The sequence below is a fragment of the Pelmatolapia mariae genome, linkage group LG7 (assembly GCF_036321145.2).
Source record: "Pelmatolapia mariae isolate MD_Pm_ZW linkage group LG7, Pm_UMD_F_2, whole genome shotgun sequence".
Lineage (NCBI taxonomy): Eukaryota > Metazoa > Chordata > Actinopteri > Cichliformes > Cichlidae > Pelmatolapia > Pelmatolapia mariae.
In genome coordinates, this window is record NC_086233.1 from 50,883,094 (window position 1) to 50,945,121 (window position 62,028).

At 41.7% G+C, this 62,028-nt stretch overlaps 1 protein-coding gene across 2 annotated transcripts; it reads left to right on the forward strand.

Annotated features, from left to right (window-relative positions):
• Positions 1 to 19,925: 19,925 nt before the first annotated feature.
• LOC134631324 (rabphilin-3A-like) lies at positions 19,926 to 56,535 on the forward strand. Of its 2 annotated transcripts, XR_010094387.1 has the most exons (9): positions 19,926 to 21,109; positions 26,297 to 26,434; positions 37,913 to 38,015; positions 40,269 to 40,530; positions 42,119 to 42,288; positions 42,654 to 42,768; positions 43,448 to 43,647; positions 44,509 to 44,756; positions 45,537 to 56,535. XR_010094387.1 is itself a non-coding variant. In XM_063479545.1 (8 exons), the coding sequence occupies exons 1-8, from the start codon at positions 19,926 to 19,928 to the stop codon at positions 44,611 to 44,613; spliced, it is 2,277 nt and encodes a 758-aa protein (XP_063335615.1). In that variant the 3' UTR covers positions 44,614 to 56,535. The 2 variants fall into 2 exon arrangements, 1 of the variants encoding a protein (XP_063335615.1); XM_063479545.1 differs by having other exon boundaries at positions 44,509 to 56,535.
• The last annotated feature ends 5,493 nt before the right edge of the window (positions 56,536 to 62,028 follow it).

Consider the following 62,028-nt stretch of genomic DNA (forward strand, 5'->3'; position numbering starts at 1 on the left):
CCTCTCTCCCCCTCCTCCCTTCACTTTCAGGCTGTCACTTAACAAGCTGTGACACAGTGACAGTGATGTGTGTGCATCTGAGTGATGCCTGGCTCCACTCCTTATTGGAAAGGTATTGAAACGCTCCGGCATGAAAGGGCTGGTGATGAGATTGTATTTCTTAGGTTTTTATGAGAATGTAAAAAAAAAAGAAAAAAGGGAGCTCTGCTCGGCTATTCAATTAAACGTGGTGAGAGAAATCCCTGCGTTCTTTTGGGTTGCACCCTTTGACAACATGATGTACAATGTCCTCCATGTTTCTATTTTACACATGTTGAAGAAAATATCTCTGTGTGTGCCAAAAACCATCACTCACGTTTAAAAAAAAATCTCTTTCCACCCCCCTGTATGTGTGTGTGTTTGTGCACAGGCTCAGTGTCCCTCAGTGTGTTCCTGGTCTCCCTTGCAGTGACAGTGTGTGCTGTTTGGCTGGTGGCTCTTTGTGGCGTCTGTGGTTGGTGTCAGCGCAAGCTGGTGAGTTTATACACACACACACACACACACACACACACACACACACACACACACACACACACACACACACACACACACACACACACACACACACACACACACACGAGCTTCACTAACAGATACACTGTAGCTTCCAGTCACATTTGTTGCCACCCCATTATCCTTCAGCAATCAGAGAGCCTTAAATAAACAGTGCGGGTTTGCTACAAAAAAGACATTTCAGAGCATCATCAAAAAAGTACAATGTGTGCAGCTATTAAGAAAGTCTGTGCAAATATTTTGTGCAGTTGAGAAATTTCGAACGCAACAATTTATGTGGACGGATTAATTGTGGACTGACAATTCAAATACAGCATTGCAAGTAGTAGTCTTGTTATTAACAGCATCAGCAGCTAGCGCTACTTGACTGTTATTGTTGACTTTACTTCTAGCAAGTTCAATTTTCTTGTTAATCACTTATTATTATCATTAATTGTCTAATTACAATATTCCTGTGAGGTTAGCAAGATAGCGAATCAAGTATAAGTTCCCTGATTCAGAAGTGACAGGAAACACAAATCCAACTTTTCCAGTACACGCACTAGTATTCAGCCCTTGCTGGTCATAAGCCTGGATAAATGGGAGGATTGCATCTGGCATTAAAATCTGTGCAAAGGTATATATGTGGATCGATTTACTGTGGGAAATAACAGAGGAGATGAAAGTTGTAAATGCAAATTTTACATTACTAACTGGAACTGGAACTTTTTTTTAAATTCAACAAACATTTCTAACTTTTTTGATGGTAGAAATATATGCTGCTGAAGCTATAATTTTACTGTTCACCTCACAGGAATATAGTAATTAGCTTAACAACAAATTTGAGTTGCCAAAACTCTTGGAAACAATAAAGTTTTGAAAACTCATTTTGCCTCATTATTTTGAGTTTTCTTAGCACTTTCCCCCCCAAAACGGGATTATTAATGATTTTACAGTGTTTTGTATTAACTGCTAATCATTAATTAGTGTGTCAGTAACTGAATTGCTGTATCTGGATTAGAATTAATTTTATCTAACTTTTTAAACAGCTATTCATAGATTCTTCTAGATGTTTATCAGAAGAGGATGACAGGATCATAAGATGGTTTCTAACTGAACAATAAAAAATAAGACATTCATATATTTGCAGTGAATGGACGTTGAACTGACTCTTTGTTGTCCTGTGAATAATACAGCTTTTTTAAAACTCAAACAATTATGCAATAGAAAGTACTCTGTAAAAGGTTTAGAAAGAAACTATGTATCCAATGGGACCAACTTAACAACTTAAAGACATTTGCAAAATGACAAGGCCCTTTCTCAGTCTAAGGAGTCCCAAAAAGTTAAGCCAAAAGTTTAATCCCAAACAATGTTTGCACTGTTTTTCGTAAAATGTTATTATGGAGTATAAGTAGTTTTCAATATGAATTTCAATTAGCATAGACACATAAAACACACACTTTTTTCACTGTAAAAAGCAGCATTATAGTGATTTCCAAATGGGTTATAAGATACATAGAAACATTATCATGTGTTTGCCACAAAAATACATTTAACTGAACAATTGAGTGAAACTAAACAGCTTTGAGAAGAATGGGTATAAGCTAACAAAAAGGATACCAATAAAGAAAACATAAAGGAACAGATAAATGATTTAGGAATGACCATAGCTAGCTTAAACTATGGCTATTAGTTAAGGCATTAGCTAGCAGTACAGCTAAAACAATGTGAGCTAAAACTAATGGACAAACCATTCAGATAGTTTGCTAAATATTATGATCACTTGTTAATGGAGTATTAGTTGTATTTATATTTAAATGGCTAAGACAGTTCGCTTACAATCTGATCAATATTTTTGCTAAAAGCAAACAGCTGAAAGTAATCCACATCCACTCTAACATGAATTCTAATGAGGTGCTGTTGATGAAAGGGTTGTTGAGTCCATCTGACAGCCTGTATGAGTACATTAGATGAAAAAGGCTGATAAACACTGTAGTAGGGTACTAATTAACCTCCTAAATATTACCATCTCAGCATTTCTAAAGAGTGCTGATACAGCGTTAGCACCAGTCCACTCGATGGGAAGAACCAGATCAAAAAGACTGACCTCTGACAGGGGGCATGTCATCTTGATTATGTGGTATGAAATGTGATTGATTAAAGGGAGGCAACCACTCTTTAGACAGACCGAGCGGTATGGGCTGGTGGCACTTTGGCTGACTGATTCTTTTTTAATTTTTTTATATTCACATGCCTCTAAAGTTAATGGATTTCAGGTTCATCCTGTGCTTGTACAACCGAGGAACACGGGTCACCTATTTCACATTTATTGTTGGCTCCAACTCCTACTTATTTGAGCTCACCATCACGCTGCTGTTAAACTTACTGGTCCACAGATGGCAGAATTTGGCACTGCAACAGGCTCCGCACACCACATGCCTCACTACATAATATCATTTGTATCGCCAGCAAGGTGACTGTATCTAGATTACTTCTTGATGCCATTACAACATATAGGGAGGAAATGATCTGTGCTGAAATGCAACAGAGGTACAACACAGGCTTTCTATTGTTTGCTTCAGTGGAACATCACATTATATTTGATATTCCACTTTAAAGTAAATGGAGCAGTGAATGACTCCCAGTTTTCTGCTGTGGATGGAGGTAGTTCTGCTGCCACTACCTTGGAAAGTCCCTTAGGTCCTCTCCAGAGCACTGCTGTAAATGGATCTTATTTCCATCCTGTGATAGTGCTGTGCAGCAGCCACAGAGGAGCAGGGGGCTGGGATAGGGGGCCGATCTTTCGGCCTTATGACCCTGTGTGGGCAACTGTCCTCACACCACAGTTATTATAGTTGTTTTTTTATAGTTCTTATTTGTATTGTTTTCAGGAGCTTATTTCTAGCACTATGTTGGATATGTTATCATCTATAAAACAGAAAGCTTTTTTCGTCTTCTTGCAAATGTCATGCTTTCTAACAATAGCAAGAATAAAGAAGAAGGCAGCCAATATCACTGATTTATTTTAATTGGACCTGGTTTTGATTTAATAAAAATAAATGGGGTAATTTTACATTACAATCAAGCTTTTAAGCTAATATTTGATTTGTGAAAAGAAGGCTAAGAGGCATACACTCACCTGCCCTTTTTTTAGGTTTACCTGTTCACATGCTTGTTAATGCCAGTGGCATGGCAGCAACTCAGTGCATTTATACATTTAGACAAGGTCAAGATGGGCTGGTCTGAGTATTTCAGAAAATGATGACCTGCTGGGATTTTCCCACACCAACATCTCTACAGAGAAAATGTTCAGTGAGCGGCAGATCTCTGGGTAAAAATACCTTGTCAATGACAGAGGTCAGAGGAAAATGGCCAGACTGCTCCAAGCTGAAAGGAAGCTAACAGGAACTCAAGTCATCACTTGTTACAAAGGTTTGCAGAAGAGCATCTCTGAAATCATAGCACGTCAAACCATGAAGCAGATTGGCTACAGCCACAGCAGACCACACTGGGCACCAATGACTACAATTCACACAGGTGCAAAAAACAAAATAAAATATTGAATATTGAAAAGAAAAATGGCCTGATATGATGAGTCTTAATTTGTCCTTTAACATTCAGATGGTAGGGTCAGAATTAGGGAAAAACAGCATGAAAGCATGGATCCATCCTGCCTTATAGAAACTGTGCAGGCTGGTCATTGTCTAATGGTGTGCAATATATTTTAATGGCTCACTCTGGGTCCCTGAGTGGAAACTACCTGAGTATTGTTGTTGACCATGCCAATCCCTTTAAGACCAGTGTACCCATCTTCTTAAAATAACACACCATGTCACAAAGCTCAGATAATCTCAAGCTAGTTTCTTGAACATAGCAGTACTCTAATGGCCTCCAGTCACCAGATCTCAATCCAGTAAAGCACCTTTGAGGACTGGTTCCAGCCCCTTGTTTAATCTATGCAATGAAGAATTAAGATAGTTCTGAAGGAAAATAAATGTGTACCTAATTGTGTCTGGTAAGCCTACATCTTCAACCAAATTCAAGATCTCAGTCATTACCTTAAACCCTCCATTATGTTTTGTCATAATGCCAATAAATATGGAGCCAAATCCAGGATTCAGGGACAAGAAACAACTGAACAGTATATTTGCAGGAAAATCAGGAAACAGAATCTATCTTTGAACAGGAAAGTTGCCTCCTTACAGGAGCTTGGAGGGGAGAGTATGGGGTGGAAATTGGGCAGGCAGATTAGAAACTGGAAAGCATTTTTCCCTCAGCAGGTGGCAACCAGCTTGAGAGCGCAGGTGAGCCGAGTTTGAAGGAGTGGTCCAGAAACTTTCCACAGGGCAAGGAAATTCAGAGACGTGTTTCCAGCTGTTTTCTCACCAGGCAACTCACCAGAGAAACACAACAGAAAGCAAGGTTGGGAATTTCACGGAGAAAGGAACTGTGAGAAACCACTACAAACCCTGATTACCACCACCGAAGAGGCAACAATTCCGCTTGAGCCGGTCTTTAATACTGCATCCTTGATGAGCTGATGAGAAACAGGTGCACAAGCTCCAACTAGAAAAACCAGCCTACTGCTCCACCTGAGAGGTGCCAGGAAACCAGGTCTGACATGAGGGTATTTGTCAAGAGGAAAATACGTATTATAATACTGTGCCATTAATTTGTGAAGGCTAAAGACAACTTCCCAGGCTCATACAAACAACAAAACTTTGTCTAAATTGACAAACCTAAAAAACTGTGCCTCAGACACAGGATGACCATCTCATTGAAGATACCAATTTGCGTACTTATGTTTTTTCTTATCTGTGCATCTTACACTGTTTACATCAGAGCGTGTGCTTTTGTGCGCGTGTGTGCTGTGGCGGGGGGTTATACAGAGTGGCATTAAGATGTTAATTAAGGCCTTTGTAGTCTTTGGACCACTTATTTTGAGAAAAATGTCAGCCGCCCACTGGTGTGAAACCACATTAAACGCAGCTGGTTAATGTACAAAATAATTAAGTGTGACTGAGATGAATGGCGGTCATTTCCATTGATGAGAAACTTGTTATTAATAAAACAGCGCACTTTGACGAAGCACAAAAACTGCTAATCTTGTTCAAAATCATTTTCCCACGTTATCTTATCGTCTTCAAAATGCCTATTTTGTATATGGGGCTAACAACAATGAAGGCTTGGCAGCTATATAATCTGTTCTTCTAACATAAATTGCGCTACAAAAGATTTCCGCATCCTCTCTTAGCTGGAGCTCTTTATCTCTGTTATTTTCCGTGGCAGCGCCGTATTGCCTGAAAGCATGAGTAGAGTGCACATACAGTATAATTTGCTTTATCACAGTAACTTCCAACTAAGCCCTGTTATTTTAAATACCTGGAATATATAGTATGCTACAAAATCACATAGGCTTTGTTTTTTATTCACATGATACTGTCATTAGGAAAAAAGCTCTCAGCATTCGATCATTTGATGCTCATTTTATCTAAAGCCGCTGCGGGCCAGTCCATGTCTAAAACTCTAATTTTTGATATTTCTGAGTGTACTCTTTGACAGTGTCAGCTTTCATAAAAACAAATGTTTGCCTGAAGCTTCACGTGTCAGTTGCGAGTGGGCCCATGCCACTTTTGCTTATGATTCATAGGTTAATAGACAAGACATTTTGGGCGAGTGTTGCTTTCGGTGTTTTAGAGCTGGCAACCAGTGCAGTGGGTTTTTATTTAAAAAGACCTCATGTGCAGTCATCCTGAAGCCTCCTTCTTGCTTAGCTCTCTGTTATTTAAGCCCCCTGGAAGTATTACAAATTGAATGCTTCTCCTTAGGCTGCCTGTTTGCTCATGGCTGTTTATAAACTCGCTGGCATCAATTTATATTTTTTTGAATATTTGCTTTTTTTAGTCATGTTTTAAAGTAATTATTCTGTGCTCTTCCATCCTGACAGCTAAAGGAAGTACAGATGATAATGCAGCGATGAGCTCGTGCGTTGAGAAGCTGAGGACTGTCAGCGGGGGCTTGTGTTGTAGGTGTTGGGAGAGATTTTGAGATATCAGAGGTGATGCAGCTAACATCTGTTTGGGCAGCAGTGGCTGTTTGGCATTCAGAAACTCTCCGCCTGCTCCTGTGAGCCCTGTGCCGTTTGATCCATGACATAGTTGTGAGTGAGGTTGAGATTGGACCTGACCACAGTCGCAGCCTGATTCAGTCCCTGTTGGGCTTGTATCAACAACATTCGGCACTTTGCTTGCATTAAGTGGGTGTCAGGAGTTCACAGTCGTTAATGGGATGATAGTAATTACATTCATCGGAGGAGGGGGGAGATGTGAAAATTGATAATTGCAGAATTTCAAAAGGAGAATTGTCACAATCATCAGGAAAATTACAGTAACTGCACAGTATGTAAACGTTTGGATTCTTGACCTGTCACGTTCAATGACGGAAAGCGGTGTCGGTTCTTTCTGTGTCTTTTCCTTCCACCATTACATACTTCTTCATGTCAGAAAATACTACAGGTACACATACATATATAAAAATGCTTTGACAGATGCTAAAAACCCAGTGATCACTTGATGATTTAGCAGCAGACGACCATTTTAATAGTGCACTCCTCTCTAATTATGGTGTGATGTGGGTAATATTGAGCGAGCATGTAGACTCTTGCTGCCTGCTAATTCACAGCAAACAAACACAGCTGGGTGTTGGAAGGCAGTGCACTGCCAGCAGAGACAGAGAGAGTGGTAGTTTCACTCAGTCTCCTCTCATGTGTTCCTTCAAGAAAACCCTCAGCTTTACCCTGGGCAGTCCAGCATCAAGCCTTTGTTCACTCGTCTGCACTCACTTATCTGTTGGAGCAAATACAGAAAACAAAGAGAATCGGCAAGTTAATAAGTAGTAGTTAATAATTCAGAATAGTCTGTACAGTCTTAATTCGCTCTGTTTTAGACAAAAATAAGACAAAAGAAGACGTAGCTTACTGAACAACAAGAAACAGCAAGTCTTACAAATTAGATGAGAAAACTCAGTTTTGGGTAAGTTAAAAGGAGTACGGTAGAGTCAACATTGAGTCAATTATATCAATTATATTGATGGCGAAATTAAATACATGTGTCTATGTTTGTGTGTGTTGGTCATGTAGCTCAGACACTGTCTCTCTGGAGACAGCTGGCAAATTACACTATATTGCCAAAAGTATTCACTCAATCAAATTATTGAATTCAGGTGTGCCAATCCCTTCCATGGATACAGGTCTATGAAATCAAGCACCTAGGCGTTAGACTGCTTCTACAAACATTTGTGAAAGAATGGGTCACTCTAAAATCACAGAGTGGGGTCAGCAGATGCAGAAGTGCATAGAGGTCGGCAACTTTCTGCAGAGTCAATCGCTACAGACCTCCAAAGTTCACGTGGCTGTTAGATTAGCTGAAGGACAGTGTATAGAGAGCTTCATGGAATGGGTTTCCATGGCCAAGCAGCTGCATCTAAGTCTTACATCACCAAGCGAAATGCAAAGCGTCGGATGCAGTGGTGTAAAGGACGTTACCACTGGACTCACTGGCGAGCAGTGGAGATGTGTTTTCTGGAGTGACGAATCACACTTCTCCGTCTGGCAGTCAGATGGAGTAATCTGAGTTTGGTGGTTTCCAGGGCAACGGTACTTGTCTGACTGCATTGTGCCAAAGTTTGGTGGAGCGGGGATTATAGTGTTGGGGTTGTTTTTCAGGAGTTGGGCTCAGCCCCTTAGTTCCAGTGAAAGGAACTCTTAATGCTTCAGCATACCAAGACATTTCACGCTCCCAACTTTGTGGGAACAGTTTGGAGATGGTCTCTTCCTGTTTCAACATAAGTGCACACCCATGCACAAAGCAAAATCAAGCCTTTTTTGCAAGTCTGGAGTGCAAGAACTTCACTGGCCTGCACAGAGTCCTGACCTCAACCTGCCAGAACACCTTTGGGATGAATTACAGCAGACTGCAAGCCAGGGTTATCCAACATCAGCGTCTGATCTCACAAATTAGCTTCTGGAAGAGAGCTGAAAATTCACATAAACACTCTCCTAAACCTTGTGGAAAGCCTTGACAGAAGAGTTGAATTGGTTAAAGCTGCAAACCCATATTTATTTAACCATTATTTATAAGGGTATTCTCATTTAGACTCAATATCTCATTTACAAATGACCTGTTTCAGATGGCATAGTAAATTACAACAGTAAAAAAAGCAACAATAAAAAAGCTCAAATTGTCTAATGTTTACATGGTCATATCACTATATTGAACCCTGAATATTGTATCATATAAAAACTTCTTCTTCTCCAAAAAAGGGCATCCAGCGAGTTTTCAAGACATGATGAAGCATGAAAGACTACATGTCTAGAATGAATGGTTAGCCAATAGTTGACATATTTGCTGGTTTTCCTTAATAAATTTCCCCAAATTTAATAAGTGACTGCTCAAAAACTAAAAAGATTGAAAGCCTTAGGGCTATAGATAAGAGTTACTTGGAACATTTTTGAAATTTTAATAAGCTTGCTTATCCTTGCTCCCCCACCCAGAGAGAAAAACACAGCAAATACTTACAGTCTACGAATGAATAACAGCATCAGAAAAAGGAGCCAATGACAGTGATTCTATTAAACCTGTTGTAAAGCTTTTAAATTCCAATTTTGTATTATTTAATGCAACAGAAATGAATCGTCCACATAAAGGTAATAAAAAGGGCAGCTCTTCATTAGGAATGAAAAACAAACTGAGGCATCCAGTATTGAGAAGCAGTATTTTGCTAATGTCACCTGACTCAATTTGTTTTTTCCACTCACTCAAATTTAAACACATTTTTTGGCCTGATTTAAAGAACACGCTTCTTATCCTGAGAGTGGCTTGCTTTAGTCCTTGATAAAAAAGACCTCCAAACATAGCTTCAACAAAATTATGTTTTATTTGCAGAATTGAGGGGACAAACTGCCAGGCGCTTGCATAATCTGCAGCAACATAAAGTGGCACAATAAAACTTAAAAGCACAATGCATCCAAAAAACTCAGGATTTAGGGCCCGCTGTCACTCTTGAACTCTTTTACAGGCATTTAAATGATATATATTGCAAAATGACATGTTTCCATCAGTAAAGTTTATGAACACATTACTAAAACTAATTGAGACAGCTGAGAGAAGCCAGAGCTGATAAAGAACAAGACATTGCCTATTTATTCAACCAAAAGTATTATTTTACTTTTAATGCTGATTATGTAATATTTGAAAATGTTTGCTAATTGCCTAATTACTCTTTTTTTTGGAGAGCCTTGGGTTCTTAGTTCCACTACGTCCTGCTCTACAGCTCTTCTATATTCCAATAATTTAATTTGTAACCTGCTCTGCTGCAGTTTGATTGTTAAAACGTATTAGTGGATTGTTTTTTTTTTCTCTAAGTGGAGCCTCAGTGCAATTGGGGTATCTCTTATAATTGCTTCATCATAAGAGTTGGAACTATTATGAAGTAATGGCACAGAGCCAGACGCCACCCAATACTATGATCGTTGTAAACTCCCTGCCATTAAAGAAGAAGAGAAAAAACACATTTTTTTTTTAGCCGCCATTTGAAGTATTGACTTCATTTTCTTCATTATTTCTCGTCTCATGTCTGTGCTGTTGTATTCATCACTATTTTTGTAGCCTCCACACCTCCCATGAAGGCAGAAGCTGAGTGTTTGCCATCCATTCTTGTGAATGAGCCGAAGGAAGAGTGAAGAGGAGACAGATTTGAAGCTGTGCGTGTGTGTGCACACGTGCACGGAAAGACAGATGTGTATTTGTCACTCAGTGCCCACTGCAGAGTGTTCGACTCTTTCCTTGTTTTCACATCCAACCCGCTTGGGACTATCTGTCACTCATTGCTTCACTCAGTTCACTATTTGCACCTGTCCCCCCTCCTCCCATCTCTTTGTCTCTCACGCTGTTCTGCACTGCCTTTGTTTTCTCTCCTTTCTGGTAGCATCTTCTGTTTCTTTTCTTTTTTTTCAAATTTGATTTCTATTTTCAGCCCTCAGCCCTCTTTCTGTACTGGACTCTCACTCATCATCTGTGTCTTCCCACCTTCCTGAAAATTTCACGATAGCGTTGAATGATGCATGAGTTTCCTTTGATAGTTTGTCCTCGCTTCACAGAAATACAGACAGTTCTGCCTTCCCAGAAATGATCGTTCAAGAATACTGTGTTTGCCTATGTGCAAGTATTTGTATAGGGAATGGTGTAAGAAATCATAATCGCTGGTTTTAGGTCTCTAGCCAGCATGTCATATCAAAAATGTGCTTTAAAAGTCATGAATAGGCTGAGGACATGTGCTCAGTGCAGGTCTGTGTCTATAATAACAGCTACATACACCTCTTGTATGCTGCTGTTCAGCGAGTCATCCTGTCAGATCAGTCTTTATTTATTTGGGGACCTTTCCAATTTAGGTTAGCGCTGATTATACAATAGGCGAGTGGCTTTGTTTCACTGTGTGCAATGGATATTATCAGTAGAGCTGTGTGGGCTTTATCATTTTTTCTCAGCAGTGTTATTGTCAACACTGGCTTTGTAACTAGTTCAACAGGATACAAAGCCACAGTGTCAGTTTGCCTGCTGGGATTCAGTATATAGATTCGGACACATTTGCATTTCCATATAGACTCGCTTTGTCTGAGCATCGATCATGTAGAAGTGAGTCAGTCCAGAGGCAGTCAGAATATGTGGTTAATTTTTCCTTTGTGTTTTCTCTACATGTTAGTAAGATCATAATTATGATTAGTTTTGTTAACAAACCAAATGTGATTTCAAAATGACTTGAAAAATGAAAAATACACTCACCAACCACTTTTAGATCTAGATTTGATCTACCATGGTAGTACTGGGTACAGGACCCCCTTTTGCCTTCAGAACTGCCTTATTTCTTCATGGCATAGAGTTAAAAGGTGCTGGAAACATTCCTATGTTGACACGATAACACCACATAGATTTGTGGAATGCATACCCGTGATGATAATCTTCCTTTACTGATTGGATTGTGATCTGGTGACTATGGACTGATTTGAGTACAGTGTACACACTGTCACGTTCAAGAAACCAGTTTGAGAAGATCTGAGCTCTTTGGCATAGTGTGCTGTCTTCAGAAGATGGGCCCACTGTGGTCATAAAAGGATGGACATGGTCAGTAGCAATACTCAGGTAACCTATGGCATTCAAAAGATGCTCAGTTTGTACTAATGAATCCAAAGTTCTGCCAAGAAAATATCCTCCAAACCAACAGACCACCACTAGCCTGAAATGTTGTTACGAGGCTGGACTGATCCGTGCTTTCATGCTGTTTACAGCACATTCTTAGCCTGCCATCTGAACTGTTGCAGCACAAATGGAAACTCGCAAGACCAGACAACAATTTTCCGATCTTCTAGTGTTTTTGTAGTCATTGGTGCCCAGTGTGGTCTGCTGCTGCTGTAGCCAACCTGCTTCAAGGTTCAATGTGCTATCATTTCAGAGATGCTCTTCTGCAAACCTTTGTAACAAGTGATTATTTGAGCTATGGTTGCCTTCCTATCAACTCGAAGCAGTTTGGCCATTCTCCTCTGACCTCTGATGTCAACAAGACATTTTCACCTAGTGCTGCTCACTGACTATTTTCTCTTTTTTGGGAGATGATCTGTAAACCCTGGAGATGGCTGTCTGGGAAAATCCCAGTAGATAAATGCTCAGACCAGCCCATCTGAAACCAAGAACTATGTCACATTCGAAGTCACTTCAATCACCTTTCTTCCTCATTCTAATGCTTAGTGTGATCTTCAGCAGGATGTCGACTTTACTTGCCTAAATGCACCGTGTTGCTGCTTTGTAATTAGCTGGACTAATCTGGCTACCAGATTCTGGCTTTTCATGGCTACTAGAGCGAAATGTAACAAGGGGTGTTGCAAAGTTTGTGCAAAATGTATTTCCTGGGATGGAGAATCCTATCCATCCTATCCTCAATGTGTATCAGAGCATCACTTTCAGAGTTGCATTCACTATATTTTGTGGAATAGGGACATTTCAGACTGATCTCCCTCCTTATTCCACTTCCAGCAAAGTGTCAATAGAGCTTACCTTCAGTATGACATATGTGAAACACCTTTAACTGAAATGAGCTTTTCCAGAAGAATGCCCACAGCCGACCTTACTTTTTGAAGCTGCCATTATTTCCATGGTTACTGCAGGTCATGTGCTAGCTATCTGAAATAAGGCTTTTGCAGGACTTTCAAGAGGCTTCTCTGCAACACCCAGCAGATTACCTTAAACAGGCAATTGCCATGTAAATTTTTAGGGTGGTGCGAATGATAGTCATATTCAGGAATGGTTCTTCACTGTAGATTTGATTTGACTTTGATTAGTGTAATCAGTAGACCAAGAAGTAAAGGACCAATGGCACGGTGTTCCTGAGATAACAGGAGACGCATTCGCACTTGAAATTAGTACAGCAAAACCACAGCTTCAAAGGACAAATCTAAGCTAACCTTTTGTTTCTCTGCTTTCTGTCATCCCCTCCCTCCGCTTGGCTCAAGGGGGAGACGCATAAGCCAGGAGTGGAAACAACAGACACTCCAGTCTCATAGTCATAGTCAGAAATGGCTCTTCACTGCAGATTTGATTTGACTTTGATTAGTGTAATCAGGAGACCGTGAGGTAAAGGACTCATGACACAGTGTTCCTGAGATAACAGGAGAGGCATTTACATTTCATTTTAGGACAGAAAAAAAACACGGCTTCAAAAGGAGAAATCTAAGCTAACCTTTGGTTTTTATTATTTTTCTGTCATCCCCCTGCTCTTGGCTCAAGGGGAAGAGGAATAAGCCAGGAGTGGAAACAGCAGACACTCCAGACTCGGCACGTGGGCGAGGGGAGAAGAAAGCCATCAAGTAAGTGCCTGGTAACTGGTATGGGTAGAAAAATCTGGTGATAATGAAGTCCATTTGGTTCAGCTTCAAGTCCCTCGATGTACACTACACAAAAAAGAAAGACAGCCCACGTTGTTCTATCCTGAAGAGGGCAATCTCTACAAGAGCATGTTCAGGAGGCATTAAATGAAAGGTTAGTGATTTAATCAGTAAAGATTAAATCTGCATTATCTTACCTGTGAAGCTTTTGGCTGGACGAGTCTGCTCCTGCACTTATCTTATTGGATGTAAGACAGGTCTCCTTTAAGTGCCGCACATCTGCATCACTTAAGATGGTTCAGGGTCAAGTAAAACAAGCGGGGACTCGAGCATTCACAGTGAAATGCTCAGGAGGATGTATTTTCTTCTAACATTTCTTGCAGGGCTCCAACTAGTATTAAGGTATTTTCTGTTCTTGATAAAACAAGGCAATAGGTCAGTACCAGAAAATGTCAGATTCATAATTCAGAGTATTCCACTTTATTCCACAAAATGCCTCTGTTAACCTGCTCATCACTACTTTTCTCCTGTAGCCTGATTTCGCTCCAGCTTATTTTTCCGTGTGTGCGCCGTGTTTTTATTTTCCGTTTGAACGGTTTTGAGCACTAAAGATGAGCTTCTGTGAATGTATTCTGACTTGGGTTGTTTTAAACTCTTAATTTCTTGCATTTTCTCTCTCACTGGCTCCAGCAGCATCGCTGTGCTCTGTTGATCATTTCAGCTTTGAACTCCTTCTCTTTGTGTATCGCCTTTCTCTCCCGCTCTGTCCCTGCGCTGCAGCTCTGACCACTGCTGTGTGATTTGTATGACATCAGTGATTCTGCTCACCTTTTTCTCCCCTTCTATGACTGTCTGCAATTTACCTCTCTGCCTTCTGTCTCATGTGTTCACGCTTTCTCACTGCTCACTTGAAGGACGGGGACAGACTTCTTAATGTTTACTCAAATGTCTCTCATCAGTGGTACCATGCTTAATGAACAGAATGTAATCACATGCTGTATGTATTCATCAGAGTATAATTCTTCTCTTGCTCTATCTCCTTTTTTTCTGTCTCTGTGTCTTTGCTACAGTACATTGCTATGAAAAGCTTTCGGTGAATGCCTTTTTCCTCCAGGCTCCTGTTTTTTTGAAATTATTATTTATTTATTTACTTTTTATTTTTCAGTCACACCACTATGGTGGCTTGTTTACTTCAGATAGAAAGATAGAAATGAATCTGGACTTGTTTTGTTTCAAACTCCCATTTGACGCAGCTCTAAGAACAACCCTCTTCTTCAAACCGACCTTGCATCGTCTCCAAAACGAGGAGCGGCTGTTGGGAATGGTTGGTTGGTGCCAAGGCTGTCCATAGTTGTGTTGCTCTGACCTGTCTCTCTCTCTGGCCACAGTGATCTAGACAGAGACTTTTGGAATAACAATGACAGCAGCACAGTGCAGCAGAGGTGGAGCTCCTATCCGCCCAAGGAGTTCGTACTAAACATTTCTCCCTATGCCCCATATGGAGATCCGCGCCTCACGCTCAAGTGAGTCTTGGTCCAAAGCTGGTAAGAGACTTTCCCCTGAGCAGGGCTGTAATGAGGCAGGGGCAGTGCCACTCCAGTTTCCTTTCCTTTCCTTTCCTTTCCTTTCCTTTCCTTTCCTTTCCCTTCCACCTTCCCTGTTTCCTAGTTGTGTAGTCACCACTGCTAGTCAATCATCAAATTGAACTGCTCGATGTGGCTGTTATCACGCATGACAGCTTATTAAATTCACCTACTTTTGTAATCTCCATTATGTCTCTGTTCCTTAGGCCCACATTTTCTTATGAATAACTGGGGCTGTTTAGCCAAAGGCCTTTTTAAAAAAAGCCATAATCCATAAATGTCACAGTGTTGCATAAAATACAGGCTGCACATTTTAAGACCTGGTTTTTTTTGTTGTTGTTCTTGTTTAATCTAATTTCCACCATCGATAGTAATCCATCCAATGCTAGCACACCCGAGGGCACAAAGGGTTAGTAATGATTACTCATAATCTGCCTGGGAAATGTGAGTGAGGGAAATGCCATACATGCACATTTCAGCATCCCGCAATGGCTGTTCGACTCCGACTGCAGCACAGCGGCGTAAACCCCGCAGGCTAATTTCTGCTGCTTCTCCTCACATCTTGTCACCTTTAAATGAACACAGAGGCGCATGTTCAGATGCCCCCCTACTCCCTACAGCCCTGCCGCTAAACACTAACTCCTGACCTCTAACCTCTCTCCCATGGAGTGTAACCATGGAGACGGACAACCCTCGTAGTTCCCCTTAGCAAAAAAAAGGAAAAAAAGAAAAGAAAAGAGATGTGTATACTTTAATCACCTTCTCTGTAATCTCCGTCTCCTTTTCCTTGTGTTCACTAAAATTTGCTGGTTGCTGTTGTTGTTGCCGTGGCGGTGGAGGGTTGACCGTTACACCAGGTTGCAGTTTTGTGCCAGTGTTCGCCTGCCGTTTACATCCATCTGTGGCTTCTTTCTGAATCCCATCAGTATAAAATCTAACATGTACTGCTACTAACACTGAAAAACTTGAACTGCATCTGTTCTTTATCTTTTTGGAAGTCATGGTAACACTGCTTTTCCTTACTGCAATGAAAGCTCTTTTTTATTTATTTATTTTTCCATCCACTAGGCACTTGATTCCAATAAAGCATTGGCAAGGCCATGCCCCTCTGGGCACTGAGAGAGCTCACAGTTTAGACACCCTGCTACCAGGCATATGTCTGATAAAGTGTTTAATAACTGGTCATCTTTACCAGACCTAGCCATTGAGGAGTGTGTGTTAAAAAAATGCCTGGAGAAAGGAGGCAGCAATGTGTTTATGAACACAGTGGCTATATGCATTTGCGTCTGAAAAATGCCTTAAGATGATGGCTGCTGATCTCAAATTGCCACACGATAGACCCTCATCTTCGTTTCTTTAGAAGTTCACCTTCAGTTCATTTCAATTTTACTTACAGTATATAGCGCAAATTCAATGCAACCCAAAAGATCTTTTAAAGGTTTTTCTTGATTGCCCTGATAGACGTCTTTTCAGCTGGACTTGCTTTCACGGAACATAAACAGATGAACTTTTGACTTCAGTAATGGTTAAATAAGCTGTTTTCAATAGTGTGTGAGCCAGTTTAAAATCAAAAACAAACACTCAATTAGACAAAGAATAAATTATGAACTTATTTCTCCCAAGGAGAGATGGGTTGACCTTGTGACATCAACCAATAATATGCCTCTAAAGCCAACAGACAGCTAGGAAATCATTTCCTGTTTGAAACTCTCTTGAGATCAGCAGCTTTCAATCTCTGTAATGACGCTGAGCTTCATTTATCAAACAGGTTTCCTATCCAGCAGGATCGCTCTCAGTGTTTAAGGATTTATTGGATTTGAAGTTCAATTCTATCATTTAAAAAAATAAAACTATACATTTTATGTCAGGAGCAGTCAGCAGCCACCATAATATCTTAGAAAAGTGGCTGTAGTCTGTTGATATTTTTCAAATTTATGAAGTCAAGCTTAGGGAGTGACTTTAATTAGACTCAATATTTTATCTATCTGGTGGCTTTAAAAAACCGCCAAATAATATGCGGCTTTACTTCTTTTCTAAATCTCTTAAGCTTTCACTGTAGTTCAGTCAGAAACAGGATTGATGTCTAAAAGCTTTATACATCTGTGAATACTCTGATTCATAGCCCCACTTATTGATGTTTTCCTCCTGTTAATGAAAAGTAAAGGCGTCCCCCTTGTGCTCAGTTCGATAAATGAGGCTCATGTCTCCTGTGTTGACTGTTGCTCCAGCAGTGTCATCTATGTTGTTGTTGTGATTGATGACTTATCCACCAGCGCTGTCAGGTCAATTGGTCAGAGTTTCATGTGAAAGGTGACCTTTAAACGGGCACGGTGCAAGTTTCGCACCTCCTGTACCCACGTGGACTCACTGTGTTTTCATTACCTCATATATTTTGTCTTTAAGAGCAGGAGGACCTTGCATATTAATGAAATGTAGTCATGTCACCAGAGGGCACTAATGTTCTTTATTTTTGATCGCCAATGCTTTCACTGTAGGCATGACATGCCTTAATATGAACACACTGATTAATCACTGTATCTGTAGCCATTGTCATCTGATTGCTCTCCCGGTAATTTCGACTGTGGAGTTTCAAGAATTTCACTAATTTCTGAGTAATGTTACATACTCTAAGTGAAATATGAGACATTGAGATCAGGACCAGATGCACTTAACAGCTTCGGATGAAACACACAAACACAAATCGTCCTCTAAGCTGCTGCAGTGAATATAATGCCATAAAAAGTAGCACATCTCAACTCGATGACTAGTGTCTGCACACTGTTGCTGCCAGTTAGAGTTTTGGTCCTCCAGGCCCAAAGCTGGGACTTTTTGCTGGTTTTCCATCCTCCACAGGCTCCCAGTAAATTCCTCTCCTCCTCCCCCTCGTCCTCCTCCTCCTCCTCCTTCATTCTGTTCTCCTTGCCCCATTCCCTGCTTTTCTCCTCAATAGGTTCCAAACCTTTTTTATCCACCTGCCTCTCACTTGGCCTGGAAAATAGGCCTGCCCCTTCACACAGTCTACTGATCTGTCTCACCTCCTCAGCCCTGTGGTTGCTCAATCTATTTCCCTGTGTGTGTATGTGTGTGTGTGTGTGTGTGTGTGTGTGTGTGTGTGTGTGCGCGTGTATGTGTGTGTGTTTGTGTGTCTGTGTCTCTCTCTCACACTCTTTGGTCTTTTTCTCCTCTGCCTGTCGTTATTCTCCTCCCTCTATACCCTCTGTCTGCCATGGGATCCCTTTGCACCCTGTCTCTTTCTCTTAGTGGGGCAGTGTCAGGGGGTCAGAAGGGGGCGGCAACTGGCCATGGGGATACTGGGGGGGGTCCTTATCGCAGTGACAGCGTGAAGAGCATGGTGACAGAGGGAGTGAAGGCCGGGAGGTGGCAGACCATCCAGGGCCACATGCAGTCTGGAGGACTGAGACCCAGCAAGTGAGTTCGGAACCCGAGCCGAAAAAGCAAACATTTCAGTCGGCGTGCAGCAGAATAAACACCTTTCCACGGCGCGACATTTATTCTTACAAGTTCGCGCCTTGAATGAATCCATTCAAAATAGAAACAGGGAGAGCGAGGTCAAGTTCAGCAGGGGAGGAAGGTGCAGCTTCGATGACAGCGTGATGTAAGCGTGTGGGCACAGCGCAAGGTGTGAGCGCTAGGGAATGTAAACCTCATCATGAGAAGATAACAATAGTTTCTCGAGCTGTATCACACTGACTCAGGCCTCCAGCTGACACATGCAGAACGGCTGCACAGTACAGCTTTGTGCACAGAAATAGTCTCATTTTCGCACACTAACTGAAATAATGCACCACACGCTGGCAGCCCCCCCACCCTCACCTCCCTTTAATTAAAATTTAGGCTGAAAGACGAACTGTGTGTTGGTCACTGACTGTCTGTACCCACCAGCCATGACGCATGACATCACTGGGGGTCTATATTCAGTGTGCTGCAAAAGACGCAGCTAACTTTCGGTACTTTGTGATTTTTGCACCTCCCTTTGGCACTCCATGTGTGGGACTTCTTCCTCCACAACACATTTACGCTCATCACTTCCTCACTCCTCGTTCCCTCCTTCTCTCCTCTTCTCATCTTTCATTTTGCCCCTGTCTATAATTGGATTCTATTTTCAGGCCGCTGTAAGTGTCTATGTCTCTTGTGTTTGTGTCTCGCACCCCATTTTCTCCTCCATCGTCACCCTCTTCTCTTTTCGTTGCCATCTCCCTCTCCCTTTTTCCTCTTACCATCTAAAGCCACTCTACATGTTCTCTCTTTTATTTTTTCCCTTGTTCCGCCCTCAAAACATTGAACTCTTGCAACACCTTTCACTGACCTTTTTATCCTTTTATTCGTGACTGTTAAATGTGATGTGTGTCGTGCTAAAAGCTTTATGCAAAACTGTGTTAGGTGAAGTAATGCAATGCAGAGTAAACTGCCCCTAACTGATGTGAATAGCTCTCTCATGACCTAATTCTGGTAGTCTGGGTTACACAGCGATCTGAGAAAGAGGAGGATATATTTAGGGAGTAGAAGAAACTAGAAAAAAAAAAGATGATGACATGTTTGTGACAATAGAACCGACAAAATATAGAGTAGCAACGAAGTATGTATAACCTACTCATGCAAATACGATCATATGATGTGTGACACATCTTTATGTTGTTTGTGACATTTTAGGAAAGGCAGTGAGCCAATTAAACAGCATTTATTAAGGGGAGGAGTGAAAAATGAGAGGCTGGCAGAGGGAGGGAGTCGTGCTGTAGAACTTGGTTGGCTGTTCGGATGTCTCTAGAGGTGCACCGCACATTTAAAAGACGAAAAAGACTTAGAGAGAAAGGAGGAGAGTCTGTCAGGGATGGGAAAAAGTTGACTGACGAGTAGAGGAAATGGTGATCTCTCATCAGACCAAAAAACCCTCGCCGACGAGGCCAGGAAGCTGCAAAGCCACGACCCACCCGTCTCGACGCGGTCACGTGGCACAGAGCCGGTCCACGCCCGTGCGGACAGTGCACATCCGACCACTGGCACCGCGAAACACACCCCCATGCAAACAGCACGCTCAAACCTCGCGGACGTACAGGGTCCACACACGTCTGACTCAGACGCACAAGACTACCTCACAGTCTACACACTGCTGCCCGGCGCAGCCCCATGAGCAGTACACAGCACACAGCGATCACTCAGGCTGCACCTTCTACTGCTATTTCTGCTACTGCTGTTACTGCTGCTGCCTCACGTTGCTCTCTTTCTCTCTCCTCCTCCTCCTGTCTCCACCTCCCAACACTCCTCCCTCTTCCTCTTTGTCCTCTAATACCACTCTTCCGCCTTCCTCGTCCTCCATCCGTCCATCATCAACTTCCTGTTTGGATGAACTTTCCTGTTTTTACCCTGATGTCAACCTGACTTCTCCTGCTGTGCCTCCCTACTGCCCTGTGCCACCTTGTCTCATCCCTGATGACTCTTTGCCTTTCTTCTTCATCTCATCACCTGACATCACCACTCCTGACCAACTCACCTCCTGCCACGGCTCCTCTTCTAAATCTTCTCATTCCTCTTCTACCTCTGACTCCTCTGCCCCTCGTCATCATCCTATTCTGTGCCGGCCGTGGCCTTCTTCACGCTCTCTTTCCTCCCTGCTCCTCTGCCCTCCCAGCTTTGGGGATCCAGTCTTATCCTATGCTTCCACTTTGGAGCACTTACCCTCCGGGCCGGCCCGGCCTCGGACGCTGCTGCGCCAGCAGAGCCTTCAGCAGCCTCTCATCCACCCGTCAGGCCCTGGTCTCTGCCATCCCCCCACCACATCCCAGAGCTTGGGACAATTACACACTGCACCTGGACAGCCTGGGGGAGGCGGGGGTGCTGGGAGAGGAGAGGGAGGTGGCAGCAGTGGTGAGGGTGGGGGTGCAGGTACACGAGGTGGTCCCCGGGGTGCACGGGGCGGTGCAGCAGCGGCAGGTGCGTCTCGCTATAGGGGAGGTGGAGCAGGAGGGCGCTCGCGTGCCAACCCGGGCAGCTGGGATTACATGATGGACCAGATCCGGAATCGTGGGCTGGATGTCAAGTCCTTCCTGTGAGTCTCTATAACTCTTCATTCATGCTTTAAACTAGCGTCACTCTGCTCAGGCCTCTGTCTAAGTGTATTACAGTATACGCTAGGTCTTTCAGAGTTATTGTGTGCATTTGTGTTCTTTAACGCTTAAGACTTAGTGCCGCTGAATAAAATTGCTTCTAATACATCAGTAAATAAGTATTAATTTAATCTGCTTTTACCTTTATGAAATATTGTTCTCTGCCTTTTCCCTTCAGGTTTTTTCTTTCAGTCTGCATCTGATATCCAGGGAAGGATATTACTTCTGTCTGTCAAAATTTGTACAGTGCGCGTCTATATAAGCGTATGTATAAGTGTGTGTGAAACTGTGAGTTTCAGAGTTGAGTTTAATCATTGCTTTAACTGCAACTTGTGGTAAATCTGACTGCTGACAAGGAGATAGTCTCTCTTTCTATATGTACATTTACAAAGGCAATTCAGACAATGTTAGAGCTGATCATGCTAATGAAGCTTAATGCAGATGAGGAGACAAGAAATTGGCTTGGATGAAAACTCTCTTGATCATGCTAATAAGGGGTACAGTTATGAATGTAAATAGCACCTTTTCTCTTTTTTTGCTGTTATGCATACTATGTGGCTCTGCAGGACACGGATCAGTGTATGTCTTTATCAAGTCATCCACCCACTTATACTAAAAGTGTAGTACATATTATTTATTGGGTACATATAGTAACTCGATATGGCTCCTGAAAATCTTCTGATCATGTAGGCACAATATTTCACTCCTCGGTTGTAACAAATTAAAAGCTTTTTATTGTGCAGTCTGTTAGAAAACTATTATTCTAAATTTAGACTGAATGCCATGTGCAGGAAAAAATAGCAAGGAGGTATGACATATTGGAGGCCATTTCGCTCCCATTCTGTGGCAAAATTGTTAAATGTTTACGCTGCATGCTCTGCTAAACAGTAACATCTGTTTGGATGGCATTCAGCCTGTCTGCTGCAATTGTGGTTACAGGACAGCGCTGCTGGTGCTGGTTCAGAACATTCAGAATTTGGTCTCATTAAAAAAGTCACAATATATTTTACATTCACTCTGTCTCACCCAATTAGATCATGCTATTTCTGAGCCACCCTTTGGATAGCTGTTAAATATCTGGTTTTGGAGACACACCAGTGGGCCTAATCCATGTTTCATGAGTGTTTGCAGCTAAAATGGCACCTTCTTTTTCTTTCATCATCTCTGTATAACTGCTGGTTGTGCTGCCAGCCTGCTCACGTGTGCGGGACCTTGTGTACATCACACAGCCCACATGTCACTGCAACACTATAAGAGCAGGGGTTAAGGAGCTGTGTGTAGATTTGTGTTAACCCTGAAGCATTGATCTTATGTCACCGGCCGCATTTCCTCTACAACATATTGGTACTGGGAGGGGGTTGTGGGTGGGAAGGTGAGTTATGAAGGGGATGATGAAGGGATGAGCAAGGACACGGCCAAAGTAACATGTGTTTAATGTCGACTGAATCAGTTTTACACTAGCCTTTCATCATCCGTTTCTTTCTTCTTTAAAAAAAAACATGTTATAAAGCCTCTCTGGTGTTTCAGTATAACACTAGCTAACAGAGCACCAGCAACGTAGCACATGCAGGCACCAAGGTCACTGAGAATATTGCTCGTAATAGTCAGCTATAGGACTCATCATTGCAAATGTGAGATTGAGGTCATTGTTGTTGTATCTACTTTGCTGCAACAGGAACACCTCCTATGGTTGATGACAGAGCGGTCTGGTAATAGACGTGACCCATTGTCCAAGCCGGTTAATTTCAATCTTGGCCAGAATCCCTGTCCTGATGAATCATTGCTGAATGAATGCGTTGATGTCATTGACACAGATAGTTGACTTTTGGAGCCGTTTGACCACATGGTTTTTTTGTTGCTTTAAATCGATCGTTTATCCCAGTGTCTATAATGTCTTTTCTAAACGGTCTCTCTCCTTCCCAGTGCTCAATGGCTCAAGCAAAGTGCTTTAACAATATTGCCCATACAGTACTTAAAAGTGATGAGAGTAGAGAGATCCAATAAACATCATACCTACAGTATCTACAGTATTACTGCATAGACCATGTTATATTATTCAGTGGTTCTCAATGAGAAGTACAGGTTAATTCTGCTGATAGTTTGAAATATTATGACAGGGACTCTTAGCTTTGTATGCCTGGACTGCAATATTTATATCAGAACCACTATAGACAAAAGAAGACTGTACACTCGCTAGCCACTTTATTAGGGACACCTTGGATTGGATTGGTCATTATTGAAATAACATTTTTTTAATGTGATTATAAAATAACTTTTAAAATACTGAACATTTTTATTGGAAAAATACATCCAGAGCCACATTAGGTATACATTGGTAGTACTGAGTTGGACCTCGTTTTGACTTCAGAGCTGTCTTAATTTCACTTGGAATCGTTTCAACAAGATGCTAGAAACATTCCTCAGAGATTTTGGTCAATGCAGATTTGTCGGCTGCTCATCCATGATGTGAATCTCTAGTTTCACTGCATGCCAAATGTACTCTACCGGATTGAGATCTGGTGACTGTGGAGTACAGTGAACTCATTGTCATGTTCAAAAAACCAGTTTGAGATGTTCTGAGCTTTGCGACAACTTGCTGGAAACAGCCTCAGAATAATGGGATGGACATGATCAGCAACAATACTCAGGCAGCCTGGGGTGGTTAAACAATGCTCAGTTGGTACTAAGGGGCCCAAAGTGTGCCAAGAAAATATCCCCCACACTTTTACACCACCAGCAGCCTGAGTTAGTGATATAAGGCAGAATGGATCCATGCTTAATGTTGTTTAAATTCTGATCCTACCAACTGAATATTGTAGCCTGAGTTTCCTGTTTTTAGCTGACAGAAGTGGTGCCTGGTGAGGTCTTCTGCTGCTGTGAGGTCATCTGCTTTATGGGCCTTCTGCACACCTTAGATAAAACGATTGGTTATTTGAGTTGTGCTTGATTTCCAATCAACTCAAAGCAGTCTGGCCATTCTCCTTTACGCATGACATCAACAAGGCATTTTAAGACACTAACTGGATTTTTCTGTTTTTCAGATCATTCGCTATAAACATTAGAGATGGTTGTGTAGGAAAACCCAGTAGATTGGCAGTTTCCAGCCCATCTGGCTCCAACAACTATGAAATATTAAAAGTCACCTTCTTCCCCATTCTGATGCTTGGTTTGAGCTTTCAGTAGGAGGTCTCTATGATATCTAAACGCCTGATGGGGTTGTTGCCACGTGATTGGCTGATTAGACATTTGTGTTTATGAGAAGTTTAACAGATGTACCTAATGAGGTGGTCAGTGAGTGTTTATTTGGGAGGATAAATTTCATCTAGGATGCCCCCGCCCTTCCACTTGTACGAGACTAGCAGCAAGACCCCCATACAGAACTGAGCAAGCATGACATTAAGTCAGGCAAAGTATAAAAAGGAGGATTTAGGAGGAGGTGGGATGCAAAGTGGCTTGGACTTCTGCAGCAAACGTAAGCAAGGTAAAGCAACTTAAATAATGTTCTCTAAGTTAGATCTGCTAGTATGACAGATATAGCAAAGGCACTGGCTGATGTGGGCACACTTTGAGCTACCACGGTGCACTGTGAATTACAAAAACAATCAGAGGCGAGTATCACCAGATAACGAGGTACCTCAGTGGATCTGAATAGAATAATCTAGAATAACTGATTTAAATATATTCAATATATTCATATTGAATGAGCTGTAACACCAGAATGCAAAATGTTTAAGCTGAGTGTATATAAAACTAGCAAGAAAAAAGGCAGAGAGGTTGAAGCAGCCAAAATAATAGTTATCATAGAAATAGAAATAAAAAAAAACAGCAGTAAAAGGAACTGATACATTTAGCCAGCAGTAATGAATATATGAATTGAAATCACTGCAATAAAAAGGAATATGAATACAGTTGCTGGAAAAATGAATACACGTGTGACAGATGGTGTCAGGAACTCATGTTAATCTGAAAAGGGTTACTAGACATAAAAGTTTTGAAACTACTGGTGTATAAAAGGGAGATTATTAAACAGACTTTACAGTCCTGCAGTAAAAGCCTTCGACGGCATGCGAGAAAGATGAAATTGTGAAGTTTAGGGTGATATCTCTCTGCGGCTTGGCAGCCCCATATTTTTCTTTGCCGAGATATTGTAACACAGCGAGAGGCTTAAGCTATAGAACCGTGGGTGTGGATGACAGGAAGGAGGCAGTGATGAGGAGTCAGAGAATTAAGTGCAGAGGATAGGGGTGAGGGGGGATATGGTGGGTGAGGGGGGTGGGGTAAAAAAAAAAGGGCGGGGGGTGGGGGGGATTTGGTGAGAATCTGTAGCACAGTAGAGATGATGAAATGAGAAGAGTGCAGCAGTGAGAGAGCCGTGACCCAGAAAACGACACACACCGTGCACCTCAAGATACTGTATCGCTCAAATAGAAACAATTAGTCCAGATCTTCTTAATGAGGCTTAATTAAATCTTAACTCTGGAGAAAGATGCCTCGGATGTTCAGTGGGAAAGGTGAATGTGGAGGAAAAGCAGGAGGCAGGTTAAATCACTAGATAAATGACAGTGTGTGTTTGTGTGTGTGTGTGTGTGGGGGGGGGGGGGGTAGTGTTTTTTGCCTGTGTGACGTGTGTGTGTGCGCACCTGTAGACACCTTATACATGCGTGGCAGCTGACGTGCAAACTCCTGAATATCACATCCATTAACAACCATTACCCAGAGTTTCCTGATGTATTGGTTGTCCGACGGCCTGTACCCGCTCCCGTTGAAATCATTAGATTTTTATCAGTTTGGCCTTTCACTTTAAGGTGTCCTCTTAATATCCTTCCCTGGACTGTGTGCTTACTTTGTGGGGTTTTATGTGGAGTTGCAGAGTTCCTCTTTTATGACCATTTTCTCCGTCACCGCTTCTGCTGTTTGCTCTCGTATGATCTGTTGTTGTTTTCTCTGCCTCTGAATTTTCAGCCCTCGCTGTCACCTAAAATGACCTCTCCTTTTTCCTCTCTCTCCCTGCACCTCGCCTTTCTTTATGCTCGAACCTTTTGCATCTGTTCTCTTTTTCCTTGCCTCTCTGTCTCTCTACCTCTGTTTCTATCTATTTTATTTTATTTTATTTTTTTATGGGGAGCCAGTGAAGGAAAGCTGGTGGTCCTGGCTTTGGCCATTGGTGTGGCAGAGCAAGATGACTTTGCCAATATCCCTGACCTGCAGGAAACAGCGCAGGCAGCACCACCGCCACCAGCCAATCAGGAACCGCCCCCTGAGAAGAGGTACCAGACAATGTACTAGAGCGCTTGTTCTGTGTGTGTTTGTGTGTGTGTATGTGAGAGAGAAAATTGGCTGCAAATGAAAGGATGTGAAGGATATGCTATTGAAGAAAAATGAGAGGTGATTTCAGAATCTAGGTAGAGGAGGGTAGTTTTGTTTGTCAGTGTTTTTGGTGAGTCACTGCGTTTAAGTCTATTGTGTCATAGACCTGCGCCTGAAATACCACCAGAGCTCAACATACTGCTACAGAAATAAAAATGAGCGCTAACTACGAAACCAAATGTAGAAAATTTCGCCGTAATGCTTTGATGAGTGAGGAGATAAAACAATTTGGGTGTTAGCTGGAAAGCAGTAATGAGCTCATAAATCACAGCAGTGAGATGCTCACTGGTACTCTACTCTTTTTCTTTTTTATTCTTTGGCTTTTAGCGGTAAAATTTCAGCCAGTCAAATCAAACAGTGCTTTCTCATGCCAGTGTACTTTTTTTTTCCTTTTTCCCCTGACCATGATAATTATCTGCCTTATTGCAATGACATTTTCAGCACCATTTTCATCTCTGTTTGCTTGTCTTCTCACTCCTGCCTTTCAGAGACCTCCCATTGGTAATTGTCTTATTTCCTTTGTATTTTTATGCCTTCACTATCCAAGTCATTTCTGCCCCGTGTTCTTTCTTCCCTCCTGCTCATTAGCTGCCTTCAATCACCCTCTGCCGCTCTGAGAGTCTCGTCTCTGCAGCTCCACCGAGGGCCCAGAGAGCCTCCTCATTATTCCACAACATGTTAGTCACTTACATAAACATGCTGCTAAAAATAACCGCTTTCTTTGCCAGCCAACTTAGACACTAGAAGCCAAAATATTTCCACTCATCTATAAGGATCCACCAGCCTTGCTCACCGTCCCCCAGTCTCTTGAAATAATTGGGTTTGCATTCTGTTTAGGAATTGGACCTACTTTTGTGAAACAATTTAAGGCTAACAAATGAGTACAGTGTGAAACAAGCAGAGCGTTTTCAGTCGTTGGACGGCCATTTTCGATTGTTCACAACAGTGTCACAGAGAAATCCTTGATTTGGTCCAGCTTTAGGCAGACGCGACACACTCGATTTCCTCTGCAGTCCAATTAGGCAGTTTTAACCTCACTTTGATTCTGTGACAAATGGGCGGCAGTGTGCAGATGCATAATATGACACACACCTTTAAAAAAAACGGCAGAGGACGGCGGACAAATTCTGATGTACTCGTCACACCAATTATTCCTCATTCACAAGTGTTTCATCAATTTGACACGTGATTTAAAACTAGAGCTCCATTACAACACAGATGGTAACTGTTTTCTTATCTGGGCTGCACAGCCGCAGTGCAGACATGCACATGTGCACCATGCAACTGCTGACATTTGAAGGACCTCTTGTGTCTTCAGGGTCGTAGAAATAGGCCTCCCTTAACTAATAAGTTCCTTTATTTATCATAAGTTTGCTTTTAGAGCTACACTAGCCACCAGCTGCTTTGTCTACTGTTTTTGTTTTTTGGCCCTGAGCTTTCTGCGACCACAGAGTTACAAACAACCATCAAAGTATCCTTTGAGAAGAAATGTTGCTTCTTTTTTACTAATATCAAAAGTCTCCGCATTGTTCACAATTATAGCCTGAAACGCAGCGAGCCGCAGAGGAGAATGACTTCCTCTGTAATTTGTTGTGTGCATTGCGTCTTGCCTTTTCAGCTTTTTGTGTTCACACCTCTTTAAATGAGTTGTGAAATCCGCTAGGAGACTAAACAGCGCGTTTGTCGCTCGGGCCAGCGTGTGGTCAACAGGATCTGCCTTTATTAGCAGACTGCATTGTGCTGTTTCCTGGATTTAATTTCTTTCACTCAAATAAGAATGACTGGCAACATATAGCCCGTGAACACTAGAGAACTAGAAGCAAATAAACAATTTGACTGTAATTGAAGCTTTAAAAGTGTTGACCTTTTAGTGAGCCTTCTGCTGATATGTAATCTAATTCCACTTGAGACTCTCATGGTTTTGTTTATTTCGTGTAAAATTGCAAATTGCAAATTTTAATGAGTGATTTAGCCACACTCTAATTGGCTGCTAAATTTAGAAGCTTGAAAACCCCCCAACATACCTCAACAGTCTATTAGAAGTGCAAGTTGTAAGCTTGCTGGGAGTGTATAGTTCCTGGTGGTGTTAGTGCTGACTTCACAGTAAACGTGATTTAATCAATCACACTCCTGGCATATTGCTCACTCTGAAAGGGGTTCTCAAGCCAAAGACAAAGGCACGCTTTCATTCGTCTCTCTTACCCTTCACACCCGGTGTTTCATCACAGTCTGTGCATTTAAACATGTGCTCGTGCCCATCACTCATCTTCACCTGCATTACTCATGCTACCCCGCATGAATTTATTTACCTAAGAACTGAAAAACATGTCACTGGCAAATGGCTTCAGCCAAACATCGAGCCTCTGAAGTTAATGTGAATATTTTATATATCCGTCAAATGGTAACGGAGTCAGTGTTAACATCAAAGGGAATTCTTTGTGCTCCCCATGAACAGAGAAGAGCTGCCGTCTGCACAACTGATATTTCATGCCCTACATTAATGAACCAGTCAGTTTTTCAGAGCAACTACTGTAAATAAATTTACCCGAGTAGAGAGCTACTTTCGACTGCTCCCTTGTTCTCGAGGGGTCACCACAGCGGGTAGCGCCGCATGTGTGATTTGGCAGATTTTTATGCCAGATGCCCTTCCTGACACAACCCCACAGGGATTTGTGTCTCCTCCTGGGATCGAACCAGCTATAGCTTTATTTTTGTAGACTCTTGTTTGTTTGAGTAATCTTATTTTATGCTGCTTTTAACGTACAGTAGATACACGGCCCTATAAAAGGTTTTCTTTTTTTTAAGGCCTGCTTGGCCACAGATGCATGTGAGTTGTTGCTACTTCCATCAAAATTGCAATACATCTATAAAGTTTTTCTATAAAACTATAAAGTTTTATTTGAATAACTGTTTGAAATTAAAATGGGGAAAATGAATAAATATTTTTAGATATAAAATTTAGCTCAATTTATTTAATTGTAATACTGATTTAGTTGTTTTGCTTGTTCTAATGCTGTTTAACTGGGACTTCATTACGTTTTGTTCCCTTTTTGCCTGCCTCATGTATTGGAATGACAATAAAAGATTCTATGCAGTCTTCTGGAAAACTAAGTACACCCAATGATTCAGTAACTTGTAGCGCCAACTTAAAAAGCAATATTGAAGCAATGGTTTTTTGTATGACTATCAGTCTTTAATAGTATTGTGGAAGAACTTTGGCCCACTCTGTACAACGTTACATCCCTTTATTGAGGTTTTTGGGCATTGGGCATCTAGGCCCTGTGGTTGCAAAAAAAAAAAAAATCCCAAATTATTACCCCTCCACCACCTTGCTTCACATCTGATATGAGGTGCTTGATTTCCACCGTTATGGCTAAGAATACGACTAAGAGGATTTCTTCTGGCAACCCTTCCAAACAAGCCACACTTGTTTTGTCTTGTCATGAAATTGAACATTTAACATGCTAGCTGAGGCCTCTAGAGTCTGAGATGTAGATCTTAGGTCTCTTGTTTTTCTCTGAGAACTGCACAGTCTGACCTTGGGTTGAATTTTATCTGGGGCGTTCACTCCTTGGAAGACTGTGTGTTAACACACCTGAATGCTTCAGACCAGGCAACAGTTAAAACTTCTGCTTTCATAGTACTCCTCACAGTTGCTGATGATCAATTAATCAAGTGCTTTAATTAGCAGCACCTGTCTGCTATTTACAGAACCCTATTCATTCCTGTGGAAGCAGGAATGGTGTACTTAGTTTTTCACAGGATTGCAGAGATTCCTTTGAAATTTAACTTTTTTGTAAAATAATGGATGGCCAGTAATGGAAGGTGTATGTACAAGTAGTCACTTTGAGCCAAAGGCTCAGGCTTCAGATTCTAAATTTGGTACTCTTAGTCTTGTATTATCTCAGTAAGAGTAGATATCCCTAATACACTCATATGAGGCACACAGATCTGGCTGTGACTAAAGGAAGACCCACGCCCCACTGTTCAAACCTTCTGTTTGCAAGGGACATCCAATTAGAAGAAAATTGACTTGAATGGGATGTGAAAGGCAGTCAAATGGGCATTTTTCTCACTGTGGATTATACATCAAGGCTATGAATCATGTGAATCAATCAATAAACTGTAGAATAAAGCTATCCCACTGCCGTAAATGAATAAAAAATAGGGGGTTGGAAATGGGTATAATTGATGTATTTAATCACAAGCCTTTAATTTTACTATTTTTCTTTTAAGTGACCCAGTCTTTAAAACTAAGGTTTAGAAACCTTACACAAAATATTTCAAATTAGCCAGCTACAACCGAATGAAAATGTTTGTGCTTCACTATCAAATAATAATGTGAAAGGTAAACACATTTATGGTGTATTTCAAAAGATTGATTTAGGTGCTACTTCCTTTTATGGTGAAGTTTTTTAAATTGCTCCCATACTATATTTAATTAAGTAAAAGATCCAAGTGCTTTGTTCACCACTTTAAACAGCAGTGCTCCTGGTCCTGCAATGCAATTAGCCAAGCAATCTTATTAATGGTAAAATGTATCTAAAGTACTTAAGACACAAACATTACTGAGGCTTTTCTTTAAGCCATCAGCAGTATGTTAACGGTCCATTGCTGCTTGAAGGCAATCCAAACATCCCACTGGCCATGAGAAGGTGTTGAAGTGTGTGAGATTCTTAATGCTTCCTCACTGACCTTGTGTGTGCGATGGGTGGATGAAAGTGCTCTCCGTGGCCATTTGTTTATGAAGTGTGGCAGGAGCAGACTGAACTGCACCACAGCTGGTGTTAGTCATGTGGACTTTCAAACCAAGGTTGCAGAACAAGGGGGGGGGGGGAGAGAGAGAGGAAGTAAAGGTTACACGATAGACTAGCAGAGAGAGCAACTGCAGGTTTTAAGATTGAGTGTTGCTTTAATTTTGGGGCGAGAGGAGGTCGCACATGCTGAGATGTTTGCGGTCCAGCCATCCATAGGTTGGACTTCTAAGAAGGCTTAATTAGGATGTTAGAGTGGCTTGTTTATGCCTCATTGGTCTGCACTCACACAATTCATTTGCGACTCAGTGAACATATACTGTAGGTTCTCCTCCAGTGTTGCTATAAAGAGAAAGCACAATCCCAGAGAGCTTCGAATCTAGATCTCTCTCTGAGCAGCAACTGCACAGCCCAATGAGGATGGAGGCTCAGGATAAAGGGGGCGGGCTTTACGCGTGTGCCACATTAACATTCAATCCACTTGCCTGTGGTCCTTCAATTATTCATCCATGCATGTTACATCATTTTGTGTAAGCCAGTGGAGTTGTCTTTTTTCCCCTGAAAACATCTCTCTGATATTAATAGATATAGATGTATATTTCTCTGCCTTAAAGACACGATGCACTCAGTGAGATTCTGAGTCTCTGTTAATTGCCAAGTGGGCTATATATATATATGTACATATAACTTCATAATTTATGAGCTTATTACGTTGCTTAAATTGACATAAAAGACAAACGCAGTGGATGGCGGTTATGACCATTTACCCAAATCAATATAAATGTGCGTTTGTTTGACACTGTGAGTGTGTGTTTGTCCTCTAACCACATTAGCCAGAGTGGGAGGAGTTAAATCTTTATGTGGTGGAGGATTGTGTGTGTTTAGGCTAATGTAACGACAGGGCATCCCGAGGTCACAGTTTATCATTTTAATGGTCATTATTTCAGGCCTCGTTTTCTTAGAAAAAAAAAGAAGATATTACTATAATTCAAGATGATATAATTTGCACGTGTGTTTGTACATAAACATGTAAATTGATTATGCTGCGCTCTGCTAGTCTGACACAGTGCTCCTCCTGTGACAAGGGCTTTGCAGACCCGACTAATCAGCATAGTCTTCGGGGGCTCTGGTTAAGACTGTCCCCGAAGCTTTGGCTCCCTGCGGCCACTGTGCTCATTCATGCATTACAGGGGGAATGTAGAGATGCATTCAGTTACATGCTGGGGGGGGGGGAGTCGATCGCACTAAGGCAACCCCCCCCAAACCCCCAAAAACCACACACACACACACACACACACAAAAACTCAGTCACAAAGAGATGAGGAGGAGTGCTTTCATCTATCCATCCATCCATCCACAGGTCAAGGGAGGATGAGAGAAAATTCAAAGTGAAAATCCATCTTCCTTCAATGAGAGTAGCAGGAGGGAGTACTTATTGTACTGAAGGCAGGGCTGAAGGCAGCACTCTCGCCAGCAGGTACTGGCTGCTACACATGCTCATCTCATTCATCCAGATAGATGGATGGCGTTTGGGGAGACGAGCTATTAGGAGCATTAACCTGGGACTCTTGTGTTCTGCCTCAGAACAGGTGGCACATATGCGGCAGCCTCCACCTCAGAAGCCAATCTCCGAAGCTAATCGAAATTTTAAACATTTGATAGATTCGTGTTTGAAGTTATAATGGACCGTTAAAGCGGTTTTATTATTTTGTGTTGCTGATATTCCCTGGATTGATAGATTAGTTGTTTTAATTAAGCTCTGAGGCATGAATACTAAAATTGCTGAGAGTTTTGGGATGCCATAAAGGGAACCGTGGACTGTTATAGGTTAGGTAGAGACTAGGCTCATCTTTCGATTTGAAAGTAATCATGTTTGCCAGTTTTTTAGTACCTTCAGCACTTTATTGAACATTAAAAAGAGAGAAACTGAAGCTCGGGGAAGTAGCATGTTAAAAAGTCAAAATAAAATACATATAAAACAGTACTTACTTAATAAAAATAAACATTTGGCAGTGGCTGAGTGCCTTTGGGTTTTTTTCTATTTCCATTTGGAATTCAGTGAAAGAAGCAGAAGGCAGTATTTAGTATTTAGCACCTCACTTGTTGCTCATTCCTGAAATGGGATTTCAGTAAATGATGCTATTTTAGGCTAATTTCTAGTTTCAACATGCAGGAAGTAATTAGTCGTCAGTGAAAGCATCCATATTTATGAGACTTTTTGGTTGTAGCTTGAGGGAAGAAGCAGGGCCCATATGGAATAGAAACAACAGAACAAACTTACACTAAATGTTTTAGTTTCACGTGTATTTTATGGCTTATGAGAAATAAATGTCTCATACCATGATTTACTGATGAAAGAGTTCCAGTTTATGGAAGACCAAAGCTGCTTAAAAGAAAAGAAAATGTAGATATTAACTAATTTATAAAATGCAGAATAAATTAAATATTATTTTTTTAAATTTCCTTCTGTATATTTATTCATCTCTTAATAGTTATTTCTCTTTCATTTTACTTATTCATTTAATTTAATTTATTAGTTTTAATTCATTACTTTATTCATTATTAATTCAAACTTTTTTATTTCAGTATTTTCTTTTCTTGATTTCTTTATCTATGCCATGCTTCAGCATGCAAATATGGAGGCTCAAGTGTGCCAAATCTGTCCCTAGTGGTTGACCAGCACCAACAGAAATGTTAATAAAATATTTTATGAAAATGAAAATAAATATATGTATATGAATTCTAATTATATGTTATATATTTTAGTGCATTTACTGGAATTTTTTTTTAATATCAAACTATTTGTTATTTTTTATTTTGGCAGTTCTGGTCCTCCACACCCTTTTGCATTTTTTTTATGCAACACAGTTATAAACAAACAGTATGCTGTCCAGGAAAAATGAGAAAGCAGCCACTTTCATGAGTAAATGATAGTACGCGGCATATAGTTTTTACAACATTTTCTTTTTCACATAGGGGACGAGTGGCTGAGTCTAGTGTGAATGTACCTGTGTTTCATGTGGATAATGAGTTATGTAAGCAATGCACTGCTGTGGTTTTGACTGTGACTGAGCCTGGAAAGTATGCCCTACCTGTAAAGAATGACAGATCTAGCTGGCGGCTATGAAATTGAGCATAGACATTGAAATACATCACTTCATGGTCTCAGACGAGCTTGTTTGCTTGAGTGTGACATGTTTGCAGAGGGGTGGGGAGTCTGAATGTTTAAAAAAAGAAAAAGAAAAAAAAAGAGGGGCTGGGTTGGGCTCTCTTTTTCGCGTCTCTCTCCAGCCTAGAAGTGGAGTGTCTTTCCCCCCCTTCCCCCTCTCTACGAGCTGCTGGCCCTCGGTCAGGTAACAAAACAGGATAGTATCACAGGACGGTGAAACCCAAAGTGGCCCCGCCTGCCTCCATACGTCTGTATGTGAATGTGTGTGTCTGCGAGGCTCTCACCTGTACCTGTCATATATCCTATACCTTAACTTCTTTGTTCTCAGTGTGTTTGCCTGTTTGTTGCACTCCTCTAAACACACCCTTCCCTTGCGGCCACTCCCAACATCCTCTTGTCACACACATCCCAAACCCTCATATGTATGGTCTGTGTTTCTAGAGTCGTTGCTATGCCAACAGCCCACTTTCTGTGTCTTAGCTGTGGGAGAATCTGATCTGAGTCTACTCTGCCCCCCACTGGATACTGTAGACAACTGCAGGCTTAAATCATGTCAACCACGTCAACCCCCATGGGGTCAGAGGGAAAAAGCATTGGCACCAAAATGTATCAGTTGTAGTAATACCATCTGCCACATTTAATATTGCCTTGCTAGAAATTGAATAAACTGAAACCAGTCACTTTCACTACACAATGAGATGTACGATCTGGAAGCGCTAACTGATCCGCAGGCCCAGACGTTTCTTTAAAGCAGCCTGGTTGCAGGGAGCAGAGGACCACCTCAGGTGCTGTAGAGCAAGCCTTATAGAGCGGCCATTCCCCTGACAGCAGTAGCTCTTACCTGAGAATGCACTGAACCCCTGAATGAAGCATGAAGGAGAATGAATAATTGAAGACATTCACTCCCCCATCGATAGTTGGGAGGTGGAGGAGGAGGGAGGTGCCTTGCTTTACTTCAAGCCCTAAGAGTCTCCCTTTGCTTTAGACTTCTTGAGTACATGCTCATGTTTTAGGTGTAGTGTTTTGCGCAGCTTTTTGCTTCTCTCAAACTCATTGCCTGCAGTTTAGAGCCAGTGCAGAATAATAACAATAAAAGCAATAATAATCAGGCAATATGGAAATGCAAATACCTCCCTTGGCGACTAATACAACTAACAGCAATTCATAAGCATCCCCTTCCCCTCCTGAAATGGTTAACATCCCTCCTTCCCCCCGTCTCACTCCGGTTCCTTTGCTGGTTGAAGTGATTGTTTGCTTGTCTTGTTTGCTCGCCTTTTCTGTCTGTCTATTTGTCAGTATATTTTCCTCTAGTTTTGTCCGTGTGTTCTGCAAAAATGTACACATTATTGCATTCAACATCAATTGTCATCCAAATTCGAAGCTTAGTGGGTCCAGAAAAACAAACAAACCAAAAAACATCCCTCGAAACAAACTTGGTGAAAAGCTCGACAGAGAATGCTGGCCGGACAGACAGACTTTCTATGGGCTCCTTGTCTACTGCCTGTTCAAGGCATTGCCTTCACTCTCCGAGTGACAACTACTTGCATATAACATATATGCACATGTAGCCAATGCCAGTTTGTGCTTTGGCCCCTGTGTCCCTGGTCCACACTTTTAGAGTGTTGCTAAATGGTTGAAAATTCAGGTTAGTCTTAAAATCAACTTTTATCATTTGTAGTTCTCAACTTAATTTCTATCAACACCCTCTTTTGTAACACTCTAAATGTGCTTTTCCTATGTTCCTACTACTTGTTCCTTTTTGTGTTTTTGGTGGTATTATCATTTCGTGTGGTATATCGACTCCTTATTTCCCCTCTCTCTATATTTTTTGGTTCTTCTATCGATTATTTTGAGCTCTCCATGCAGAGAATATTGCTTCTTGCTCTCTTTTTCCTGAAGATCAATTGTATTTATTGTCTTTTTCTTTTACTCTCTGTGTTCTCTCTCCTCTTTTTTAGCATGTTTGCCCCTTTGTCTCCTGTTAAAGATATTACGTGTGCATAGCCTTCTTTTTTTGTCTCTTATTCTTTGATACTTATCAGACTGACCAAACTAAGCCTCTCTTGTGTTTCCAGGCTTTCCTTCCTTCATTCCCTATCTTTTCTTGCAGCTCTCTATTTCTCTTTAATGTGCTGGTGTTTGTTATTTTTTTCTCTTACTGTTCATACTATTAATACTTGCTATCTCTTCTAATACAGATAAATAATTTTCAGCTTGCTTTTTCTATTTCTCACGTTCCCTTTTGAACCTTCTGTCTTATCTGCAGTCCTTATGATTTCCATCCAGTGTTAGTGTGTGTGTCCTCTCTGTGTCTGCTCATTGCATTTCTCTTTCTCAGTGTTTCTGTTCTTGTTCTCCTTCTCTATTCACTGTTTGTTGGTGTTTCAGTGTTCAGCCTCTCCATGTGCCTTGACTAGTCATTTATCGAGTGCTGTTTGTCCAATGCGTCATGTTATGCAGGACTTTTGCATCTGACTCTCTTTTCTTGTGATATCTGTTCACACTTCCTTTAATCTTAAAATATTTATTCTCTTTAATTTTTTTGTCTTCTTGTGCTAATTTCCTTTTTTTTGTCCACTTTGTGATTCTTGTTTTCTCGATGTATGAACATAGTGATTTTTCTCCCAGAATGTTTATCCCACATGTTTTTTTTTTTAAAAACAATACTCACGAGAAGGAACTAAACTTCACATCTATTAACATCTGTACCTAAGAACCAGCTGTTCCATGGCAGATTTCTGCACTCACCTTTGTTTTTATAAAACTTGTGATGTTGGTGCAACTGAGAGAAATTTAAACACGCAAAATACTTTACAAAGCCGACTAATGTCTGTCCTGTTAAACATCTGGTCGTCTTCATGTTGCTATATATGTCTGTCTACTGTTTTTAAAGTAACGTCATGTTGCTATATATGTCATTATACATGTGTGTCCTGTTAAAGTTGTCATTTGTTAGTTGTCAAAAGACTGAGCATAATTTCTACCAGGATGATTAATTGGGTTGTGTCAATAAATTTAGTGATTCTGTTTTATGTTTTGTCTGAAAATGTCTTTGTTTTGGGGGTTTTTTTGGTGGAGGTAACTTTCTTGTAAAGATGTGGATGTTTGCCAGGGTGGAGCTCTCTATATATAGTCATCTCAGACTCCAGTTTTCCTCAAACACCACTTGCCGCATCAACTGTCCTCAGTTCTAGCGCCCGCCATTAATCTGTGGAATCTTTGGCACATTTTACTTGGCTTTGCTCATGAAAGCTACAGAAAAAGCAGCTTGAAGTGACATCTATCCAAAGTTAACTTGGACCACCATCGGTTGTTCCAGATAGGCAGGTTTCAAGCGTTAAACAGGTGGAGGTTGGACTCCCTGGGTGCTCAGACATTCTCTCTTTCTGTAGATGAATTAGCTTCACATGTCCTCGCTGTCTTTTCTTGCTTTCAACCTGAGCTTCTCTTTGCAGAGGCAACAAGCCAGCCAACAGCCCCAAGGGCCAACCTCCTGATGCTGATGGCCACTCCTCTGTAACTGACCTGGCCAACTCTCTCACTGGAGACATGGTGATGGTAAGACAATGTCCCACTTCAAATCCATCCTGCTGTCTATGATATGATTGGTCTAACCTGACTTTTACTGTTTAGGCTGCTAATTTTCAGTGAAAGGAAGTAGATTATTTTTTCCACCATAGGGCAAGTTAGCTGGTTTCTACTAAAGATGTAAAGAACTCCCATAGAAGCTGAAACAGCTGGCAATATTATTATTATTAATAATTATTGTACAAGCTCAATTTATATGGGACTGAGTGCCTGAAAATCATACTATAGAAAAACTATGTTGGGCAGTGCAAAAAAGTAGCCCATTTAACAGTGTCAGAAAAACAATACTGGTGTAAAAGTAAGCTATATCAGCGTCCATACACTAATAAGTATGTTTTTCGTTGTTAGTTTGGGGCTTTTAAGTAAAGACCTAGATTGGATGGAATTTTAAAGGTGGATCCTTTGGTTTTTGCTTTGTTTTAAGGATTGGTAGTAGACAGTTTTCAGTGCATGTTACAGGCTTTCTATAAAAGTCGTAATCTGCAAGCACCATTTGAGAAAGGGATGCATTATCCCCTGTTCTAGTTTCAGAATTTTATTCTGTAAAATATCTTTGATCAGTTCACTGTCCAATCCATTCAATCCATATTTATCTTATATTAGACTTAGCACAGATCCTCATATCATCTAATGCCTAAAAGAAGCGGTTTCAGCTCATCCCCCTTTAAGGCCAACCTCCCTTTAAGCTTTTTCTGATTGGCTGTCTGATGCAAACCGAAGATATGAACAGCATATGGATGAGGCTGCTGCGCTCGCAGTCAGAATTGTGTTGCTGAGATGGTTATATTATATTCTTACTGATATTATGCAACGTAAGGAGTAAAAACATGCTCTGAAACCAAATCCATCCATCTTCATCCACTTATCCAAAGTAAAGAGAGCAGTTATGTTACAAGTTTGGTTCAGCCACATTATGAGCAACCTGATCTTGGCATGCCAATTCTTGTTTTGTATTGAAGAGCCTCATTAGAGCTGTCACCTGCAAGAGTTTTGATGATGAATCAGAAAGCTGATATGAGTTCTACCTTATCGGTCCAAGTGAGTGTCTGACATCGTTAATAAAGATGTCCTTGAACATTAAAGGAGTCTTCCTGGTGTCTGTTGTTTTGAAATGAAAAATCAAAATTCTTTAATATTAGGGTGTCCAAGTACTTTTGGCCGCATACCCACAAGGTAATTCTCAGTCACCAGGTAGGGCACGTGTTGCAGTGCTATGGTAAATACATACACAGATTAATCTAAAGCTGGACATGGTAGTAAGGGAGCTGTAATAGAACAACATACAGGCAGTTCCTACAGTGACAATCAAACGAAACAGGCATGCAAGGTGACTCACGCTGTTTGATAAATTAGACTTGGAGTATTTCACACTTTCTCTGCTTGATAGTCCATAATGCCATATTGACATATTGCTGAGCGAGTCTTTGTCACTTTGAAATTGTAGCCCTGGCCTCGAGGAGCAAAATCAACAGCTTCAAATAATGCTCAGTGAGACTTTGCCTGCATAACACAGCTTTTCTTTTTGTTAGAGGTGACGGCTGCACATAGTGGTTTTAATAAACTGGTGGTTGTTTATCGCTACTCAAAGTTCTCAGAATTCTTTGTTCCAATTTATGTTATTGTTAGAAAGCGAGTGGGAACGGGAGAGGAAAAAATAAAGGACAGAGGCAGAAGGTGGAGCTGCAGGGAGAAAAGAAATGATCGTAAAGACAGCTGCAAGTGCAGAATGCCAACCTTGAGCTTTGCTTTCCTGCCTGTTCTCTCCAAGCCTCTCACACAATGCTCCCTCTCTCCTCCTCTTTCTGTTTGTCTCCCGCTCTCTGCTCCCCTCTCTCCAGCCGTTGCTTCCATCAGATAGTGGCCTTTTAGTGCACAGCAATGATAAAGCAGTCAGAGTGGCTGTGAGAGAGAATGGGTGGTCTAAAGCTCCCCTATCTCCAATCTGAGCACCTCCTGCCTCTTAAGAACATTAGTAAGGAAATTAAGCTCTCTCAGTCTTCTTAATGTCAGAACAATCCCTGCCTTTGAGCAGCTGCTTTAGCACACCGTGATAGAAACGCAGCCCTAAAATCTCCTCCCCTCACAGCTTCTCTCTGTCAAGGTCTGTGTGTGTGTGACACCAGATCTGTGCCCTTGGATTGAGAGTTTCATGTGAGTGGCTGCTGCTGCTGCTGCTGAATATCTGAGCATTATAATTATTTGTCTGCTTTTGTTGCTCTGCAGCTGTCCCCAGGTTCGGAGGATGATGAAGGGCCCATCAGTGAAAAGCTGGGTCGGATCCAGTTCAGCATAGGCTACAGTTTCCAGAACACGACCCTCACTGTCAAAGTTCTCAGGGGCCAGGACCTCCCGGCCAAGGACTTCTCTGGCACCTCCGACCCCTTTGTTAAAATCTACCTACTGCCTGACAAAAAGCACAAGCTGGAGACCAAGGTCAAGAGGAAGAACCTCAACCCCCACTGGAACGAAACCTTCCTGTTTGAGGGTCTGTGTTTACATACTGGATTGTTCTCACTAAATATTTTCCATCACGTTTTCTCGTGTTATCCAAACTTTTTTCCAAATATGCTGCCATCTGTGGTTTGATTGGGACATCATTGCTTTCAGTTTGATAGCCTGAAAGAACAGAAAAAACTGTAAATCTGTCATGTAAAATAACCAAAAGTATTAACACTTTTAATTGCGTGTTTATGTAAAATCATGTTGCTCATTTGTAAGAAGCTGAGTCGATAACAAACAAAAGCTAATCAAATATAACCGTCATGGTCCTGGCTCTGTGACCCAGTGTTTATGTGTTTTTGGTTTAATTAATATTCTTTGATTTAGTTTTATTTATGGTTCAGTTTTCATTGCTCTTCCTAGTCTAGTCATTTATATTTCTAGTTCTTAGGTTCTTGTTCATTTAATCTGTCCCCTTGAGAATAACACCCTCAAAAAATGGATAAAACAAAGCAGAAAACCAGAGCAAACAAGTTGGAACATGAAGTACAAGTCTGTATACACACTAGGGAGTGACTCCTCAATAGGACACGACTGGGGACTGACCACAGCTGGAAAAGATGGTAAAGTATAACTAGCTTTCAAATTAAAACAGGAAATATTCAAAAGATGCAAAAAGCTAAATGAGAAGGAAAAAGGGGGACAAAGGCACTAAAACATAGAAAGATTTGCAAGGCAAGACGGCGAAACATTGAGGTTGCTATAAACTCTGGGAGGAAAAGATAAAATCCAAACAGAAATTAAACCTAATCAGTGCAACAAACCAATGCTCAAAAACATCACAACAACCTGGGACCATGACATTTGAGGGGGATGAATTCTATAATCAGGGCTTTGGATAGCTGTAAACCAATTTAAATCAATAACTGAACATTTAGGGAGATTTGGTCATTTGCTTTCTTGCTGAGAATAATGCTAGAAGATTGAGACCACTTAATACTTACGCAGCCAGGAGCTGCTTCGCTTTGCATAAAGAACGAAAACAGGCACGAAGAGATAAATTCAAAAGCTCAATTTTAAAATGTAAAACTATTGCTTCAAGAATATGTGTCTTTTTTAAATAGTCACGGCAAAGGATTCAGATTGTGCAGTGCGATTACCGAGCTGTGACAAAGAGCTGTCTCTCAACACAAAAAGAGCATTGTGGGAGATGTGTGAAAACACATAACGTGTGAAACTGCAACAACATTTTTTGCATTGATAAAAGCTCCAGCTTAAGAAACTGCGGAAATCATTCTGATTCGAATAATAACGAATGCTCTTGAACACTGCAGAGGTTTCGTAGCAGTCGCGCAGATGGCAGTGAAGTGTCTCATTCCTGTATGATTTGAATTGCTTGTGAAATGGTAAAACAGCCAAAAATAATGTTCAGAACCTTTTCCAAAATCAGAACAATGGCCTGTGCTCTTGGAAAAATGAATGAGTTGGCTGTTTTTGTTTTTTTACTGGAGCCTAATATTACTTCTCAGCCAAAACCATCCCTCTTTGCACTGCTGCAGATTACCCTGGCCTTCTTCCCTCTCTGTGGTTTAGCCCTCACCCTTCAGTGTTTTCTGTTTCTGTCTCTGTTTTAGGCTTCCCTTATGAGAAGGTGAGAGAGCGCACTCTCTACCTTCAGGTGTTGGACTATGACCGTTTCAGCAGGAATGACCCCATTGGAGAGGTGTCAGTCCCCCTTAATAAGGTGGAACTGGGCCAGTTAAAGACCTTCTGGAAGGAGCTGAAGCCCTGCAGTGATGGCAGTGTAAGAAGGGGAGGGGTGACCGCGGGGTCGAGCCGCGACGTGCGGTTCTATTAAAACACGTGTGACAAATTTGTTGACAGTTTTCAGCATGTGAGCTGGATTGACATATTTTTATTTTTGGGGGGTGAGCAACGTGCTCGCCCATGCCTGCCTGGGTGCTGGATGGTCTGTTTGGCACAAGGAGGTTAGAGCAGAAAGGGCAGTGATATAAGATTACACAACAAGCTAGTGAGTAGCCTGGAGTTTGATATTCCCTGATGAAATCTGATATTAGGCTGGGTGATTCATACTCCGCTGTGTTTGTTTGCGTGTGTGTGTGTGTGTGTGTGTGTGTGTGTGTGTGTGTGTGTGTGTGTGTTCCTCAGGGGAGACGAGGAGACCTGCTGGTGTCTCTCTGCTATAATCCCACCGCCAACACCATCACTGTGAACATCATCAAAGCACGCAATCTCAAAGCCATGGATATCGGGGGCACCTCAGGTATACACTCCCCTTTGTTTGTTTAGGCTCTCTTTCTCTAAGCATTTCTCAGCAGCTGGAAGTCCTTCCTGACTTTGGAAGCTCTGTGCTTCACACAAGGCTGTCTCTGTGTTCAAACACTCACTGACTCGTCTGCTAACAGGACGGTTGCTGGCCACCGTCGATAGCTTCAGCAGCAAGGTGACATTACTTCAAGCGTCTCTCCGTTGACCTCCCTCTTTCCTGTCCTCTCTTTCAGTATATCTATGAGGATCTTCAACCTCCTAGCCAAATCTGTGTCAGCTCAGTCTGGTTGCTGCTAGTTTTTAAAGCGTCCTGTCTCGCTGTGAAATGCTCTCTGTGGCATATTTCTTGTACAATTACAGCTTCCCGCAGTAGTAGGACTGGTGGCTGGTGGTACGACAGAATCTCACAATGCTCCAGAACTAGTAGTACAGATCCCAGGCCCTATTTCCATAAATACTTCCTCATTTGTATGTTTCCTCGCTCAGGGGATAAGTTGACCTTGAGCTCAAACGAGGTATCTGCTTCCCTGCTGCCTTTTCTGACTTTTAACAATTAGGAGGGTAATTGCAAACCTGACCCTAAAAAAAAAAGAATAAGAAAAAAAAATCACCATCCATGTGCATCTTCATCGTCTCGCTCATGTAAACCACCGCACTCTGCTTCCACGCTGCAGATCCCTATGTGAAGGTGTGGCTGATGCACAAGGACAAGCGTGTGGAGAAGAAGAAGACGGTGGTGATGAAGCGCTGTCTCAACCCCATCTTCAATGAGTCCTTCCCCTTTGACGTGCCCGCCCATGTGCTGAGGGAGACTACCATCATCATCACCGTCATGGATAAGGACAGACTCAGCCGCAACGATGTTATTGGCAAGGTAAGGTTTCACAGGTGCCGTCTGTTCAGGGCGTGCAAGCCTCCTTGTTACAAAGTCTGAAACTGCAACTGATTAAAAGTACTTTCAGGGAACAAGCAGTCGCTACCGAGGTAGGTCAGCTTGTCATTGCAGTTTACCCTGTGACCACGGCAATGACAGAGAGCACACCAAGGAAGATAATACAATAATTAATTAATGAATTATACACTCATACATTATTCACCAGCAGCGAGCAAAACAATCAATAAGGAGAAATCATCCAGGAGCATAATGAGCTTCAGACTTTGATTATCTGGTGAGGATCGTGTCACCCTGCTGGCCGTTTTCCTCTTAACGGAAGAGCTGGGCTTTTTAGGTAATAATTCACTCTCTGGGTAAACAGATGAGAAGACTGTTACCACTCTCATGTCTGTCCTTTGAAAATATAGCCACCAGATGGTTTAGCTTAGTTTAGCACACAGACTGAAAACTACGTGCCATTTTGATGTGGATTTATGTGCCAGACTAATTTCATAGCGGAGCTGAGAAAGTAACAGGTTCCAGGCAAAAAAAGGAAAATTTGCTAATTTAGGCAACAGCAAAATGCATTTTACCTTCATCAGTTATGCAGCCTGTGTGAAAGCTGAGACACTGTTCTTTCTTCATTTCATTAGTTTCCAACTCATTGCAGCTTTCCAGGCTCTCCTCGCATGTGGTGCATGTCAGATGTTGCCTGCACAGAACGGCTCTCTTTGTAAAGGTGCTGTCATGACCGAGTGAAGCCGTGAGAAACTTGAACCCAAAATGCATGTGAGAATGACAAAAAGCCATTAAGATTTATTCCCTCATCAAGCCTCTGCCTCTTTTCTTCCCCTCTCTCAGATCTACCTATCGTGGAAGAGTGGACCAGCGGAAGTGAAGCACTGGAAAGACATGCTCGCTCGGCCGCGCACTAATGTCGCCCAGTGGCACGCTCTCAAGGCCTGATCGCACTACCCAGCTTCCTTCATGGCCCCTTCCTGTCTCCTATCCCTCCCTCCTCCTTCTCTCTCTCTCCTCTCTATCTCTCCCCTCCTCCCACTCCTGTCCTTATGCACAAGACTGACTTGCTGCCAGGCTGCGAAACACGGGTACAATTAGCCATCTGCTCTCTTAAACCTTTAAAGTCCTTTTCTCTTTTCTTTCAAGGATCTCAAATTTTTTCTCCCCGACCCGTCTCTTGTGTTCCCTCCTCTCATACAGCCCCATCTCAGTTTCCGTGTCTCACCCCTTTGCCAATGGTTCCCCTGTTTCTGACTGTCTGTATGTCCGTCTGTCCGTCCTTATGCACTTTGCCTGTGGAGGTCTGATAATCAATTCCTTTGCCGATCCCTTAGTTTTGAACTGCACTGCAGCCCCTGACCCATACAAGGTGCCAGTCCCGTGGGATCACAGAGAATCGTCAGTAATGATCTAATCTCATATAATCCTGTTGTATGAATATTCCAGGTATACAATACTATACAGTATGTACTGTATGTACATATACATATGAATATATTAGGTGTATAGATTGGCAGAACTCCCCTATACACACGACTAGTATACAGTATATTACTCATAGGTCGCCTGCTGTTTCCCATCTCTTCCGTCTCTTCATTTGCCGCCTCGTCCTTGTCATCTGTCTCAAGAGTACTATATTCCCCCTCCTTTTCAGTCCTTCCTCCTTTTTACTCAAAAGTGGTTTAATGTTCAGCTGAAGTTGTTGAAAGCAATCAATATATGGTGTGTAATGAAACCAGCTGAGCTCAAGATGGAATTGTTGATACCGCTGTCTCTTCTCTCCTCTTTTTTCTTCCCTATGTCCCTTTTTTCTCTCTTCTTTTCCCCCTTTATTGTTCCCAATTTCTCTTCCTCTGGCACAATATTAGCGAATTCCTCCCCCACTCCCCCTTTCTGGACGTCCCTCCCCCTCTTCCTCCTCGTCGTCTGTGTGCTGTGGGTGCTGTGCTGTAGCTCCGACAAAAATAGAGATTAAAAATTTAAAAAATAAACTGAACTTTCCGAAGCTGGGAAAGCAGGGACACGATGAACTTGTGAAACGGAGCGCTCCTGATTTTTTCCGGACAAAAAAGCCCCGACACGGAGAGAGAGAAAAAAGAAGATGAAAAAACAAACAAGCAAACAGATCCTTCCTCCCCCTCAAGATACTATGATGTCATTTTTCACAGCATCACCAACTGAGGAAACGAGTTTAAAATCTTCTTCCAACGTTAAGATGAGAGCAGAGGCAAGAGGCCACGTTGGTGCAGTTTACGCACGTGCACGTGGGTTTGCGTGTGCACACTTCCGTCTGTTTAATGATGCTATGAATTCTTTGTGCTGCCCCGTGCTCATGTTTTGCGCTGACGGGGGGGACGATCTCCGTCCGTTTTGACTGTGCGCTGTGCTGCGGTGATGTGTGCCTGTTGGTGTGCGTTTGTTTTCACAGGAGCCGTTCTGTAGAAATCTTCTCTTTTCTCTTTCTCATGTTGCGCTCTTCTTGCTCTTCTTACTGCCATTGTTTCCCCATCTTCTACTGCCCTGCCTTCTGAACGAGGGCACGGGGAAGTTCTATCTGCACTTTTTGGAAATGTAATAACAATAATAATGATGACGATGATTATAGTGATGGTGAAAAATTAAGGGAGGAGTGTCTGAAAGGGCGAGCAGAAGTTGGGGAGAGGTGACGTCTTCTCTGTGATTTCAGGGCTTGGAGATGTAGGTCATAGAGGATGCAGGGCTCTCATCCTCCTCTTTTTATTCTTTTTTCTCGATGTACGTGCATGCACACGTGCGTGTGTGTGTGTGTGTGTGTGTGTGTGTGTCAGCTACCACACTCCTGGTGGCAGACTGGTGGTGTCTGAAATGTCAGGCCGGGATGGAGATATCAGGCTTGTCTTCTTGTCACGTGGAGGCCGGCCAGCACAGCAGTGCTATTTCACAAAGCGTCGATCAACAACAAGAGCGTGATCAGAGCTCTAACCAACAGTCTGTCCTGTATTCCTCGCCTCAAAATGCTGAACAATTGTTAGGCATCTAAAACAGTAATTTCGATGTGCATTTTTCCAGTTTTCATGCTGGAAGAAAAATAATAAAACAATAAAACATTCTTTGGGTTTTTGTTGCACTTCAAAGGAAAAATGAGCAAGCGTGTATCGCAGACAATAGGTGTGATATTAGACAATGGCCTGATCTGCCACCGCGAGATACCGTAGAAGCAGATTAGACATTATCTCTTCACTGAGTGCTAGAGAGTACCATTGAGTGTACCGTTGCCCTCTTTGCCCGGCACATTCAACACAGCTCGATATTTCTGGAACGTAAATAAAACTGTCATAAAGCAGCAGCAACTGGAAAAGCTGTCAACTATTAAGAGCTACTTAAAAAGAAATCTGCTTTCTTAGTGTGCTCTCTACTACAGCCTGCCTGTGTGGGTTTTTTTTGCATTCATGAAGTCTTGACAAGCGAATCATGTCACCTGTTCCTTTCTTTTCTTCCAGCGGCTTAATTTTCTAAATGAAAATCCTCATTTCAGGAAACTCGCAAGTTAAACAGACTTAGCAAGTAAATATAATCAGTTTGTTTCTTCGCCGAAACGGAACCATTTTCGTAATGCAGCGTGAGTAGTTTTGAACTAACTCGGCCTCATCAAAAAAGCTGTGGGCCCTGCAGTGGATTTTATTTCCTCGCATCATGCAACAATTTGACACTATCTTGCATTTCGGTGTTTATTTTCAGTTATGCCAACCAGTTTAACACTTGACAGACAGTATGAATTTGCAGTTGTGTAAGCGTGCGTTACTCCTTGTCCAGTAGCTCTCTAAGCTGGTCTTGGGCAGCGCACGGTGTGCTCAGTGTGTTCTGGGTAGTGTGGTTTGTGTGAGCCTGGCTGCCGCGATGCACTGATCCAGTCCAGCAACCTTCAGAACAATTGGCCAGCCGTGGAACAGGGCCCACTGTTTTGACAGCCACTGCCTGCAGTGTCACAGCACATTACACTCCCATTAGGTGGTCAAAAAGGAGAAATATCTGCCTCCTTGGACCTGGGGGACTCACGATTTGCAGAGGTATCACTTGCTAAGAATAAAAGAAAACGTGGCAGACTCTCATTAGTTACCATGTTTGTGATGGACAGGGATAGAGCTTGTCGGCGAAAAAATGGAAATCAGTGGGTGATCGCTGCTAAAGCTGTAAAAACCACACGTGCAGGCGATGAGTCAACACAGTACCTCTGCTATTTCCTTTTGCCAAGATTCCTCGTTGCTCGAAAAGTGATAAATTGCTATGCTACAGGGGCTTACAAAGCTTAGTCATCAGTGACCCTGTAAACTTGGGGATACGGCTTTATTTATAGAAACATGAGGCACCGTGTAATGCCTCTGATCCTGACAGGTAGGACTGGAAGCTGAAAGGATACAGGGTCAAGCTTTTAAAACTTACAGCTTTTGAATACAGATTATTTCTTACATGGAAATTCAGCGTGTGACATTTTCTCTTTTCCTCAATTGGTGGGCCAGCAGATAATTAGCCAGAGACACTTTAATACTTTCTTTGAGCACATGTTAGCGAGCTAACCGGAGACGTGAAAAGCTCAACATGCAGTTTAATCATTTTAGCTTTACTTTCTCGTTTGTTTGTACTCCCACAGACCACACTGGTACATCAGCGAAAATTAAAAGAACCGCAAAACAACAATTTTCCCCATTTAAATCTCTGCTTTTGCTTTTAAGTGGTAACAAAGTGAGCTTTCATCATATCGCAAAGCTGTTAAAAGAAAGAAATGTTTCGGTACAAAATCTTTCATTTTGATGTGTTAGATGAGTTATGCATAAACAGTTATACTTGTTTTTTAAAGCAATTCCCAAATGAGAAACTCACAATGTGTTATGTCTCACAGTGAGTTAATTTGAGTGAGGTTTTAAGTTAGTAAGAGGAAAAACATTAAAAACAGCTTCAAGAGCCTGTCATCAGTTCAAAATCATGTTTACAAGCCATTCTCATAAAGTTGGAACAAGTCACAACGTACCGAGCTGATAAAACACCGTTAAGCGTATTTGTTTAGCTGCTGAAGAGGGTCTCAGCTCCCAAGCAGAGCATTCTGTTTAAACCAAGAGCTTGATACTTGCAAATGTTAAATATGCAAAGAATTAGACATCAGTTATCTTCATTTGTTTCGGTTAAAACAGAGTACATATGCTGGTAGTCAGAAAAAAAAAGTCCATAAAGTTAACCATTACTTCTACATGTGACAAGGAAAACAAAATCCAGGTGTGACTGTAATATTGGGTGTGCACAGCAGTATCCCAACTATCCGGGAAGTTGCTCACTCCATTAAAATAACCAGGAGTCCTGAATATTATGTTGTCTTTGCCAGCAGTCAAACAGCAGCACTATTAAAATGGATGCTGCGCTCAGAGCCAAACAGTATAAAGGAGAAAGCAATTTCCAAATCCTAGTTTTATTATATTGCCACCTGTCTCACATCTCTAAACTTATTGCCTTTTGTTGGCACCAGCACCGTCGGCAATGACCTTCAACAATCCTAAGCTCATGAATGCAGCATGGCAGCGGTGCAGATGCTCCCAGTCGAGATTCTTTTCTTTCTTTTTTTTTGGACCAACTTCTCTCTCTGTTCTCGCTCTCCTTGTGTTCAGGCCCGGCTCCGTCTTTCATCATCTCTTCATTCCCTGGCGGAGCTGGCGGGTAGGTGCAGGTGTAGATAATTAGTGTTTGATTACAAAGCTTCAATTCAAGATGACTGACACAACCATCACTGACTCCAAGTTTCCCAGAGAATAAAGGCTCTTCGAGGTGATTTTTGTAGTTTGTAAATTTTTCTTTCCCTCTGATGTTTTTCTTTCTCTCCGTTTTAGTTAAAGTCTCGTTAACTGTCGGAAGGACGTTCTTGGATTTTTGTGCAGACGTTCATGTTGCCCTCAGGATGAACTGGAACCTTTTTAGGTTCTTCTCTTTTTCCTCTGGTATTATGATTCAGTCAAAACCTTTTTAGTGCTTTGGTTTATGCCCGAATACCTACAAAACCGAACACTAGCTGTGATTAAGCTTATTTAATATTAATTGGTAAATTCTGGCATGATAACTAAACTGCTCATTACTCATTACTAAACTCCCATTTAACAGATATTCAGTGGCTCACTTAAGAGTAAGCAGTAAATTAAAATTTTGCCATGCCTGTATCACATCATTATGCTAGCATGCTGATGCCAGCCTTTATTGTCAAGGTAGAGTACACGGGAAAAATCTTGAGCCGCCCCTCATTTCTTTATATTTTGCTTACTGTCGGCTTGCAGGTTTTCGTAAAGTGGTCTTGAGTAATAGTTCTCCCGGCTTTCTGAAGGTCTTACTATGATTTTCTCTTGACATTGACTACATTTTCAACCATTTTCAGTCCAGTTTGTAACCCTTTTGAAAGGAATGTTTTTTTTGTTTGTTTATTTGTTAATTCACTCATCACTGACCTATGAGTCATTCAAACATAACAAGGCACCTAACTCAAAGGATGAATCAGTGTTGTGTCTACACAGACAACTTAGCAAAGAATCAATTTTTAATTGCATCTTTAGGCAGTTTGTTACTTGCAAAAACACATCAATTTACAATTTCTTTAGTTGAATTTAAAAGTGGGAAAGAGGACACAGTTTGACAGGAATAAAATAGCATTCTTGTATCAACAAGGTGATTCCCAAAGAGCTATAAGACATAAACTTAGTATCTCAGAATGGTGTGCTGTGTGTTCTTACAAAGTGTCAAGGTGCCACAAGAAGAAGTGGCAGGGCTAAAAAACTATCTGCAGCAGGATCTGTATCTCCATCTACTGCTCACTGAAGCCTCATCAGAAATAGTCTGACGAGGAAACCAATCTGAAGGAAGGAAAACTGAAAAAACGGCTGAAGAATGACAAATAACAAAAGAACTGGACTGAAAATCAGTGGCAACAGGTCTTATGGATTGCTGAATTCAAATTTGAAAGGTTATCATCAGAAGTGGTCAGGAGAGAGGTACAGGAGTGAGTCTCTACAAATATTCTGTAAAACACAGTGGAGGCTCTGTCACGGTTTGGGGCTGCATTCCAGCCAGTGGTGTTGGGGATCTTTTCAATACTGATGGTATCATGAACGCAGAAAAATACCATAAGATTTTGATCCACCATCTGGAAAAGATCTGATTGGCAACGGCTTCGTTTTTCACCATGACAATGATCCCAAACACACTGTCAATGCAATAATAGCAAAGCCGGATACAAAAACACACAATGGGTCATTATTGGTTATGGAGCTCAACGTTTTTGAAGCAGGGTGGGATCGTCTTGACAGAGATTCAAACAAAAGGCAGCCAACATCCAAAGAAGAGCTTTGAATGACCTTCAAGAAGCCTGGAGAACTATTCCTGAAGAGTACTTAAAGAAATTATAGGAAAGCTTGCTTAGTAGGGTCCAGACTGTGTTGAAGAATAAAGGTGGTCATAACTGTAATACCTGTTTTTGCCTTATATACTATATTTCTGTATGTTTGCATGTTTCAGTAGATTGAATCTCTAGATAGATTTTTCGAACACAATATAAAGAAATGACTGGTGGCTCAAGACTTTGCATCATATCTTTTAGGTTTTAGAGAACAGACCGGGATCCTCATTAGGGATCCTCATAATGCTGACTACTGCAGATTTGAAATTTGGCTGTAGAGTCAGGATTATACTCGCTCGCAAACATAGACATGAACAGCTGAGGACATCATGGATGACTGGTTTCCATCTCTTCGTGGTTCCCCTTTAGTTTGGTGCCTGTGCCCATCCTAGACTTTATATATCTATCTACTGTGTCCTCACCTAATTGTTGTGAAGTCCACATTTTGCTACAGAAACATTAGCATTTTGGGCCATGTTGGTTTTTGTAGACAGAAGTGATCGTACGTGGAAGACAGCATGAAATGCAAAGATCTGAGCTAAGGCTATCAAGCCTGGTTAGCAGGATGCATACACTCACTGACCAAAACTGAAACCGAAACACCTTGAACAACAAGCCATATTATTTCTCTGATAATTCCACAGAAATGCTCCTGAGGTGGAGTTCAGTGACTCAAATTAGCAGAGTTGAGATGAGCTCCCAGCTGCAGGGACACCTGTTAACCACAATAGCCATGCCCATCATCTTAAGCCTTAATAAACTCCAAATGGGTGAGTTTTTAAAAAAGACCCCCAGTGCAGTAGTTATAAAGGGGAAAGTTAGCTTTAGCAACCAAAAGCATTTTTGTACCAATCATAGACTCATTCAGGTCCAGAGGTTGCTAAACGGCTCAGTCACATCCATTCGCTCACAACAAACTTTGGCAGGCCTGTGGACGGCCACATTTAGCCTCACGTCCCCCATTTAATGACTCTCTCGGACCCTCTCGCACTTGCTGATGCGGAAACTAGAACACTGTCACGAGTCCTGTTATCAGCTTGGCGTTGTGAAGCATATGAGTCATTCCTGAACTCCTATCTTTGAGATGTTTATTCTTGGTTGTGCATCCCCAAATTTATCATTGTCACCAGCAGCCTTCCCTCCTCTGTTTACTTTCTAAATAACTTAAAGCTTTATTGGCTGAAAGGGTCACATCTGTTTGCCAAAGGATTAGTAAGATATTCTTCTGAGCCTGATGATATTGTTTGTCCTTGTCATACTCTCCTGCACCATTTCTTATTCTTAAGCACCAGTTTTCCTTGATGGATATGGCTTTCTTCAGATGAGCATCAGTGAGTCACTCTATTGGAAAGGTGCCTGCTTTGCAGTAGTTTTTACGATATTAGATTAAGGGTACAGTTATTTTACGTCTTAGAGGACTTTAAATGTGTATGCACGGATTAAAATCAGGCAGTCGTCGTCATAATCTCATTCTAGGGGATCTGCAGTTGACGTTTTATTTTTCTGACTCATGTTCTGACAGCTGAGTAAGCCCCGAACCCCTCCGGGTCACCTTTGTCATTTGTCCAGTCATTTTCTGTGTGCGTCGCCCTGCACAGACAGACCTCGCCTCCCCTAACTCGCCCTTTCGATTGTTTTAAGCATCTGGTGAGAACCAATGTGACTTCTCCCAATCAGGGTTTAAGTAAGCATTATTCGAATAGTAACAAATGGATATGAAAAACAATAATGAGTAATAATATCTTTTATTTCTTTCTGTTCACATTTGACTGTTGGTCAGTGTGTATGTATGTGTGTGCTTGGTGTTCTTGTGTTGGGGTTTATTTCTTTCCGAAACCGTGAGAAGAAAAAGCTTTCTGTTTTTGAAAAACTTCATGTAAATATTGTTGGTGAAAAATTAACATTTGTTGTACGCTGAGTTTTCATTTGTCACTCGAAATGATGATGAAAACAACGATATTCATGAATAACAGTGGTGATGTTGACGATACTGAAGCTGATTATACCTGCCCTTCTTGAACAAGGGCTTTTGATGTCTGCTGTATTTTTGTTGGAGGTGTCGTGCGGTCAGGGCAAGAGAAACAAAGGGAAGGAGTGATACCCAACACATCCCGGATCCGCCGTAGCAACACTGCCACATACCCTTTACCCTCCCCCACACCTCCAGGAAATTGTGCGATATGTGGCGCTAATCGTAGCCTGTGTTTCTCATGCCATAAAGCTTTGTTGCGTTTGTGTTGCAAACACCAAAACCAGCAGCGCCCTGCTTTTCAAGCGAGCTGCACGCCTCCCCGTGGAGCCACTCTGTCCTGGTTTGCTTGGCATCGCATCTCACCCTGTCTGCTCACAGGCTTGGGGATTTACTGTAATGCCATTGTGTTAGGCAGGATTGGCCCTGTACTGACACCGATGATGCCTTCTTCATTGAATTTGCAGTCATTATTTTCTCTGTTGGAGGCCATGCATGGGGATGGGCATGTATGAGGACAGAGTGTATTCCTAGTAGAAGGACATAAACCATCCATCTGACCCCGTAAAGACAATTTTCATGCTTGTGAGTCAGCCTCTTATTCGGGGGTTAGACTCATGGTTAAGCACAAGTGACTGACATGAACTTGCCACATTATAGGCCCATCTTGTGCTTTTCCTTTTCTTTCTTTCTTTCTTTTTTTTTTTAAAGAACTCACAGTCTTGAGGAAGAAAAGCCCAGGATTAGCACAAGAAATAAGCTCTATAGGCTATAAAGGTTTACCATATGGCAATAATTATGTTTAATCATTAAAAAAAACAATTTAAAAAATAGGACAGACTTTTTTCCAAATGTCCAAAATGTGCCCTGTCCCTTCTTGACAGACATATTCAGCCCACTGCTTTATCAAATAAATACATAAATAACTGCACAGGGCTGTAGTCCAGTTATTTTCACTGCAGGTGTCAGTACACCCACTTCCCTATTTTTCATATGTCATTGCCTTATGTATCTGGCTGGGCCTGTCTACAGTGCTGAGATGGAGCTTATCAGTTTCACATTACTTTTAGGACCGTCTCTGCCAACAGACATGATATGGTACAGCAGATACTCCCAGCAGCCTTCTGCAGGAAGGACAGTGGATACAGTCTTGCCTTCATTTGTAACACCATCCTGTAGAGGGAGTCCCACAGGGTCAGAAAGTCCACAGACACACTAAAAATAAAATTCCCCTAAACCCAGATCCGTCAGAGCGCGCGTCTCTTACTTTCCTCGCTGGTTGTAAATAGACTTGATGCAGTTAGAGCAGCCTCTAACTCCTGCCATAATGTGGACATTTTTAATCAGGTAGGTAATAAGCAATACACTTAACCGATCTAATGCCATACTCCGAAATGTTACTGACAAAGTGTGATGGTGACTTCTTTGCGTTGAGGGATGTCGAGGGTAACACTCCTGTTTCTTCACCTCCTTTTCTCGACTCGCCGTGGCCCAACTCTTCAACAAAGAGTGCTCTAACTTAAAACACACAGTTGTGATGTGTACAATCTAATTTAATGTATTTATTTATGTATTTTTGCCAACTTTGTAAAGTGTATAAATATCTATAAATATATGAAAAATGACAGTACTGTATAGATTTTAGCTGCCTGGTAAGGTTAATAGTATATACTTGGTAGACTAAAAGAAAAAGCGTAGAGCTGTTCAAAAGCCAGTTATTGAGAAAAATGCTTTCTGTAAAACCCAGTGCCACTGGCTCTTTTTATATTCTAAGTTTCGTTTCTGGTTTATTTTTTTATTCTAGCCAGTCGGATCCAAAGTGTGTGTTCTTCTTTCCGTTTGTTTGTTAATCGGTTATTTTGTTGTTTCATTTCTTTTCTTGACAAAGACACAGCGAGGTTCTGGCAGCCAGGAGAGTGCGGTGGAACGCAGACTGGGACCCTGTGCAGTAGTGTGTATGTGTGTGCGTGTATGTTAGGTGTGTGTCCGTCCATGGTAGTGCTAGTGCTCTCTGTGCAGTGCCTCCCTCCTCCCTCCTCTCTCTGATGTAGTTTGTCATGTGATGCAGTGTGCATTAAGGTGCAGGATGACTGTGTTTTCTGAAGCTGGCAGCTGCCCCGTCTCTTCCACCCTCACCCCCTCCACCAATGTGTGTCTCCTCCTCATGTCCACTCTTGTTGTTTTTTTTCCACCGCGCTTCGTTTCAGTCCTCCGCCAAGTATAGATTTCCATTCTCGCTGCTCAATTGTTCATTTGCGCTCCCATTCAGCTGGTAATGTGCACACCACCGGAGTCTAATTTCACAGTAATCCATGCTTCCCGATCTATCTGTGATCTTTTGACCATTAGCATCTCTCATTCATCACCCTCCACATTTCTGAAGAACACCTTGTTTTTCTACAGAGCTCTGTGGACCAGAGAATGATTTAGCACAAAAAAGAGGGCATGCTTATAACTCACCCCAAATCTCTTACCCCCATCATACTTCTTTTTCTTTACCCTCCTGATGCAAAGTGTGAGGAGATGGGTAGCTGTCAGCTCAGCATGCAGAATCACAAAGCAGCCATATTCAAAGTCAAGCACAGACTTAAATCTATGTTTTGGTGGCTTCACTGCTGCCCGTTTGTAGCAAGAGCAGGAGAATAGCCTTAAAGATTGGACCAACTGCACGAAAAAGTAGTGGGATATGTGCATTCGTAGTGGACCTATTATTACCTCCCCTTTCCCACACCAGATTTATTACTCAGTATTCCAATGTGTTGCTTGGTTGCTCTGTACATATCTGTGTAGTACTTCTGTTGATGTCCCTGTGTTAGTATAGTAATGGGTTCTTACTGGGCGGCCTCCGCAGACGTCCTCTCTCTCCTGCCCTCGTCTCATTTTCTCAGAAACTTCAAAACATTCCATCTGAATCTGTAGTGAACAACAATTTCAAGCTGATTAGATTCCACATATACTCGGAGTAAAACAGCAGGAGGACTGAACCACAGACGTTTCCACGGCAAGCCATGATAATAACCAAGACGCCTTGCTTCATGTCCCTCTGAGAACTACACACCCACAGCTTGCAGCACACTCAGCGTAAACGACCTTCACACGCCCCTTTGCTCCTTCTAATCCACCTCCACGCTGACCTCACCCAGTTTTTAGAGGTCAATGGGTCGTCTGTGTTTGTGAGGAGCCTCTGACCTCCTGAGGGTGGAGTAGAGGAGAAGGTGGGAGAGCCCTGGGAGGCAGCAGAAAGGCGTGTGCACGTGGTCACATCCTGGGTCAGGAGGGAAGGAAGCCAGGGCGTCTCAAGGTCAAGCCCAGTAGCACTTTGGTTTTGCGTTCCATGTTTTTTTAGCCTCTCCTGTTTTTTGGCCGAGCGGACTGTGATCTTACTGGTTGATTTTCTCGTTCTCCTCCACCCATCAGTGTTATAAAGTGTGTTGGGTGGATGGAGCCTTGGAGCTGAGCTCTGATTTTGTTCCATATTAAAGAATCATTTTTACTACACCTGTGTCCAGAGATTCATTGGCCTTCTTTATTGCCTTTCATTTTACAAGGTACTTCCAGGAGTTGAGATGCTGCTGTAGCTGATCACTTAACCTGCAACAACTTTTGAGTTCAGAATGGAACCCCTTTAGTGCAGAGTGAAATCTCAGCAACTCTTAAATAGATTGATTGACTTAAATAGATATTCATGGTTCACAGAGGACGAGTCCTACAGAGCTGCATGAACTCGTTCACCTATTTGTCTTAAAGTGAAATGGAATACTTGAAATTTGTTACAAAATTGAGTAATAACTTCAAAAAGAGCTCTGGAACTTTATTTTTTGCATCATTATTTTATACAGCATTTAATTTGTTGAAAATACAAGTGTTGCGCAAAAGTCTTGATCCACCCATAATTTCTTTATATTTAGTTCAGAAACTGGGAAATGGGTGGAACCATATTACATAGTACATGGAAATACAGCATAAAGGTAAAAACTGAGTTAGTACAATTCTAATAAGCTTGGAAGTCAATATTTGGTCTTCAGGAATAGTTCTCCAGGCTTCTTGAAGGACATTCAAAGCTCTTCTTTCGATGTTGGCTGCCTGCATTCCATTCTCTGTCAAGATGATCCCACACTGCTACTTTAATGCTCAATAATGTTGAGGTCTGGGCTCAGGGGAGGCCAATCCATGACTAAGAGTGCTCAACTGTGCATTTTTCTATCCAGGTATGCTTTTACTGCACTGGTAGTGTGCTTGGAATCATTGTTATGTTGTCAATTAGATACTTTCCAAATAATATCACAACACTTTTGGATGAAATGCAGACCCAAACCATGACACAGCCTCCATTGTGTTTCACAGATGTCTGGAGACACTCACTGCTGTACCTCTCTCCTGACCTCCTGCTGTATATATTATTGACCATTTGCACGAAAAACCTCAAGCTTGTTTTTATGTTTTTGTATTTAAATTTTCATTGCCTTTTCTCTCTATTTCCCTTCCTTAAGAATGCCTTCTTGTCAGCCAGCCTTACAATGAGACTATTTCTAAAATAATCAGCAAAGTGTAGATAGATCAATTGAATCCTGTGTCAGGTCTTTACTGAATCTTCTGTTTTTAAGGACATGACTTTCAGATACTGTTCATCTGTTTTTTCGAACCGAAATATAAAGGAAATGTCTCAAAACTCATACAGTACATTACTTTGCTAATCAAATTTGCAAAGCAGTGCCTTTCCCATCTGCTTAAGCTCTACCTTAATGCTGATTAATATGTGTTAGCATGCTAATGTGGAAAACTGAAAGTGGAAATGATAAACATTCATCCATTAATTTTCCTCTGCTCATCCAATTTAGGGTTGCAGTGGGGCATTTTAGAACTCCACACAGGCAGGTCCCAGATAACCCACTCAAACCCACGACCTTCTTGTTGTGAGGCAACAGTGCTAACCACTGCATTCCTGTGGTGCCATGTAGACATCTCAGTTACAAATAAATGAATCAAAAAACAAAAATCCTCCTGTTGCTTTTTGGACCTACAAATTTAATCACAATGACAAAGCCTAAACCAATTTTTTTCACTTGTTTGTCTACTTTTGCGTTTGATTTTGAATTAACTGACATTACTGAACTATGACACTCAGAGTGTGTTTTGAGTCTTTAGTCTTAATTAAATTTTATGTCATTTTTTACATGCTGTCACTTACATTTACAGTCACCACAGGGAGCAGACTTTTGTACACACTTTGATTTGTAGCGTCCTTGTAGCAGACTAGCCTGATAAATATCTGCTGCTGATAGCTCGCTTGCTAACACTAGCATCACTACTAGCACTGAGGTTCACGGCTGACGCCTGACTGGTCCGACCACTTTTTCTGTTTAACCAACGTGGTGACCAGTTGACCATTGAGAGCACACCATAAAGATACTCATAAAGTATGCATACTTTTAAGTGTAAACATCTATCCATCTATTCTCTTCCTCTTATCCTTTCAGGGTCATGGGACTGTTGGAGCCTATCCCACCTAGCATAGGGAGAGAGGCTGGACACTAATAACCCTGGACAGGTCATCAGTGTAAACATACTTTTGCAACTTTTGACTTGTTTACGCAAACAGGTTTTCATCTTTGATGATGTAAATTTCATACCATATAGGATATGACATTTCTGAAAATGCTTTCCGAATTATTTTTTGAGTGCTTCAAAAAACCTCATGGCAGAAATTTTTTCTTGTCACAGTAAGATAGGCATAGACTCAGTTCCATCGTGTGTACTGGTAAACCACAACTGCATCCAGAGAAGAAAAACTTAACCAAGTTACCCTTTTCATTAATTTTCTCGAAAAAAGGTCTACAGGGTGGGCCATTTATATGGATACACCGTAATAAAATGGGAATGGTTGGTGATATTAAAGTCCTGTTTGTGGCACATTAGTATATGTGAGGGGGCAAACTCCTCAAGATGGGTGGTGACCATGGTGGCCATTTAGAAGTCCGCCATCTTGGATACAACTTTTGTTTTTTCAATAGGAAGAGGGCCATGTGACACATCAAACTTATTGGTAATGTCACAAGAAAAACAATGGTGTGCTTGGTTTCAACGTAACTTTATTCTTTCATGAGTTATTTACAAGTTTCTGACCACTTATAAAATGTGTTCAATGTGCTGCCCATTGTGTTGGATTGTCAATGCAACCCTCTTCTCCCACTCTTCACACACTGATAGCAACACCGCAAGAGAAATGCCAGCACAGGCATCCAGTATCCGTAGTTTCAGGTGCTGCACATCTCGTATCTTCACACCATAGACAATTGCCTTCAGATGACCCCAAAGATAAAAGTCTAAGGGGGTCAGATCGGGATACCTTGGGGGCCATTCAACTGGCCCACGACGACCAATCCACTTTCCAGGAAACTGTTCATCTAGGAATGCTCGGACCTGGCACCCATAATGTGGTGGTGCACCATCTTGCTGGAAAAACTCAGGGAACGTGCCAGCTTCAGTGCATAAAGAGGGAAACACATCATCATGTAGCAATTTCAAATATCCAGTGGCCTTGAGTTTTCCATTGATGAAGAATGGACCCACTATCGTTGTACCCCATATACCACACCAAACCATCACTTTTGTTGTTCCAACAGTCTTGGAGGGATCCATCTAGTGTGGGTTAATGTCAGACCAATAGCGGTGGTTTTGTTTGTTAACTTCACCATTCACATAAAAGTTTGCCTCATCACTGACCAAAATCTTCTGCGTGAACTGAGGGTCCTGTTCCAATTTTTGTTTTGCCCATTCTGCAAATTCTGTGCGCCGATCTGGGTCATCCTCGTTGAGATGCTGCAGTAGCTGGAGTTTGTAAGGGTGCCATTTGTGAGTAGCTAATATCCGCCGAAGGGATGTTTGACTAATGCCACTCTCCAGTGACATGCGGTGAGTGCTACGCTGTGGGCTCTTGCTGAATGAAGCTAGGACAGCCACTGATGTTTCTTCATTAGTGACAGTTTTCTTGCGTCCACATTTCGGCAAATTCAACACTGAACCAGTTTCACGAAACTTAGCAAGCAGTTTGCTAACTGTAGCATGGGAGATGGGTGGTCTCGTAGGGTGTCTTGCATTGAAATCTGCTGCAATGACCCGGTTACTGCATTCACCAGATATCAACACAATTTCGATCCGCTCCTCACGTGTTAACCTCTTCGACATGTCAATGGCTGTGAACAAAGAGAAACTTGTAAATAACTCATGAAAGAATAAAGTTACGTTGAAACCAAGCACACCATTGTTTTTCTTGTGACATTACCAATAAGTTTGATGTGTCACATGGCCCTCTTCCTATTGAAAAAACAAAAGTTTCCAAGATGGCGGACTTCTAAATGGCCACCATGGTCACCACCCATCTTGAGGAGTTTGCCCCCTCACATATACTAATGTGCCACAAACAGGACTTTAATATCACCAACCATTCCCATTTTATTACGTTTTATCCATATAAATGGCCCACCCTGTATTTAGCTGTAAAGGCATTACTGAAGTGAGGTGCTGATGTTAAGCAATAAGAACTGCTTCACAGCCCAAGCTACAGCTCTTATAATAAATGCTGAAAATGATTGAGAGCTGTGTGCAGGCTCGTCAGGCTCTTCCACGCTGAAGTAATAAACTGTTTCCTTTATGAAATGTCAAAACAAGTCCGAGAATGCTGGAAACAAATTTTAGTCTAATATGTCATTTTAGGTATTGACATTAACAAGTAAGGCCAAGAAAACGGGGAAAAAAAGCCACTCAACAAAAGGGGAAATTTGTGTGTACACCTACACCTAATGCCATATGGTGTGTATTTGTGTGCTGAATTTAAATTGGGAGAACGTGCAGTCAGTGTAATTAAACTGTATTATAAATAATTAGAAGCTAAAATGACACTATTTCAATTTAACACGTAGCTGAATGCCATTTGCTCAGAGAGGAGGCAATTTACAAGGGTTGTTTTTGCCTTTGAGAGCAATTAAAAATGTATAGTGGAACGCTTGTGCAATGAGTATTAAGCATGAAGGTAAACGAACCACACAGGAACATGCTGCAATCTGAAGAAGTTTTTTTTTAATCCCTTTTCAGTGATGATAGAAAGATTTTTCATCAGTTAGGTGCTTCATTGTTCATACAGCTCATTTCATTCTGATATCCGGTTCAACAGCTCCGTGTTTCATATCCAGTCTATCACACAAGATTCAAAGCATTCAAAGGAATTTCCCGCAGCATAAACATGATACCAAAAATATGTTTTCCCTCCAGTAAATCTGTTTCTCCTCAAGTTGCAAAATAGCCTTGTCTTGTGCATGTCAGGAAATCTTGTTTTGACTTTAAATGTCTTATTTTATGCCTGAGTCCTCCTCATCTCATCTCATCACGGTCTGTCTCTTTGCATGCACCAAAGCTGGCTGAAACTCAAAATGGAAAAAGATGACAATGCAATTTACTCCAAACGGTGTGTGCCAGATTTGCCTATTAAGTGCAGAAGTTGAAAAGGAAGCATGAATGAGATAAGACTCAGAACAGTGAGGCAGTGAAGCAGAGAGAGCACCTCTGAGACCCGCCACACAAAGAAGGGTCTTAGCGCCTGAGCTAGCTCTTTATGTCTCTAAACATTAATTCCATGCTATTCTATGGCAGACATAGAAACAGGTTATTGAACTGACAGAGAAACCGCCGAGATTCTCCTCCTGGAGCAGCGGAGTATCAGGAGCAGAGCTGGCCAGAAAACAGACGAGCACGGAGCCAGCCGAGCCCCTGCTGACAGAGGCCGAGGTTTCGTCCCTCCCTGAACTACAACAGACGGCTGCAGGCAAGCCAAGCACATCATCTCGACGGGAGACACTTGCTTGCATCACCTTCATCTATTTTTAGAACAACTGCATCCACCTTTTTTTTTTTTGTCTTTTTACTCCCTCCTGCATTTCAAGTGTTATCTCAAGTGCAAACTGTTGCAGAAGGTGCAGGATTTTTCTTTACTGCC

Excerpts from the sequence above, each read along its gene's own strand:
- LOC134631324 (XM_063479545.1), top strand. The coding sequence starts at position 19,926 with ATGGTGATCTCTCATCAGACCAAAAAACCCTCGCCGACGAGGCCAGGA. Across the intron at positions 42,289-42,653 it reads AGCCCTGCAGTGATGGCAGT|GGGAGACGAGGAGACCTGCT; the intron begins GTAAGAAGGGGA and ends TGTGTTCCTCAG. Across the intron at positions 43,648-44,508 it reads GCAACGATGTTATTGGCAAG|ATCTACCTATCGTGGAAGAG; the intron begins GTAAGGTTTCAC and ends CCCCTCTCTCAG.